Raw genomic sequence first — 72,089 nt, forward strand, 5'->3', positions numbered from 1 at the left:
ACTTATTGCAACAGCATAAAAAGCAATATTAATTATACTGAGCATGGAAAATCCATTCTTACTGGCCTCATGCAAATCTAATCATCATACATTTCAAGCTGTGACTCATGCTGATAAAACATCTATTGGCAAAAATGTAAAAGTATTTTAGAGACAAAAATGCATACTAATGCATTTTTTTTTCTCTTCTCTCTCTGAAATGTTGTTAGAAATCAGTTTAGAAATGGCCAGAATATAGTTTGACAGAGAAAATGATTTCTGCCTGTTATTTAATGGCAAGCAGAGTGATAACCTATGTTCGGTGACATGCATGATTATAGACCGGTTTAAATGGGTAAAGATCTTCTTAAGCCTAATTGATATGATGCTGTCACAGCCTTAAAGTCTAATTATTGTTTAGGGTGAAATCACATAATAGAATATGTACATCATAAAGTGAGATGCATTATAACAGTAAATTGTATGTTAAAGGAGAAGTCCGGTGTTATAAAATCTAGCAGCCGGTAGGGGAAGGGAGGAAAATGATTACAAGTACTAACTTACTTTGAGTAACTAATCACTTCTTGTAATCAATTTCCCCCCTGCCGACTGCTGGATTTTTTAATCTGCCAGACTTCTCTTTTAAGTTTAGATTGCTTGTCAATAGGTGTACACATACATCCATATCTAAAGGGGAACTATCAGCAGCTTAGATGAATCTAGCATGCTGACAGCTCTCTATTGCGCACAGGGTGCCGAGGATGAAGGTATGTCTCTTACCTTCATCCTCTGCGCAGGTCCCATTCAGTGTTAATGTAGTCTTTTGTCCGATAAGGCCATATGAAGCCCTGTCCCACCCCCAGAGCACCAATGGGGCCTGCCCCTGGCTGGCCCGCTACATTTATAATCATTAAATGGGGCAGCTGGTTAAGGGTGGATCAGCACTCTAGGGGCAACAGAGGGCCAGAGAGAGGGCTACACTAAAAGTGCAAGGGAATAGCAAAGAGGATGAATGTAAGAAACATACCTTCATCATCAGCGCCCCATGCAGAATAGGGAGCTATCAGCATGTTAGAGTCATCTAACCAGCTGATAGTTCCCCTTTAAAGCGCATCTGTTTGCATAAGCAGCAGCACTATTCTTGTCATAATATAACTTGTGTCATTTTTCAGCAGATTTCTGCTGTGCAGGTTTCATCTAGTTTGCGTTATCTCTGAGCCAGTAGATGGAGCTTAGCCTTTAAGATTTCTCTAATATTTTGCGCGTGCACACACACAGGCGCACACAAACACACACACACACACGGGAATCCTGGTCTTCTGTGTCTTTATAGCACAGCCTAAGAACCAACAGCAGCATGGAGGACATTATAAAACTGTACTGAGCAGAGTAAGCTGTAAATCCAACCATGGGATGAGATCTATTACTCACTGTAAGCTGTAGTCCTTCTGCAGACTCCTTTTGCTTCTGTCTCTCTGCAGCTACTCCTTCCCTCCTCCCCTTTTTCTATCCCATTTGCCTAATAAATTTCTATGGGCAGCTTAAGTAAAAATAAATAAACTAAACTATTAAAATGGAAAATAATGTGTTTCAGGAGTCAGACTCTCATAATTTCTGAATTGCCACAGACATCGGTCCTGCGAATACCCTGTCTCTTGGATGGTCAGGTTGGCAGTCCTCTTGAGGACTTTTGTTTTCACCCAATCCAGGACGTTCACACATAAAACACAAGGCACTTTAAAGGGGTAGTGAGGCGCTCAGAAATTATTCACAGAATAACACACATTACAAAAGTTATACAACTTTGTAATGTATGTTATGTCTGTGAATTGCCCCGTTCCCCGTGTCCCACCACCCCCACCCGTGTACCCGGAAGTGTGGTGCATTATACATTACCTGATCCGTGTGGAGGGCTATCCGCCATCTTGTGCCAAACGTCATCTTCGGACGGACGGACGAGCCGCTGCCGCCCGTCCCCCCTCTGCCGCGACACAACTGTGCTCAGCCGTGATTGGCTGAGCACAGTTATGCTCAGCCAATCGCGGCTGAGCATCGGATGACGCTGCAGAGGGCGGCCGGCATTCGGGACAGTCGGAGCTGTTCGCCGTCCGCCCGAAGAAGACGTCACTCGCTGAAGATCGGAGACGGGTGTCGGCACGTGACAGGTGAGTATAGCGCACCACACTTCCGGGTACACGGTTGGGGGGGGTTGGACACAGGGAAGGGGGCCATTCACAGACATAACATACATTACAAAGTTGTATAACTTTGTAATGTGTGTTAGTCTGTGAATAATTCTTTACCGCTGCACTACCCCTTTAAGGTGAGAGCTTATCAGGACTTTGCATTATTTCTCTATTTGGGTAATTCACATTTTTGGATCACTTGTTTTTACAACATCTTACAGTGCTTGGGGGAAACTAGCAAACTAAGTATTTGTGGTGATGAGAGTGAAGGAGTGCCGTTATTTCTCCATCTACAGGGGCACTTAAGGGCTTGCTTTTTTTAGGGACAAGTGTAATTTATAATGGTGCCTTTCAATCTACCATAAAATGTATGACAGAACCCCAAAAATATTTATAGTGTGAAGTTAGAAAAAAAAATTGTAATTCTGTAACTTTAGGGTATCTCTTGTGTCTAGGTAATGCACTTTACAGTAAAACTGACATGATACTGTATCTTTGTTATATAGGTCAGCCGCAAAATAACAATATGCATGTAAATGTAGCTTTTCTAATGTTTTATTTTTTTCCAGAAAGCTTTTTTTTATTTTAAATATTTATTAGTAAAATGACCTTATTGTGACTCTTATAACGGTTTTATTTTTTTACCTATGGAGCTGTACAGGATGTAATTTTTGTCATAATGATCTCTAGTTTGTACTAGTACCATTATTATGCAACACTGCCCCCCCCCCCCCCCCCCCCCCCTTTTCATTTACACTGTACAGGGACAAAATTGTTACATTTTAATAAATTAGACAATTATGCATGCTATTATATATAATATGTTTATTTATTTTTTTTACATTTTAATTTGTGTAATGAAAAAGAGGGGGGATTTAACTGTTATTGGGGGAGGGTCATTAGGATATTTTAAAAACATTTTTATATTTTTTACATTCCTGCTACATTATCAGTGAGAGCCGACATGAAGGTACAGAGTGTGCACTGCTATGCCCTTCTGCCCCTTCATCGGGCATCTCAGCACCCAAACCTCCACTGATACAAACTTTTAACATGTGGCTATAACATGTTAAAAAAGAGACCAAACACAGGAAGTGCCAGCCTTTTTTTGTGCTCATGCAGGTTGTATATCAACTGAGGGCAATTAACTTAGGCTGATTATATTATTCATGTTTGCTAATTATTTTATTAACTATACATGCTTACACAGAGACAGTGTTCTTAGTTTAGTCAGTATTATGTCACAGTGTGGTTACAGAACTGCTGACTATGCAATGCAAGCACATGTGCAGTAAGAGAGACACCTAGTGGCCATATGTATAATGTTGATTAAAACTAGAGATGTCCACACCTCTTCCTATACTTTATTAAAGTTTTTCATGTTGTTTCTTTATTAGTCTAAAAATAAAGCAACACACTTTCTACACATTTATGATGTTAATTGATGGTCTTTTGTCATTGGTCTATGTGAGAGTTGCTTTTATAAGCTGAATGTGCTTGTTGAACCATGCCATGAATATGACCTGTGCTACCTGAAATGCATATAAATACATTCAAAAGAGTTTGCTCTTATGCACAGAACAAATGCTTGATTTGTTCTACATTATTTTATTGCAACTGACTAAGGTATTCGTGTCAAAAGTATAATTATGTTATCTGCTTAGCGAACTTTCTCTGAAATATAGTGTTTCCCATTCTTAATGTAATAGATAAGAGATATATAAGGTAAATTAAAAAATTGTGCTGCTAGTTTGCTGTAAAATGAGGCAGTGGGGCTTGAAAACACACACACACACACACACACACACATACACACACACACACACACACACACACACACCAATATATATATATATATATATATATATATACACTGAGGAATTGTGCTCCCTCTAGTGGCAGGCGTATGCCTGTTCACCTGTATTTAAAGGCTCAGCACACAATTTCTAGTAAATTCTAGGCTGATCATCTGAGGTTATTTATACATAACAACGTCTTTCAGCAGCACAAGTATAAAGCAGATTATATGGGTGCACGCCTCACCAAACCGGACCAGGTTGGCATTAGCAAATCCAAAAAAAGGGCAGCAGAGACAGCACTTTCAAAAGTAGTCCTTAGAGTTTATTACACACAAATGCAATGTTTCGGCATGATAGGCTTTTCAAGCAGTGCTTCGCTGCTTGAAAAAAGCTATCATTCTGAAACGTCACACTGGTGTGGTCCCGGGCCATTCGCCACTTTGTTCACTTTCCAACTACATTCTAGTCCTTTGGATCTTTGTTCCCTCTCTGTTTCTCTGCTTAGCTCCGGTCTGGTTGACATAACATTGAATCATTGAAGTTTGAAGAACATCAAGTTCTGGGTTCCAGAACTCCTTTATTCATTGCAGTTGGTGGTCACCAGGGATCTTCTCTGAGGGTAGCTACCTAGGAGTATCTCCCAGCAAAGGCCAAACTGCCTTGTGGCTGGCTCTGGTAAAAAACAGGGGCGCTCTTTAGACTTTGCCTCTTGGAGAAGGTATGTCAGCATTCCTTGGTAATCCAGGAGATCCACCTTCTTATACCTGGTCTGTTACATGCACGTTTTCTGCATCCAAAGAAAGGGTCAGAAAAGATGCAATAATAATATGCTCAAATATTTAGGCTTTGTTCCCACAACTGGATTTTGCCCTATATGGTGATCTAATGATCTTGAACAATATTTGCAAATGTCATTACAGATAGATGGACACCATTTGGTGCTTAAATAATGACCATTGAAAAAAAGACCTTATTATTCCCATGAATGGTATACCCATGGGATGAGCGAACTTTTGAAAAGTTCGGGTCGGTCCGGCGAACTTTCGTGAAGTTCGGATTCGGACGAACCGAAACTAAAACGAACCTTGCTATAACGGCTGCATAATTGCAGCTACAATTGTGGGAGTCTGATAGGGTATAGTTTCATTTAGTTGCAGTTGCTATTACAATGAAAAAAGTGGAAAAAATCAATGTGCAAAAATAGTGAAAAAAAATTAGCCAAGGTGTAAGTGATTACACGGGACATAGGACACAAAGTTCCTTGGACCCAGTAGGGTGGAAAACAGACATTTTACAGTGGAACCAGTATCAATAATAGTACTGTATTGGACCCAGTATGGTTCACAACAGACAACTGACAGAGGAGGAGGAGGCAGCACCACTTGATTGAACCTAGCCCAGTATAGTTGAGAAGAGACTACTGAAGGAGGCGGCACCACTTGATTGCACCCAGCCCAGTATGGTTGAGAACAGACTATTCAAGGTGGAGGAGGAGGCGGCAGTACCTGATTGCACCCAGGCCAGTATGGTTAACCCCTTAGTGACCGCCGATACGGCTTTTTACGGCATTCACTAAGGGTCCTTATTCTGCTGCCATCAGCTTTTTACGGCGATGGCAGAGAATAAGGCTACGGGGCCGGGACGGCCCCCACCCCATCCCCCCGGCTACCGGAGGTAGCTGAGGGATTGGGGCAGTGTGTGGGGTCCGTCCCGCCCCCCCCCCCCCTTACCGACGATCGCCGCTATTAACGTTATAGCGGCGACCGTCGGTAAAGGAGATTACCGGTGCTGCCGCCGCCTTTCATCTCCCCCCGCCGTGAATCTACGGCGGGGGGAGATTAAATAAGTGTCCCCCAGACCTCAGATCAGCCCCCCCTAGTAGGTCGATCACTAACCCCCCTCCCCCGGCGGCCATCATTTCCAAGATGGCTGCCGCCATCGCTGTGAACCGACTAATGTCGGTTCACAGCGATGGAAAAGTTGAAATGAATGAAAGCCCCATGCTCTCCGCCACCGGAGGTAGCGGAGAGCATGGGGCAGTCATCGGGGACCCCCCTGTTGGGTCCCGGTACAAGCGATCAGCGGTATATACTATATACCGCTGATCGCTTGTACCATGTGCATCCAGGCACTTTTTATCCCCTGTCACCATGAATGATTGGTGACAGGGGATAAAAGTGATGTCCCCCCACCCCCCAAGTTGCCCCCCGTCCCCCCTTGTCACCCTTGTCCCCCAGTCACCCCCCCTTCCCCATATACTCACCTGCTCCTGGAGCTCCTTCCTCCTCGACGTCCTGGCTGGTTATGAAGTGCGCATGCGCTTCACAACCAGCCAATTCTGAAAATTTAAAGTGACAGAGACCAATTTGGTCTCTGTCACTGAACTATGATTACTGAGATAGAAAATATCACAGTAATCATAGTAATACAGTGAAAATGAATATGTAAAGTACAAAAAGTGACAAACATACAAAAAAATAAAACACACACTTTTTATTATAGTAATAATTGCAGTTTACTCCCAAATTACCCCTAACCCCTCCCCAGATTACCCGTAACCACCGCACGTTGCCCGTAACCACCGCACGTTGCCCGTAACCACCGCACGTTGGCCGTAACCACCGCACGTTGCCCGTAACCACCACAAATTGCCAGTGACCCCCTCCCGATTGCCCGTAACCACCCCAAATTACATGTACCCACCCCAGATTACCTATAAGCACTTCAGTTTATCAGTAACAATCCCAGATTGTCTGTAACCCTTCCAGGTTGCACATAACCCCCCCAGGTTCCCCGTAATCATGCCAGATTACATGTAACCCCCCCCAGATTGCACGTAACCACCGCGCGTTGCCTCTGACCACACCACGATGCCTCTGACCACGCCACGATGCCTCTGACCACCGCACGTCGCCTCTGACCACCGCACGTCGCCTCTGACCACCGCATGTCGCCTCTGACCACCACACGTCGCCTCTGACCAAGCCACGGCGCCTCTGACCACCCCAAATTGCCAATGACCCCCTCCAGATTGCGGTGCCCATGCCAGATTACAGGTATCCACCCCAGATTGCCTATAAGAACTTCAGTTTATCCGTAACCACCCCACATTGCCCGTAACCACCCCACGTTGCCCGTAACCACCCCAGATTGTCAGTAAGCACTGCAGGTTGCCCGTAACCACCCCACGTTGCCCATAACCACCCCAGATTGTCTGTAAGCACTACAGGTTGCCCGTAACCACCCCACGTTGCCCGTAACCACCCCAGATTGTCTGTAAGCACTGCAGGTTGCCCGTAACCACCCCACATTGCCCGTATCCACCCCGGATTGTCTGTAAGCACTGCAGGTTGCCCGTAACCACCCCACGTTTCCCGTAACCATCCCAGATTGTCTGTAAGCACAGCAGATTGCCCGTAACCCGCCCATGTTGCCTATAACCAGCCCACGTTGCCTGTAACCACCCCACGTTGCCATAACCACAGCAGGTTGCCCGTGACCACCACACGTTGCCCATAACCACCCCTCGTTGCCCTTAACCACCCCACGTTGCCTGTAACCACCCCAGGTTGCCGTAACCACAGCAGGTTGCCCGTGACCACCCCATGTTGTCCGTAACCACCCCAGATTACCTGTAACCACCTCAGGTTGCCCATAACCACCCCTGGTTGCCCGTAACCACCCCACATTACCTGTAATCTCATTTTTTTTATTTTATTTTAGTAACTGCGCTATTCTAATAACCATTACAGTGGTTTATGCCCACATATGGGGTACCGTTGTACTCAGGAGAACCTGCGTTACAGATTTTGGGGTACGTTTTCTCTCTGTTCCTCGTCAAATTGAGAAATTTCAAACTAAACCTACATATTATTGGAAAAATTCGAGTTTTTCATTTTTACTGGCCAATTTTGAATACTTTCCTCTAATACCTGTGGGGTAAAAATGGTCACCACACCCCAAGATGAATTCTTTGAGGGGTGCACTTTCCAAAATGGGGTGACTTTTGGGGGGAATCTATTCTGCTGACACTACAGGGGCTCTGCAAACGCACCTGGCGCTCAGAAACTTCTTCAGAAAAATCTGCACTGAAAATGCTAAAAGCGCTCCTTCCCTTCTGAGCCCGGCTGTGTGCCCATGCAGTGGTTTATGCCCACATATGGGGTACCGTTCTACTCAGGAGAACTTGCTTTACATATATTGGGGTGATATTTCTCTCCTGTTCCTCGAGAAATTGAGAAATTTCAAACTAAAGGAACATATTATTGGAAAAAATCGAGTTTTTCATTTTTACTGTCTACTTTTGAATACTTTCCTTAAATACCTGTGGGGTCAAAATGCTTACCACACCCCAAAATAAATTCTTTGAGGGTTGCACTTTCTAAAATGGGGTGACTTATTGGGAGATTTTACTCTGCGGACACTACAGGGGCTCTGCAAACGCACCTGGCGCTCGGAAACTTCTTCAGCAAAATCTGCATTGAAAAAGCTAATTGGCGCTCCTTTCCTTCTGAGCCCTCCTGTGTGCCCATGCAGTGGTTTATGCCCACATATGAGGTACCTTTTCACTTAGGAGAACCTGCGTTACAAATTTTGGGGTACTTTTTTCCTCTTGTTCCTCGTGAAATTGAGAAATTTCAAACTAAAAGAACATAATATTGGAAAAATTTGAGTTTTTCATTTTTACTGTCTACTTTTGAATACTTTCCTCTAATACCTATGGGGTCAAAATGGTCACCACACACCAAGATGAATACTTTGAGGGGTGCACTTTCCAAAATGGAGTGACTTATGGCGAGATTTTACTCCGCTGGCACTACAGGGGCACTGCAAACGCACCTGGCGCTCGGAAACTTCTGCAGCAAAATCTGCATTGAAAAAGCTAATTGGCGCTCCTTCCCTTCTGAGCCCTCCTGTGTTCCCATGCAGTGGTTTATGCCCACATATGGGGTACCATTGTACTCAAGAGAACCTGTGTTACAAATTTTGGGGTACTTTTTTCCTCTTGTTCCTCGTGAAATTGAGAAATTTCAAACTAAACGAACATATTATTGGAAGAATTCGAGTTTTTCATTTTTACTGTCTTCTTTTGAATACTTTCCTGTAAAACATGTGGGGTCAAAATGGTCACCACACACCAAGATGAATTCTTTGAGGGGTGTACTTTCCAAAATGGGGTGACTTATGGGGGGTTTTCTCTCTGCTGACACTACAGGGGCACTGCAAACGCACCTGGCGCTCAGAAACTTCTTCAGCAAAATTTGCATTGGAAAAGCTAATTGGCGCTCCCTTCCTTCTGAGCCCTGCTGTGTGCCCATACAGTGGTTTACGCCCACATATGGGGTACCGTTGTACTCAAGAGAACCTGCATTACAAATTGTGGGGTGCTTTTTGTCTCATATTACTTTTGAAAATGAGAAACTTTAATCTAAACGTATATATTATTGGAAAATTAAAATTTTCAATTTTTTTACTGCCTAATTGTGAATACTTTCCTCCAGCCCCTGTAGGGTTAAAATGCTCATTATACCCCTAGATTAATTCTTTAAGGTGTGTAGTTTCCAAAATGGGGTCACTTATGGGGGTTTTCAGGATACCAGACTTCTAAATCCATTTAAAAAAACAACTGGTCCCTAAAAAAATCAGTTTCATGAAAATGTGATAATTTGCTGATAAATTTCTAAGCCCCATAACACCCTAAAAAAGTAAAATATGTTTACCAAATTATGGCAGAATAAAGAAGACATATTGGTAATGTGACTTAGTAACTAATTTATGTGCTACGACTTTCTTTTTTTAGAAGCAGAGAATTTCAAAGTTCATAAAATGCAAATTTTTTAAATTTTTCATGATATTTTGATGTTTTTTACAAAAAACACACAAAGTAGTGACCAAATTTTGCCACTAACATAAAGTGCCATATGTCACGAAAAAAACAATCTCAGAATCGCTAGCATACGTTAAAGCATCACTGAGCTATAAGAGCATAAAGTGAGACAGGTCAGATTTTGAAAAATTAGCCTGGTCATTAAGGCCCAAACTAGCTGCAGCACGAAGGGGTTAAGAACAGACAATTGACGGAGAAGGAGGAGGAGGATGTTCTGCCTTGGAGTAGTGGCCTGGGAATCCTCGCTGATGATGTTGTTCACCGCACTTTCAAGAACACGGATGAGTGGGATGATGTCTTTAATCCCATAGTCATGCCTGCTCACAAACAGAGTCACGTCCTCAAAAGGGATCAACAATTGGCAGGACATGTTCGAAGAAACCTGTGCACTATGAGGTTTATCACTTGTGCCATACAAGGTGTTTGACTCAGCCCTCCCTGCTTCACTGCAGAGACAATGTTCCTCCATTTGTGGGGTACAACACTTCCCACCGTCAGTTGACCTGGGGTCAGCCATTCATATATTTCCTTCTCCTCCCTGATGGTCCAGAGGAGCTCCTGCCCACTCTGGGTCCGTTCACCCAGGCTCACAAAATGGAGGACAGCCTGAGAGCGCTGGGCCTGACATCGTTGGTAAGACACAAGGCAGGTTGGACTGGAGTCAAAGCGGTGGAGGATTGCAAGCTGGTGGAGGCAGAACTTTTGCAGAACTGGCCCCCTAAAGCACCGGGGAGGTGACAGTGGCAAGAATGGGCTAACTTTCTGGTGGTCTTCTGGGGGAATGTTGACCCAATGGGCAGTAACAGACATGTACTGCCCTTGCCCATAATTAAAGGAAACAAAACTTCAAAAATAGATTTAGGGTAATAATGCTAAAGGGAAGCTTACATATTTGGTAGAGTATCGAAAAAGATATTGCTGGTAAACAATATAAAACATTATACACTCATCCACTCAGTATACACTCTATTATTAAAACCAGAAAAAATAATAACTTATGTAGCATATTATAGGGAAATTTTTATAGTGGGACCGGTGATGAGAAAATGTTAGAGATCATAGTAAGCAAAGAGTGAAAAATTAGGAGGTTGACATTAGTGGATATGGAGTATGGGAGCCCAATAGTATAAAGCTGGACCATGAGGACCACTGAGAATTTTTGCATAGACTGGAAATAGAAAGCTAACAATTCTTTCTGTAATGTAATTGTGTTGAGGCGTATATGAATCCAAGTGGGAGTTATATAAGCTGTGTAAATTCCAAGGAGAAATATTAGAAATATGAAATGTTCAATATTGTCAAGATATGTCCATGGTGGATAGATTAAGTTTTGATTAGTGATGAGCGACTGAGATGTATCTTTCATGACCAACCGTCATAGTCGGCCCCTCAGTTACCTCCTACGTCTCTTACTTATACCAGCCTGAGGATCATCACTAAGTCATGGCCCATCCACTATCACAGATAAGTTGCCTCTCCTATCTCTATATAGCTAGTAACGTACATGACGTATCTGTTTACATTATGTAGCCTATTTTGGGTACATGGATTCTATATGGGACTACCACTACACATGTATGCCCCTCTAAGTTACCTCTGTGGGGATCCTATGTCTGTTTGACTGTACATCTGGTTCTCTCTGACCAATGCTAGGTGTGGTATATATATATCTATTGGTTGACTATATATCTACTTACCAGTTACCATCTCTTCATTACTATATATTGTGGGTTATGCTTCCACCCTTAAGCACGCGTGCCACATACACCTTGTAGGCTTTATCTTAGCACGATCAAATATATGTTCCCTGATGAACCTGTAAGTATCTCTAAAGGGGAAACGCGTTGGAACTGTCTTATTTTAATATTGCGTAAATATTGGTCTATGGACGCAATACCCTTTTACCTGTTTGTATATATGTATATAGATTGTTCATTTGGAGCACTTATTTGTTTGTTTTTTGTTATTTTTTCCTGGGCATTGTAAATAGAATAGGGACCGACATGTGGTTGGGGCCACCCTATTAAGGAGTTGGGCACCCCAAAAGGCAAGGAAAGTCTATCTACATCTACACAGTGTGTGTTTTTTTCTCTGTACTTTGTTAGTGTTCACAAGTGTGGATCATTTCAGGCGTGTACCTTTTTAATAATTTATTATAATAAAAGTTATGTTTTAGAGTCATTTGACCTACGGTGGTTTCCTTAATACTGTGATAACAATTGTATCAATACCACTGGGTCGCACCCATTCTGGGCTAACGGAACCCTATTTTCTTCCGTCCTTTGTTGGAATTACTATGGGTTACTGAGGAAAGCAGGATTTTGCGGTGGAGAGTTTACACCCTTACAGTTCATGTTTCATTAATTTGAATTCAAAATCATTGACCACTTTTTGATTGCTGATTGCAAAACGAAATTCCTGGAAACTAAGACCATTATATTGGCCACTGTTTAGTAAATAACTATGTAAAATATTGTACTGTATAACAATGCCTCACTGGGTCTTAATTCATTCAGTGTGTTCTTACAAAAGTGTTTCTCTCTCTTCAAAACAAAAGAGATGTTAAAATTCGTTCAGGATAATACAGACATTATTGTGGGTCTATAGGTATAAAACATAATCCTTACTAAAGATTATAATTCTAATTATTCATCCTTTCAAACTTGTAGCATTTTAATGCCTCTAAAGTACTGCTTTGAACACAAAAGGATAATAAAACTATGTATTCAGGAAAGCTTATTGCAGATTAAATAAATCAGAAATGTTGTTCCTAATAACGTTTGCTGAAAAACTGTATTGAATTGAGAAGTGCCAGCGTAAAATATGTTAGCGGATTTGCGAGTAGATTCCTTTCATTTCATGCTTGTTGTGGTTGACTAAACAAGGCTGCATTAAAGTACAATAAGAAAATTAGTTTGGCTTTAATTTTAGTAGTTATGAATGTCCAAATGGTGTGAAAAAATTGGCAGCTACTTAATTATGTAATTGAATTTTAATAGATTTTCAAATATGTTTTGGTAGCCACATCATTTTTGAAATTGATCTTTCGGGATTGATATCAAATTTACTTAATTGGTCATTGTGTAATACCATGTTGTGTCAGCTGGCCAATTTTATGTCTTGGCAGTGTATAGCATTTCTTATGACTAATATTCTGATAAATGATAGATAAATAATTTCTGAATAATATTTTATTCTCTGGGGCAAAAATGTTCCGATTAGACCCCAGCTATTAAGTATTATATACTGTATATAACATCTTATTAACTCCAGAGAAATTTATATTACACCAGAGAAAGATTTTCAAATCAACCAGTGTCAGAAATTTATACAGATTTGTAAATTATTAAAATCTCACAGTACTTATCAGCTGCTATATACCTCACAGGAAGTTGTGTTTTTACCCAGCCTGACATAGTGCTCTCTTTTACCACCTCTGTCTGTGGCAGGAATCATCTAATTCAGGAAAGGTGTTCTATAGGGAGTTGCTACTATTCTGGACAGTTCATATCACAAGCATAGAGGGCAGCAGAGAGCACCATGTCAGATTGGAAAGTGAAGTCCAATTTCTGTATGGCATACAGAAGCTAATAAGTACTGAATACTGGAAGACTGGAAGATTTTGAAATAGACGTAATTCACAAACCTATATAACCCTCTGACACTGCTTATTTAAATACTTTTTTTTCTGTATTACCCCTTTAGTAGAATTTTTTTATTTTTTTTTGGTCATAGATTGTAAGCTCTTGTATCTTGTTGTGTGTGTTGTAGTGTGTTAGTATATAATGTGAGAGTTTGTCTGTAAATATATCCTTGAAGTGTAAACTCTGGAGAGATGTGAAAATGGCTGTCCACCAATGGTCTCTATCCAACCTGACAGAGCGGAACAGTGTCGGAAAATCCCTTAATGCAGATAAGCAAACCTTGTGGCATTATTCCCAAGAAGACCTAAGGCTGTAACCACTGCTAAAGGTGAGAGCTAGCATCTGGCTGCAAGAAAACAGAATGTACAAAAGTAAATGCATTGTATAGTTTTGTGAATAAAATTAAATAGTAAATCGCTAACAAGATGAACAATAGTGTCGGTGGCTGCCAAGAGGCCTACAGCAACATTGAAGGAACTGCAGGATTTTCTGGCAAGTACTGGTTGTGTGCTGCATGTGACAACAATCTCCCATATTCTTTAAAAGTATGTGCATTGTGGTGGGGTAGTAAGATGGGAGCTATTTTTACAGAGAAAAATACTCAAACACTAAACCTACTTTAAGTCTGTCAAAAGCATGAGGGAAAATGTGGTATTTTCTCTCAAGGTTGAACTTTTTGGCCATAATTCCAAAAGCTATGTTTGTCGCAAAGTCAACACTGCCCATCCACAAAACAACACCATATCCACAGTAAAGATTTGGTGGAGGAAGAATTATGCTTTGGGGCTGTTTTCTTGCAGTCTATACTGGGGCTTTATTCAAACTGTTATTAACAGCCCAAAATATAAGTCAACTTTGCCACAAAACCTTAAGGCCTCCACTAACAAATAAAAGATAAAAAAATAATTTTACCTGTCAGCACAATGACAACCCAAGGCATACTAGAAGATCACGATTTTAGAATTGTCCAGCCAGAACCCGGACCTGAATCCAATTGAAAATCTGTGGGTTGACCTGAAGAAGGTGCTGTACACATGAGATGCCCTCAAAAACTGAACTAATAGATTTGGATAACTTTTGCAAGGAAGAGTGGTCAAGTCTAGATGTGCCAAAAATACTTAACTCTGTTATATAGCAAATTCAAAGGATACTTTAACATGATAATAGTTTAAGTTTTGTAAATTTATGCCACCAAGTTAGTTCAAACTTAACTATCACATTTCAGTTTGTTTTTTTAATTGTGTTGTACAGATGATAGGTGATACAGATGTAGCCAGGGTTAACATGATCCCTGACTCAACAATTGTGTCAGGGAGCTACAGTATGTTAAGTCAATTAGAGTGTCGAGTTAAATGCGTCATTGTGATCAAGTTAACCCTGGCTACATCTGTATTAATGTGGGAAAAGTTCTGGAATTTTTCTTTTTGGTCTGATTTTTTACAGGAGACTTAAGACTATTTATCTGCTGTATGTCACAAAAGTACTTTACTTTGTCCAACAACTATTATATTACTATATTACACATTGGAATAAATAGATGAAATATTAGGTTAGTAAATGAGTTTAACTAAAAGAAATGAGTTTTCTAGCCAGGGATGTTGAACAAAACCAGTTCTAGACGGAGAAGACTTGAATAATAGTTCCATCACGTCTAGTTTTATTTTTATACATACATTTCATATTTATTTGGCATTCACATTGGTCTAAAAACCTCCTGCATTTGTTGAATAGTTCTCTAAAATGTGATGTAATGGATCCTTTCACACAATATGTGTTGTTACCTACTGTGTCATTTTGTAAAGTATTTTAAAATCAGACACAGTAGCAATTCATTTAATGGAAGTAAATTCTTTAACTGGATAGCTTAAAGTCATTAAATCTCGACAAGACTGTTCCTTAAAAGTTTCTTTATCAAGTGCAATTTCAAATATGTGTATTTTTTGGAGAAAGCACAATTAGATGAGATCTAAGAATTGAACATCGCGTGTAAATTTCTTTGCACTCACTTAGTGTGTGTTGAAAAAATTATTAAGGTTTCTCTATCACTACTTACATTTATAAACATTCTTAAACTTTGTGGTGTAGAGATTTAGAATAAATAGGTTTAGGTAAATAAGGTTAATTAACCCCTTAAGGATCGGGCCTGAAATGGCCTTAAAGTGACACTGTCACCCCCTTCTGACATCTCTACACAGGTGTAAAGGGTAAATTTAGCAGTTTTCACACCTTATTTTATATCATACGTCATGGTGCTTGTTTAAGTAAAAAGTCATCTTTTATGAACTGCAGATTGTGTTAAGTAGGCGGGGAATTGCAGCATTAGTGCCACTTAGCCCTGCCCACAACGTCACCGTTGGTCCGGCCCCCTTGGCGGCCATTGGTGGGCTGACCTAGAGGGGGTGGGGCCTAGACCTTTAGGCCAGACTGTTCCAATGGCTAGTGAGGGGGCGGGGCCAACGGTGGAATTGTGGGCGTGGGCTAAGTGACGCTAATGCCGCGGGGCCTCGCCCACTTAACATAATCTGCAGTTGATAAAAGATGACTTTTTACTTGAACAAGCACCATGACGTATGATATAAAATAAGGTATAAAAAAAAACGCTAAATTTACCCTTTACACCTGTGTAGAGATGTCAGAATGCATCGGGCCTATTGTCACTTTTGCGTTTTTGTTTCCTCTTTGCCTTCTAAGACCCCTAACTCTTTTATTTTTCCACCTACAGGGCCATATGAGGGCTTGTTTTTTTCAAGAACAGGTGTACTTTGTAATTGTATCTTTCAATCTGCCATAAAATAAAAAACGGAACCCCCAAAATATAATTTAAGGGGTGAATTTAAGTAAAAAAAAATGTGATTCTGCAAATTTTGGGGGGGTTCCAAGTTTACATAATGCACTTTACGGTACATTTTTCCTTTATTCTATAGGTCGGTCTGACATATGCATGATTACTAGGTTTTCTAACATTTTACTATTTTCAATAGCAGTAAAACTTTTTTTTTTGCAAATAGGTATGTTTAAAATGGCCGAATTTTGACTCTTATAGCGCTTTTATTTTTTCACCTACAGGGTCATATGGGGTGTCATTTTGTTGCACCATGAGCTCTAATTTTTATTAGTGACATTTTTTTCCAGATCAAATGTATTGATCACTTTTTGTAAAAAATTTTTTACATAAAATGTAAAAAGCAATCCTTGTGTTTTTTTACGGCTTTTTGTTCACGCGTGCGAGAACAATATTGTTTTATTTTGATAGATCGGACGATTACGCATGCTACGGTATATTATATGTTAATTAACTTTATTATTGTTATGTATTTTATGTATAAAATGGGAAGGGGGGTGATTTTCACTTTTATTGGGGGAGGGGCATTGAGACTTTTATAGATTTTTTTTTACACTTTTTAAATACCCTTAGGGGACATTTACATTACTATATTAGATCAGTAACACTGACCACTGCTATGCCATAGGTAAGGGGTAAGGTAAGGGACCTCCGGCAGTCAGGCCATGTGATTGTAAGTGACCGGAGATGCTCTGGTCATTTACACATAAATGCGGCGCAATAGCAGTGTTTAAGGGGTTAATGGTGGGCGGCTGCGCGATCGTGGCGACCCGCCATTGAGGGTGAGGGCCTGGCTGCAGATAGCAGCGGGTCCTCACATGCTATGAAGCGAGCTCAGCCTGCTCCTTAGCCCGGGACCACGACAGGGCGTACATTTATGCCCTCCTGCTTTAAGGCCCAGGCAGTGGGGACGTAAATGTACGCCCATGTTTGTTAAGGGGTTAATTAGGTCAATTTATTAATAAGGTAAAAATATTTAATTTAAATAACACCGTGTTTTGAAGTTGGACTGACTTCTTTATCAAGTGTTTGATAAAGAAATCAGTTTGACTTTGAAACACGTTGTGTCATTTTAAATTAAAGGAGAAGTCTGGCGAAAATTTTATTATAGTATTGCATTGCCCCCCAAAAGTATTCACTTTTTACGGGAAACACACATAGTGCTTTTTTCCCTGCACTTACTACTGCACCAAGGCTTCACTTCCTGGATAAAATGGTGATGTCACGACCCGACTCCCAGAGCTGTGCGGGCTGTGGCTGCTGGAGAGGATGATGGCAGAGGGATGCTCATTGTCCCTCCAGTACCCGGTGTCCCTCAGTGTCCTTCTGCCATCATCCTCTCCAGCAGCCACAGCCCGCACAGCTCTGGGAGTCGGGTTGTGACATCACCATGTTAAATCCAGGAAGTGAAGCCTTGATGCAGTAGTAAGTGCAGGGAAAGAAGCACTTCATAAGCATTTCCCGTAATAAGTGTATATTGGTGATTTATATAACTTTTGGGTGGCAATACAATACTTTAATAAAAATTTTCACTGGACTTCTCCTTTCATAGTTTTAGCATTTTAATATCTGCCTACTTGCACCTTAGCCCGACATACCCAGTTCTGTTTGGAGTGGAGGTATCTTTGTTGCATGAATCCCGTAGGGGTACCTGGGAGTAGCCGTGATTCTGATACACCTTATTTCTGAGTGTTTGCCTTTGTTTGCATTTGCACAACTATATCAGATTAGAGTCCCCCATTTATTCTTCCTGATATTCTTTTTTCCTGTCAAACATCACCCCATGGAGTGCAGTTCACATTTGAATTTATTAATTAGGTTAATTAGCTTAATAAGTTTGGGCCAATCATGGAAGAAAAAACTGCACCTGAATAGAGTTCTTTCCTGTTAACTGCTTTTCTCACAAAAGCAAAGACCACCTTGCCCACTTTGGGTATGTTCTGAAGGAAGTTATAAGTACCCTACGTCCACTATGTAGGTATGGCTATATATGGTACCAGTTTATTTATTTGGCATAGTTTTTACTAGGGACATTATTATGATAAGAGCATTGCCTTCTTGTTATCATTATGGTTAGGAGGGGTATATGTGGAAGAAATTATTGCAAAAGTCATCTCTGCTATTCTGGGAGGCACTATGTATGTGGCATTATTATGTTTTGGGTCCTATATATCCCAAAAACTGACTCATTAATATCTGCTTAGAACAATTGTTTTGGGGGGAACTCTATGGGCCTAATAACTGTCAGCTCACAATTCTTTTCGGAGGCACTGTATGTGTTACCATTATTTTTAGAGCACTTTCTGTATGACAATTTTATTTTATGCCACCATTGTCACCATCTTGAATTTAGGAGTACTTGACAGGCACAGTTTTACAGGGGCAACAGCAGGGAGGCAATGATGATTTTTTTTTATTGAATAGGGAGGGAGAATACTAGAAAATTCGAAGTTGTTGTGTCATGACTACTGATGAGTGAACATGTTTTTAAAAGTTTGTATGTTTGTACGAACATGGCGCTAATTGTTTGTGTTCGCCGATCACAAACAATTTGTTTGATGATCAGAATGGTTATAACGATCATTTTCAAACATGTGAAAATTTATATCGCGATGTATACAACTGCACAATTTACACTTGGCACCTAATAATCTTTACGCATGTGCGGAACTCTAGACCGAAATGTACGCAACTGCATAATTTACACTTTGTACCTGATAATCTGTACTCATGTGCGTAGACCAAAATGTGAGCTTCCACTTTACTTTATTTGTTGGTTAATGTTCGGCAAATACGAATAGAACATCAGGACGTTTGCTCATCATAAGTTATGACCCTAAGAATAGTTTTTAATTATCTGGGCCAAAACGGAAGATGTTACCTATGAGGCACTCATGTAATTGATGTGTATTTATGTGCCTTATCAGCACTGTATTCTCTTTTATGGTCTGCTATACTGAATTTTTCTCATCTCACTTCTGCTACAAATAGCACATAGATGAGAGTTATGTAAATCAATGCAAGAATCCCAACATTTTATTCTAATTTATCATCATCTTACACATATAACACATGTAACATTACAAAAAGCTAAATAATCAGTTTCCCAACTGTTAACATAGTAAGAAGATGACTGTATGGGTGTTTGTTTTTGTGCCCCTGACTATATAAATGTACAATTATATTAGAAACACCAATTACAGTTTTCACATTCAATATGTTAAATTATGCATGCATACGGAGATATTAATTTTGCAGTCAGCAAGGAGTTAGTCAATATATTGAACTTGAAGGAACAAATCTATAAAAAGTAGATCTCCTGATGCAAATAAAGACACAGGCTGTACTTACATTTCTGCAAGCTAGCTTAGATTTTTATTGTATTTGTAGGATATTTCAAAATAGCGTGAAGGTTGGAGGTTGCATTTTCTTTGACATTTTAAACTTTGTTCTACAATAAAAATTTTAAATATTGACACTTACAAATTGTAGAAGAAGCTCTTATTTAATAGACTAACAATAAAGGTTTCAAAGGTATTAAAGGAACAGCATATCCACCTGAACCACCTGAATGCTATTTAGTCATAAAAATGGAGAATTTAGAATTAGGTAATTAAACTAAAAATATGAAGGTGTGTGTGTGTGTGTGTGTGTGTGTGTGGGGGGGGGGGGGCAAATAAAAACTGGCTTCAGCCGCTGCCCCTCTGTCCATGGCCTGTGCCATAAACTCCATTCTCGGGCATTCGTCTGCCCAAAGAATTGAAATGTCGCAGGAGCGGAGCGTGCGGGGGCAAGCGACGGAATCCGCTGGATGTTCACAATGCGGATTCCGTAGCCTGAACGTGTCCTTACAGATCTGTCAATTAGGTCTGCAATGATACGTAATACGCTGAGGTTTTTTCATTTTTGTAAAAATGAAGTCCATGCTTAGCTGAAATGTGTACTGATGTAATATTGATGAGTTCTGGGCTGTTCTCTACATAATATTAGAGAAAGCGTGAAAACTTTCACTGATGTTTTGTAGGAATGCAGGGATGATGTCACAGGAAGAGGTGACATTGTTGAGATGGTATTGAAGGTCATACCTGCTGATGGTTTGCCTGATGGGGGCTGTATAAAGTGAGAATAGGAGGGGGCCCATGACTGAGCCCTGTGAATTAGGGCAGGAAAGAAAACAAACTTATTCACCACACCTATTCTCACATCTGGGTGTGTGGGAGAGTTGAAGGTCACCACAAGATGGAGCAGCAGGGGAAGCAGCATCAGATTATTGAAGCCAGGTTTTGGTGAGAGCCAAGGTTAAAGGATTTGGTACTAATGATCATGAATCTCCGTGAGTTTGTTACAGGAGAGCACAGGTAAAAGATACTGGAGAGTCAGAAGGAACAGAAGATAGTAGACAACAATTCTCAATTAGGTTAAAAGGAGAAATAAAAGGGAAATGTTTGCAGTAGATGTAGGTGTATCCGGGTTTAGGAAAAAATATCACCAGCAGCAAGAAGCAGAAGGATAGAAGAGACAGCAGGTGGTTAAAGGAGAAGTCAGGTGATATTTTTTATTAAAGTATTGTATTCCCCCCCCCCCCCCCCCCCAAAAAAAAAAAAAAAAGTTATACAAATCACCAATATAGAAGAGAAAGAAAGACGTTGGTCTGCATTGGATTTGTGACATGGATTTTATGTGCATTTCCCATAATAAGTGTATATTGGTCATTTGTATAACTTTTTTTTTTTTTTTTTTTTTTTGTGGGGGGGGAGCCCCCGATGGGCAATACAATACTTCGCCGGACTTCTCATTTAAAAGACTTGTGAGAGCAACTTCTGCACTGTGGAAGGAGTTATTATTGCATGGTGAGTAATAGTGTACAGGGCATGAAAGCAATACATAGGGAAGGATGTGTGGTGATGTGTGGTGACATATACTGTACATGTTTCTTTCAATTCTATGAGGGTATTTTAGTTTTAACACTTTTGGTTTTTAATTCCATATGACACATTTGCATCATGTTTCTTTTACAGATGATTTGTACATATCTCTCCTGCCACGTGACAAATATCAAGTTTGCAACCATAACATTTTAATGCTGAAATCTATGCCAGTTTGAATGCTCTATGTAGATTCTAGAGTATATACAAGCCTATTTTTGTAAGTGAATCTGAAGAGAAAGATATATGCTTCCATTTGTCTTTCATATGGTGCAAGTCTAACAAAAATAAAACTGTCTGAAAAGATGTAGTCTTGAAATAAACCAACATATTATATTGCTGCCAAACCTACAGGGATATCCTTAAAACTTCGCTGTCACAATTGTAAAAATATGGGAAGAGCAAAATTGTCTGTCGTGAAATTTAAAGAAAAATGGATGAAAAGTAACCTGAATTGGAGAAATATTATTATTATTATTATTATTATTATTATTATTATTATTATTATTATTATTCTGTTAATCTTTATGGGGAAAAAATTATGTATAGTACTATAGGGGGAAAAGATAATATAACAAGGTATAATGTAGTTACACATATTTAAATTATAATACAAATTCTGATATGAACATCATGGTGATCTATGTAGATTACATGCATAATGAGTAGTAATAAGCGAATAGTGAGATATTCGATATTCGTACGAATATTTCGCGAATATTCAAATATTCGATCCCATTAAAGTCTATGGGAACAAGTATTGGATTAGTGAAAAACATCTATTTGACCATTTGAAGGGTGAAACCGGAAGCTGGGGGATTTGAACGCTTATCGAATATTTATTGAATATTCGCGGGATATTCGTACGAATATCGAATATTCGAATATCTCACTATTCAATCGAATATCTATTCGATCGAACAGTATTCGCTCATCACTAATAATGAGCAGATTTAACCCCTTAAGGTCAAAGGCAATTTTCGTTTTTGCGCTTTTGCTTTTTCCATTTCATGTTTAAAAGTCCATAGCGTTTGCATTTTTTCACCTAGAGACTTATATGAGCACTTATTTTTTGCGAAACCAATTGTACTTTGTAATGACAGGCATTATTTTTCCATAAAATATGCTGCGAAACCGGAAAAAAATCATTTGCACTGTCAAATTAACTGTTTTGATTTCGGGGAGTTTTGCATTTACGCCATTCGTCCTATGGTAAAACTGACTTGTTATGCATGTTCCTCAAGTTGTTACGATTACAATGATATGTAACATGTATAACTTTTATATTATGTGATGGCCGGTAAAAAAATCAAACCATTGTTAACAAATATATGTTCCTTAAAATCGCTCCATTCCCAGGCTTATAGCGCTTTTCTCCTTTGGTCTATGGGGCTGTGTCAGGTGTAATTTTTTTTGCGCCATGATGTGTTCTTTCTATCAGTACCTTGATTGCGCAAATACGACTTTTTGATCACTTTTTATTAATTTTTTTCTGGATTTGATGCGACCAAAAATGCGCAATTTTGCACTTTGGAATTTTTTTGCGCTGACGCTGTTTACCGTGCGAGATCAGGAATGTGATTAATTAATAGTTCGGGCGATTACGCGCGGCGATACCAAATATGTTTATTTATTTGTTTATTTATTAATTTATATTTATAAAATGGGAAAAGGGGGGTGATTTGGACTTTTACTAGGGGAGGGGATTTTTTATTAATAAAAACACATTTTTACTTTTTTTTTACATAAACTAGAAGCCCCCCTGGGGGACTTGTATATAGACAGCACTGATCTCTCATAGAGATCAATGCTGTGTATATACACAGCAAAGATCATTGTAATCAGTGATAGATTGCTATGGCCTGCTGCAGGCCATAACAATCTATTGCCGAATCGGGATCAGCGTCATTCCGACGCTGAGGCCCGGCACGGGCAGAACGGATCTCCCCCCTGTGATCGCATCACGGGGGGGAGATCCGTCCCACTAGACACCAGGGATGCTGTGTACAAAGCACTTCAATGCAGCTGTCAGGTTTTACAGCTGCATTGAAGTGCTTAATTAGCCGTCACGGCAACGGGACCCATGCCAGCTAATAGAGGCACTGCGCGGCTTCAGATTTCAGCCAGGATCGGTGCGGTTCAGAGCGGGGTCCCACAGGGACCCCGCTCTGAACACCCCCCGCGGCACCATGACGTACCAGGTAGTTCATGGGACGCTAAGGGGTTAATATTAGATTTAAATTTATCACAACGTATAATATTGATTTAGAGCCATGAATAACATATATGAATATATTTTAATTTATTTGTTTTCCCTTCCCCTTAATTTCTCTGGCACACTGCATGCACATAACAGCCATACTGCTTTTAAGGTTTTTTTTTATTATTATTATTTAAGTAAATAATAAGAACAGAAGGCGTTTTTCTTCTGTGACATTGTTCATTCTGTATTTCCATTGGCAGAAAAAACAGACAAGGCTGCACATCCACATGGCTCACACTGCTTTTTAGCACTATTTAATATTACTAAATATTAACTATTTAGTTACAATTTGATCAAAGTGTACAAGCCCACACACCTCTTCAAGGTTCCTGATTTGTATGGGTCCCTAACTTAAAGTGAAAATGGTTCAGTACCAAGAGATGACCACTGGCACGACAACAATGCCAGAGGAGGGAGTTACCCAGTTGCCTAGCAACCCCATAATGTTGCCAGACATAGATTCCCTGAGCTCTGGGCCCCACCGCCTTACAGGCACTGCACTGCCGCCATAATGTCCACAGCAAAGCACCAACAAAAAGGAGAAGCAGATGGGAAAAGCTCACCATGTACTTTCAACCAAAAAAGAGGGAAGCTGTTCTTCATTCTGAATTGCAGTTAGCAACAAAGTGTTAGACAGGACATAGAAATAAAATTGGGTCTATAAAAAGAAGACACATTCAGAGATGGAGAGAGAAACAAGTTAGAAATATGCTAAGAATAGTGTATGATAGGGATAATTATTGATATTCAGAAATAAGAGAGTGCCATGCATACTGGAGTATGCTATATCTTAGCCCCTTTACTATAGTACCCTCCACAAAGCTTTTCTTTTTTTTTCTTATTTACGGTGTGATCACACTTACCGTATCCGCAGCAGATTTCACGCTGCGACTTTGTAGTGAAATCCGCAGCGGATACCTTCCTATTTACTTCAATGAGATGACAAACTTGCAGCGGTCCAATCTTGTGGTCCAATTGGCTTTCTGCTCATTGAGTCTGCCATAAGCAGGCTCAATGAGCAGAACGCCTATAACAATGATCAATGCTATGCCTATGGCATAGTATTGTACAGTGTCTGCAATCTAGGTATTGCAGGTAAAAGTCCCCCAAGGGGACTTAAAATGTGTAGAAAAAAAAGTAAAAATGTTTTTATAAGTACCCCAAAGCCCCTCCACCAATAAAAGTTAAAATCACCCCCCTTTCCAATTATATAAATAAAACATATAAAAATAAAAAAATAAATAAACATATTTTATACCGTAGCATATAAATGAAAAGAGGGAAAAAAGCGTCAGCATTAGCGATTTTTTGTTACATTATACATCAAAAAGTATTAAAAACTGATCAAAACTAGGGATGGTCCGAGCCGAGTTTGGTTTGGGTTCTTACGAACCCGAACCCTTGGCAATGATTCCCACTGTCTGCACGCTCCGGGACCGCCTGGAAAACTGGCATGCAGCCATAGCCATAGGCTGTATCCCAGTTTTCAGGGCGTTACCCCCGCTGGATCCGACCGCTCCATGGAGCGGGCAGACAGCGGGACTCTGCTGCCGAGCGTTCGGGTTCATACAAACCCGAACCTCGTCAGGTTCAGACCATGCCTAATCAAAACGTCTGAGCTACACAAATATGGTATTAATAACCCCTAAAAGTTACCCTATTGCATTCTTTTTTACGATTTCACCAATTTACATCTTCATATATAATAATTTTGGGGTTCCATCAAACATGTTATAGTAGAATGAAAGATGCCATTATAAAGTACAACTATTCCTGTAATAAACAAGCCCTTACATGGCCCTGTAGATAGAAAATTGAAAGTGCAAGAGCTCTTAGAAGGTAAGGAGGGAAAACCGAAAACACAAAAATGAAAATTTGCGCAGTACACTGGGTCATTTTGAGCCTGGTCCTCAAAGGGTTAATGTTCATGACAATTGTTTGCGTACGTTATTTTGCAAACACACATTTTTTTTACCGTCTTTACTACTAAATTCAAAGGACCTTCAAAAAAGGACCACACCCAAATGGGCCTAAGCTTAAATAGTGTACCATCAGCCGTCGTTGTAATGACAAACGCCCAAAACGTGAAATGATCGACATCATTTTGATAAAAGAAAAAATAGATAGAAAAATCTTCATGTGAACAGAGCCTAAACATGTAAAATTAGATTATCTTTGGTAAAATAATCTGCACTCATGTTAACAGCTGTGGCCAACTAAACTAGGACACCAGATTTGTATATGATTTGGGGATTGTGAACACTAGAAAAATTATTGGTCAATCAATTTCAGGAAAGCGTCTACATGGTAAATACTTTATGATAGGCATATACTGTATATCCAACATGTGTGCCACACTGGACAAGTACAAATTCTTACAAGTTCTAAAAGGGATAATAACAGCATAATAGGAATAAATGTACAGTAAATGTCCAATAATGGTGAACGTTACATATATATAGCTAGTGGGCACCATTAATAATCATGGAGTGCTAAACCAATGCATATAAGTAGTACATCCTCTCAAAAGAAAAAAAGCATATGCACAAAAAATGGTAGCACATCACAAAAATCTTTATTATAACACTGACATAGATACAAAAATACCACATAAATATATGAATGTACAGGAGTAGTAAAATGAGGGAGACAACACCCCAAATACTGCTCTACATTAAAAACAGTAAAATGTCACCATAAGTCCTGCTGGTGTTCCAGCCAGGGCTAATCTACCACTCTGACTCTGGACCGTATGTACAATAACAAAAATCCAACATCTTTACCTAGACAGAGACCCAGTAAAACAAAATATAACCACAAATAATGGAGCATAGAAAAAAAAATAAGAAAATTGGAAAAGATCACCATATACAGTCCAACAGAATGAGAAATTTCTTATCCCATCTGAATCTCATTTGACCTATCTTTTTTTAAACGTAATTAACAAAAAATATTTTGTTTTTCAATTGGTTTGTATAAAAAAAAACAACTAAGCATACTAAATAAAAATAAAATAAACAAAGATATTTTATTGTCTGTTCTCCTTCACAGCAAAGAGTCTCTGTCCAACAGCTCTTATATATAGTATAGGTGAACTCAGTTGTACTCCCTTTATTTAATTAGAAGATCTCTCTCACTTTAGACCAGATAATGGAATGTGTAGATAAGGTAATACAAAAACCTATATTAGCAGAAAGAGTTTATATGATATCTTATCATTCTGTTGCCAGCCAGGGTCTTTAATAATCTATGCTCAAGTCTCTATGGTGTTTCTCAGCACCACAACCACCCACTACCTTTTCAGTTTCTTCATTCTTTGTAGTCCAGCAGCCATGCACACTTCAAACTCCCATATCCCCATATCTCAGATGTGGAGGGGAAAAGAAACAGAGCACAAGATGTCTGTGCGGGATTTGTTTAAAGTAACTACCAACATCTTGTGTCATAACATGACAAGTAATTCTTCCTGACTAGTTTCACTAACATGCAGCTTCACCAGGAGGTCCTAGACCATATACAGGCTTTATTGATCTGATGGAAAATTAGAGAGATCTTCTAACTGAGCAAAGGGAGTACAATTGAGGAAGCCCATATGAAATCTGTTGGACAGAGACTCCTCGCTGTGATTTTTTTTGGCTGTAAATGTGAATATTTTTGGACTGTGCCGAAATATTTAAGAGTTTTTCTATCTGGTTTATAAGGTCACACTTATGAGAAAAACTATACATGGACTACAGACCTATAGAAATGTTGTTTAGGCAGTATGCATTTTATACACATTTTACATGAACTTTTTTTTTTTTTTTTTTTGAGCTATGATACCCTTTTTGTATCCTGAAAACTACCCTTGTATATTATAAACCATAAACCAAAGATCAACCAGAACCAAATATGAGGATCAGGATCAGGCTGCTGGAATGATCACTATGGGGGAGATTTATCAAAGGGTGTAAAATCTGGACTGGTGCAAACTGGTCACAGCAACCAATCACAGCTCAGCTTCCAGCTCTGATGAAAGTAAAGAGGAGCTGTGATCGGTTGCTGTGGGCAGTTTGCACCAGTCTAAATTTTACACCCTTTGATAAATCTCCATATATATATATATATATATATATATATATATATATATATATATATATAGTTACACAGCTGGGTTGTGGTAACGGCAACCTATGGGCTGTAACACAGTCCCATTTATCTGTGACAGCATTGCAGCTTGGTGAATTTGGCGCACATAACCAAAAATCACTGTGTACAGTAAAATAAATGAAGAGTATTTTTGCGAGGGTTAGGCAAAAAGGCAAAAAAAATTTTTTTCTTATAGTACATATTTCATATATTACAAAAATTTCTTACATTCATTTGTACCAGTAATTTCATATATTCATTTAATTTATGCAAAGTTTCTTTAAAGGTTAGCGATAATTTAAGGGTTTTAGGAATGTATGTCTTCAAGGCTTACGAATACAGTAATTGTCATTGAGAATAATGTGGCCATGAGTTCATTAACTACAATCTGAACCTGTAATGATTGTACATTTTAGTGCACTCACTGATCAGTAGAAAGCAACTATTATCTAAATGTAAATACACGGCAGATAATCTCATCAATTTTTTATACAGTTAAAAAAGGAATATTTTAATAAAGGTAATAGAAAGCATGAGATACTCTATTCAAATATTGGTGTACAAGAAACTGAAGCAAATCTGCCATGAACATTATTTTCCTTTTCTTTAGAACCTGTAATAGAGATGAGCATAACTGGAGTATGCTCAAATTTGATCGTTCGGTATTTAACCCCTTCAAGACCAAGCCAATTTGCACCTAAAAGACCAGGCTCATTTTTCAAAATCTGACCTGTCTCACTTTATGCGCTTATAGCTCAGTGATGCTTTAACGTATGCTAGCGATTCTGAGATTGTTTTTTCGTCACATATGGCACTTTATATTAGTGGCAAAATTTGGTCACTACTTTGTGTGTTTTTTGTGAAAAACATCAAAATATCATGAAAAATTTAAAAAATTAGCATTTTATGAACTTTGAAATTCTCTGCTTCTAAAAAAAGAAAGTTGTATTACATAAATTAGTTACTAAGTCACATTACCAATATGTCCTCTTTATTCTGGCTTCATTTCATAAACATATTTTACTTTTTTAGGGTGTTACGGGAGTTAGAAATGTATCAGCAAATTACCACATTTTCGTGAAAGTTTCCAAAACTGATTTTTTTAGGGACCAGTTCTTATTTTAAGTTGATTTAGGAGGTTTGTATACTGGAAATCCCCATAAGTGACCCCATTTTGGAAACTAGACACCTTAAAGAATTAATCTAGGGGTATAATGAGCATTTTAACCCTACACGGGCTGGAGGAAAGTATTTACCATTAGGCCGTAAAAAAATGAAAAATTTAAATTTTCCGATAATATATACATTTAGATTAAAGTTTCTCATTTTCAAAAGGAACATGAGAGAAAAAGCACCCCAAAATTTGTAACACATGTTCTCTTGAGTACTACGGTACCCCATATGTGGGCGTAAACCACTGCATGGGCACACAGCGGGGCTCAGAAGGGAAGGAGCGCCAATTAGCTTTTCCATTGCAGATTTTGCTGAAGAAGTTTTCGAGCACCAGGTACATTTGCAGTGCCCCTGTAGTGTCAGCAGAGAGAAAAAAACCCATAAGTCACCCCATTTTGGAAAGTACACCCCTCAAAGAATTCATCTTGGGGTAGGATGAGCAATTTAACCCCACAGGTGTTAGAGGAAAGTATTCAAAATTAGACAGTAAAAATGAAAAACTAAAATTTTTTCCAATAATATGTTCCTTTAGTTTGAAATTTTTCAATTTTACGAGGAACAAGAGAAAAAAAGTACCCCAAAATTTGTAACGCAGGTTCACATGAGTATAACGGTACCTCATATGTGAGTATAAACCACTGCATGGGCACACAGCGAGGCTCAGAAGGGAAGGAGCGCTAATTAGCTTTTTCAATGCAGATTTTGCTGAAGAAGTTTCTGAGCATCAGGTGTGTTTGCAGAGCCCCTGTAGTGCCAGCGGAGTAAAATCTCGCCATAAGTCACCCCATTTTAGAAAGTGCACCCCTCAAAGAATTCATTTTGGGGTGTGGTGAGCATTTTGACCCCACAGGTATTAGAGAAAAGTATTCAAAAGTAGACAGTAAAAATGAAAAACTCGAATTTTTCCAATAATATGTTCGTTTAGTTTGAAATTTCTCAATTTCACGAGGAACAAGAGAAAAAAAGTACCCCAAAATTTTTAACGCAGGTTCTCCTGAGTAAAAAGGTACCTCATATGTCGGTATAAACCACTGTATGGGCACACATCAGGGCTCAGAAGGGAAGGAGCGCCAATTAGCTTTTTCAATGCAGATTTTGCTGAAGAAGTTTCTGAGCGCCAGGTGGGTTTGCAGTGCCCCTGTAGTGCCAGAGGAGAAAAATCTCGCCATAAGTCACCCCATTTTGGAAAGTGCACCCCTCAACGAATTCATTTTGGGGTGTGGTGAGCATTTTGACCCCACAGGTATTAGAGGAAAGTATTCAAAAGTAGACAGTAAAAATGAAAAACTCGAATTTTTCCAATAATATGTTCGTTTAGTTTGAAATTTCTCAATTTCACGAGGAACAAGAGAAAAAAAGTACCCCAAAATTTGTAACGCAGGTTCTCCTGAGTAAAAAGATACCTCATATGTCAGTATAAACCACTGTATGGGCACACATCAGGGCTCAGAATGGAAGGAGCGCCAATTAGCTTTTTCAATGCAGATTTTGCTGAAGAAGTTTCTGAGCGCCAGGTGGGTTTGCAGTGCCCCTGTAGTGCCAGCGGAGTAAAATCTCGCCATAAGTCACCTCATTTTGGAAAGTGCACCCCTCAAAGAATTCATCTTGGTGTGTGGTGAGCATTTTGACCCCACAGGTATTAGAGGAAAGTATTCAAAAGTACACAGTAAAAATGAAAAACTCGAATTTTTCCAATAATATGTTCCTTTAGTTTGAAATTTCTCAATTTCACGAGGAACAGGAGAGAAAATTCACCACAAAATCTGTAATGCAGGGTCTCCTGAGTAGAACGGTACCCCATATGTGGGCATAAACCACTGTATGGGCACACAGCCGGGCTCAGAAGGGAAGGAGTGCCAATTAGCATTTTCTCTGCAGATTTTTCTGAAGAAGTTTCTGAGCACCAGGTGCGTTTGCAGAGCCCCTGTAGTGTCTACAGAATAGAATCCCCCCAAAAGTCACCCCATTTCGGAAAGTACACCCCTCAAAGAATTCATCTTGGGGTAGGATGAGCATTTTGGCCACACAGGTATTAGAGGAAAGTATTCAAAATTGGCCAGTAAAAATGAAAAACTTGAATTTTTCCAATAATATGTTGGTTTAGTTTGAAATTTCTAAATTTCACAAGGAACAGGAGAAAAAATGTACCCCAAAATCTGTAACGCAGGTTCTCCTGAGTACAACGGTACCCCATATGTGGGCATCAACCACTGTATGGGCACACAGCAGGGCTCAGAAGGGAAGGAGCGCCAATTTGCTGGAGCAAAACCACAGCTAGGAACAGTTATTAGAATAGCACAGTTACTAAAATACAATAAAAAAAATTAGATTACAGGTAATGTGGGGTGGTTACGGACAGTCTGGGGTGGTTACGGGTAATCTAGAGGTGGTTACAGGCAGTCTGAGGTGGTTACGGGCAGTCTGGGGTGGTTACGGGCAGTCTGGGGTGGTTACGGACAGTCTGAGGTGGTTACGGGTAATCTGGGGTGGTTACGGATAATCTGGGGTGGATACGGTCAACATGGGGTGGTCACAGGCAACCTGCTGTGGTTACGGCAACCTGGGGTGGTTACAGGAAACCTGGTGTGGTTAGAGGCAACCTGGGGTGGTTAGAGGCAACCTGGGGTGGTTATGGGCAACGTGGGGTGAATACGGACAACCTGCTGTGGTTACAGACAATCTGGTATGGTTACAGGCAACCTGCTGTGGTTACGGACAATCTGGGGTGGTTGCGGACAATCTGGGGTGGTTACAGGCAACCTGCTGTGGTTACGGATAAACTGAAGTGCTAATAGTTAATCTGAGGTGGGTACCTGTAATCTGGCGTGGTTACGGGCAATCTGGAGGGGGTCACTGGCAATTTGGGGTGGTTAGAGGCAAGGTGCAGTGTTCAGAGGCAAGGTTCGGTGGTCAGATGCAAGGTGCGGTGGTCATTGGCGACGTGCGGTGGTCATAGGCGATGTGCGGTGGTCAGAGGCAAGGTGCGGTGGTCAGAGGCGACGTACAGTGGTCATAGGCGACGTGCGGTGGTCATAGGCGACGTGCGGTGGTCAGAGGCGACGTGCGGTGGTCAGAGGCAAGGTGCGGTGGTCAGAGGCAACCTGCATTTTTTTATGGGCGTAAAAAGGACCCGGAGTTCAGGGGATTTATGTAGAGGCGCATTGCCTTTACATAAATCCAAATTTCACTGAGCCTTTCCATGCGAAAATTTTGAAAGCTATGCCAGCTCAGAGCTGGCGTAGGTTTCAGTATAATTTTTCATCGCGAAAAATGGTAACTGCAGCGGACCCAGATTCCGCGCCCCCTGTCCCACCCCCTCCCCACCCCACTGGAGAAGGTGTCGTAAAATGGCAAAATGGCCAGATGCGAATATTTTATCCCTATGTGTATACTCTCCAGTCGGGATCTCATTGACTGCAGTACAACGCAAATTTCCAAATCGGCAACAATGGCCGTGATTTATACAAAACTTACATTGTGTGAACTTAGCCATAGGATGTATTGTTGAGTTGCGCTCATCTCTAACCTAATCATAACTTTTTATTTTTAGTTAATGAAAATGATAAATCCCAAACTAAGTTTTAAATGTCATCTGTTAGCTCTATATCATGCTTACAGCTCAAACGAATGGGTTTGACCATGTAACTCATTCAATGATAGTTACCGATGGGTGTAGTTTGTGTTCCCCCTTGTCTACGGCATCTATGGTTGTCAGAGATGACAATAACTAAACTGAGAGATGGACCAGCTTTTGAGGGGCATAGCAGAAATTTTTTTCTTTTCCTTTTTGTTTTTTTCTGCAAGTAATTGTACTGGAAAGAGTATTTCCTAGCTTTTCCCCCACTTTCAATTGGACTGATGAGAGTGAGAGGGGATGATAAGACTGGATTATGAGAGTGGATGATAAAATTGAGAGGGGATTATGAGTATGAGAGGGGTTGATGAGAGTAGATGATGAGAGTGAGAGTGGATGATGAGAGTGAGAGGGGATGATAAGAGTCAGAGGGGATGATGAGAGTGAGAGTAGATGATGAGAGTGAGAGGGGATGATGAGAATCAGAGGGGATGATGAGAGTGAGAGTAGATGATGAGAGTGAGAGGGGATGATGAGAAGGAGGGGGGAGCCGGGCTCACTGGGGCGCAGTAACAATGGTGGCAGGGCAAAGAGTGAAATTGCTCAGACCCAGTTATATGGCAGCTGATGCCAGAGAGGGTGCCCACAGCCACGCCGGCTCAGGCACACCGCTACCCGGCTGCGGCAGGGATTCAGGAGCCGTCACCGGGCACCAGAGCGGCACTGGGTGTCATGAGGGGGAAGGGGGGAGTGGAAACAATGGCGGCATTGCAGAGGGCCCAGCAACATGGCGGCTAGCGCCACCCCGTCTCGGCTGCGGCAGGGCTCCAGGACCTGCCACAGAGCATGAGAGGGGAGGGGGAAGCCTGGGGAGTGGCAACAACAGCAGCGGGGCGGAGGACAGCATTACTCAGGCACAGGAACATGACGGCCGGTGCCGGGCACCAGTCATCATAAATGAAAGCAGTGATGAGACTGAAGGGAGGAGCGGCCACACCGGCGGGGCAGCCATAAGGACAGCAGCCACAGTGCCAAGGCTGCGGGGGAGGCATGTAGGGAGGGGGGGCGGTACTGGGACCTATTTGAGAATCCATACAAAGCTGCTGCTTAGGCAGAGTACGGATTTTCAAGAGTGCTGGACACAATTGAACAAGTAAGTTAGAGCCAAGCACAGCTCAGAGGGGACATTCATCTGCATGTATTTCAAAAATGGTTCACTTTTGGTTATTACTATAAATTGCAAAAATTATTAACATGACCTAGGCTAACTAAAAATATATATATTTATTTTTACCTCACCAGATTTTTTTCTACATAAAGATGGCATAGGCTAGAAGAAGATTGCCAGCACCCTGAGTCATAAACCAAAAAAACTAAAGAATGCAAGACCAAAATATATAAATGTTAATTTTTATTGATATATCATAGAAATTAGATTAAAAAATTTTTTTTATACATCAAAGGAGCTGGAGCTATACAAATCCCCAACAAGACGGTGGATATCGGGTTCCATCATATATGGAGTTACACATAATATCACATAATAAATAACAATAAATAGGAACCTATATATTATATACACATATACTGGGTACTGGGTAAATATTGCACATAATAGATAAATCTCAAAGTGAGTATACAAACAGAAACACCATCAAATAGAAAAATAGATGTTACCCATACATGTCCTTAGTATAGGAGTCCACCACACCATTCACCCGACGCACGTTTCCCGTGTTGCTTTATCAAGGGTGATTTCACTAAATCAGTTGCCATAAATTAAGTAGGTTTCCTAAAAGGTTTCCCATTTATCGATATTTAGCTGTCTAATGTGTTGACCTGGATATTGTATTTGATGATAAGGGTAATAACTTTGTGATGGGAGCTAGGACATTGACTGTAACGTAGCAAAAGACAAAACCTGCAAAGCCCTGTAATCTACTATGTCTGTAAACCTAGGCAAAGCTTTAGAAAACGAATGTTTTGACATGTTACTAGACAAACTAATATATTCTGGAGTGAAGGATTGAACAGAAAGAATGTCATGGGGGACCATGTAGAAGTCATTAATGTTTCAAGCAAGTCGAACTGATAGGTCAAGAAGTCAGCCTGGTGCTTGGCATCTTTTTTAAGTTTTGACCCAAGGACTATACAGTGACCTTTGAAGACAACCCTGTAGACCTCGCAGAGGAGTTCAAGTGAAAAAAACTGTTCTCATATGTGTCTTGAAGTAAAGTATAATATGTTGATTAAATGTTTCTCTGTGAACATTTTCTCAAGTAGATTATCATTGGGCCTCTAGTGACATACATGTGTAGGTGTGTGAATTAATGTGAATTTTCTGGGGGAAAAAAAGAAAAGAAAAGAGAGTAGTAGTCTGTGCATGTGGGCTAATTGTGTGTGTGTGTTGTTTTTTTAAAGCGCTATTACAAAAAGTGATTATCAACCGCAAAGGACAGAAATTGTCCAAGTCCAGCCAATAATCATTTGGTGTAATAGGGCCCTTTGCTAATGCTCTAATCTCTGCACTATAGAGCCTTATGCTTGAAGACTATATGATGTACTACAATTATAAGAACTGGCAAAATGGGGATTTAAATCCATGAACACACACACACACAGACACACACATAAAACTAGTCTACAAAAAAAATAGACTAATAGCTTCCGGCCAAAAGCTATGTTCCCACTACGTTTTTTTTAAGAAAAGAACGGATGCGGATAGCATCTGTTCTTTTCTGCAGCAGTGGCATTGCATTGAATTCAATGCAATGCTGTCCGCTCTGTTCCCACTCTGTTATTTTAATGTCTGTTCTTTAGAACGAACGTTAAAATTATGAACATGCCGATGGCATGTTGTTTACATTGTGGTCAATGGTAATTGAATTGCGGGCATACCCAACAGTGCCCGTAATTCAATTGTAAAAAGATAATGTTCCTGCAGCCGAAACAGCGGTATCAACTTCAGGAATGTGTAGAACGCTGCCCAGACGGTGTTATACGGACGGTGTTATATGTAGTGGGAACATAGCCTTAGTCTGAAATCCAGGAATGAATGGACAGCTATATAATGTAAAATTCAACAGAGAGAGAAATTTTACTTCATTTTACTTTGCCATGCTTGTAGAAGGTGTCCCTGTACAGGTATATGTAAGGTAAATTAAAATCAATTAAATTGTGTGACCAAACAGGGTCATGGAACGGCCGGTGTCAGAAAAGATAATCCCGGTGGGTAATGCAGTACCGGCTGGGTGATTTTTTCGTCCATTGAATTCGGATGCAGGCTCATCCGTGCGCACCCACATTCCAATTTCTCCACTGCACACAATGTAGCGTCCATTCCGTGACAGGATTTTCTGCGGCCGATATTCAGTGAATAGCGGCCATAGAAAAGTGACATGTCAGTTTCTTGTGGCCCCGCTAGGGATCCCGGCCGGAGTGTATACCATGGGGGACATTTATTAAGTCCAGCGTTTTTTTACGCCGGACTTATAAATGTCCCTGCATCTCCGGCGCTACGGAGATTTATGTAGAGGCGGACTGCCTCTACATAAATCCCGTGCGCGTCGGTGCGCACAGCCGAAAACCTACGCCACCTTAAAGGTGGAGTAGGTTTTCGGCGTATCTTTGAGTAGAAAAAATGATAAATCGCGCAGACTCTGAGTCCGCGCCCCTATTCCGCCCCCTCCACACACCCCCGACGTACTCGGCGTGAAGTGCCGATATGCGAATATTTTATTCGCAAATTGTCCATTTGCGAATAAAATCATTCGCATATCGGCACTTTAGACCGAAAATCATCAGTACGCCGGATGATGCATGTCCCCCTATGTGTATACACTCCGGCCAGGATTCTACGCTTTCACATAGCTAGATCCAGCATTTTTGCCTTTAGTCTGTATTCCTGGTTTTCCTGATCCCTTTGCTTGTTTCTTGCCATTCTTTGTCATTTGGTTCCGTGTCTTGCTTTGTCCTCAGTGTATCATGCTTACGCAAAATACACTGAGGACAAAGCAAGACACAGAACCAAATGACAAAGAATGGCAAGAAACAAGCAAAGGGATCAGGAAAACCAGGAATACAGACTAAAGGCAAAAATGCTGGATCTAGCTGAACAGACAAGCTAGACAAAGTTATCAAGAGCCCAGAGTGAAGGGAGAGACCAAGCTATAAGGGAACAGAAGTCCTGCACTCCAAGCTGATAGGTAGAGCAGGAGAAACACACAAGAGAATCACAGAAAGCCAGAGGTGAGGAGACCTGTCAATCACAACACAGCAGAGACAATTAGTGAATAGACCACAGCAAGGAAAGTTCAGGGAGAACTAAGAAAACAAGGACCGGATTACAGAAGATATAAGCAAAGAACATATTAAAACCAGGAACGGACTTAAGGCCAAAGCGCAGAGGGTGGCACTGATGCCTTTTCAGGCACAATCATGACACTAACTGGGAGGGATAAGTCATGTTAGCCCCGCCAAATATCTCAACTGCAGAAAAATAAAGCTATTGGCCCAGATTTAGCCACCTTTCCAAAATCTTAACTGTGTGGTTTTGTCCATAGCCACCAATGACAGCTCAGCTTTTATTTTACCACAGCTTGTAACAACATGAAAACTCAGCTGCTGCTAATTGGTTGCTATAGGTAAAACCAAACAGTCTTGATTTTGAGCAGATTGATAAATGTGGGCTACAATGCATTCCTATTGCACAACTACTGATATAGGAATGACACAGTAAAAAAACATAAAATCCCTGGAAGCCCACTAATGGGTGCATTTCTTGAATACATACCATGTCATTCTTAAGGAAGCAAAGTCTAGTCAAGGCCAGTCATCATTATGAATCAGACTTAAATCTGGCGCTAGCACATTTTTTACCTTTTGAAGCCAAATAAGAAAACATAAACATTATGGGAGAATCCATTATAAACATTATGGGAGACATTTATGAAAGGTCCACCCAAGGCGTACGCCAGGGAGAAGGTGCAGATTCGCCCCTTCTCCCTGGCATACGCCTGCTGGAAGCAGGTGTAGATTTAGTATGCCGGGCGCAGGTTTGGGCGCTCAGCTGACTGGATTCACTAAGAGGCGTGCACCTCTCTAACAGGCATGCACCATTACTTCCAATACGAGCTTGTCTCTGGAATGACATACTGATCAGCCAATCACTGGCCCCGTCTCAATCAGTAATTGGCTGATATTGAAAGTAATGGTGGCCATAAACATTGGGGGGCACCAGAGATACCGCTTTGGGACATTAGGGGAGCGCGGAGAGGTAAGGATACAATGTTTGCTATGTTTACTTATATGGCAGCAAGATGTAAAAAATTTGATAGTGCCAGATAATTTCTTTAAGATCCCCTAACGCTGTAGCTGAGATTGAAGAGCACACCAGAGCTCACTTGGGACACACAACTATGGCGTTGGTGGAGTTGTTACTTTGGTTTAGTAAGGAAGGCATCAAGTGCCTTGAGGAGTTTTGCAATGTGTCTGGTCTCCTGGGGTGCTACCCCCTAATAATACTCTTTTAGTGTCCAGCGCTGTTTGTTACAAATTACACCATATATTGTTGATGGTGAAGAACTTTAAAGTGGTTATCAAGCAAAAATCGTTTTCTTTCAAATCAACTGGTTTCAAAAAGTTATATAGATTTCATTTAAAAATCTCCAGTCTTCCAGTTATTATTAGCTACTGTATGTTACGCAGGAAATGTTGTTTTCTTTTATGTCTGACACAGTGCTCTATGCAGGAGAGGTTTTCTATGGGGATTTGCTGCTGCTCTGGACAGTTCCTGTCTCGGACAGAGATGGCAGCAGAGAGCACTGTGTCAGACTAAAAAGAAAACAACATTTTATGCAGGACATACAGCAGCTGATAAGTATGGAAAGACTTGAGATTTTTAAATAGAAGTAAGTTATAAATCTATATAACTTGATTTTGAAAAAAAAAAAAAAAAGATTTTTTGCTTGAAAAACCCTTTAAAGCGACTCTGTACCCCCCCCCCCTCCCCTAAACCGCTTGTACCTTCGGATAGCTGCTTTTAAAGGAGTTATCCAGTGCTGCAAAAACATGGCAACTTTCTTCCAGAGACAGCCCCCCTATTGTCTCCAGCTTGGGCGGTGTTTTGCTGAAGAGAAAGGAGCTTAATTGCAAACCACACCTGAACTGGAGACAAGAGTCGTGTTGTCTCTGAAAGAAAGTGGCCGTGTTTTTGTAGCACTGGATAACCCCTTTAATCCAAGATCTGTCCTGGGGTCTGTTCGGCAGGTGATGCAGTTATTGTCCAAAAAAATTAAAAAATTTAACTTGCAGCCCTCTGTCAAACTGGCATGGCCTAGAGTGTCTGTCAATTAGCCTTGAACCACCGTCCTAGTTGTTTTTAGGACATCACCTGCCGAACGGACCCATGGACAGATCTTGGATTAAAAGCAGCTAGCTGGAGGTACAAGCTGTTTGGGGGGGGGGCATATTGTGGGTACAGAGTCACTTTAACTTTAGTTTGCCAACTCACCAAGGTTCTGGACTCTCCCCTATGTAAAGTTTCTTGTAAGCTATATCTACCAAAATGCATATGTCCAGGAACTAAAGACACAAATAGAATCTATTGGCACAATTTAGTATAGATGCATTCAAACAAATAAACAAATAATGATGCCAAGGCGGACACGTTGGTCCATTCTAACTGAAATAAGACAACTATATATATTCTTAGCTTAACACTTGTTTAACAACAAAACATATATCAGCTTCCCTTAAAGATAATAAAGCTTGTACATTCACCATGTACAGTTATAGTTAAAATGTATTCTTCCAGTAAAAAATACATATTAAAATAAGCCACAAAAGCAGAGAATTTTTTTTTTCATCACATGAATCAGAGCAGCCATTTTTTCCACCCTGTCTCTGTAATTTTCGGCCTGTCATTATCGCTGGTGATTATGGGAATTTCTAAATAATTCTGAGTATAATAAATGAGGTTAGGATGATATTCATTAACATAACCTCCTGTGACTTTCCCATCCTATGAGCATTAATCAACTAACTAGGTAATGAAATTAGCTATTTTACTATGTAGTCTTAGCTAAAAGGTGTCATTGTGCCTCCCTTTAATTACATGTCTAATGATAAACATTGTGGGCATTCTCCCAGCCGAATGTCTGCACATACTAATGTCTTCTCTTTATCTCTTAAAGTTATAAAATAAAGTTGCAAAAATATTTCTAAAATATTTAAAATATCTAGGATTTAAATTCAATTGAAAGTAACTTCTGCATTAAGGTTGTATGTTATTTTAGTACTTTAAAGCGACTCTATACTAGCGTTGAGCGAACATGTTCCTAAATGTTCATATGCCCGTACGAACATGCCGCTAATTGTTCGTGTTCGCCGATCACAAACAATTTGTTTGATGATCAAAATGGTTATAATAATCATTTGTGAATATATTCGAACATGCAAATGTTTATCTCATGATGTATGTAACTGCGCAATTCATGCATTACACCTGATAATGTGCACACATGTGTGTAACTGTAGACTGAAACGTAGGCAACGACGTAATTCACGCTTTGCACCTCATAATCTGTATGCATGTGCATGGACCAAAACATTGGCAAGGGCATAAGTTATGCTTTGCACCTGATAATCTGTACGCATGTACGTAGACCGCATGTTCATTTATCACTATTCTGTACCATCAATCTGCCCCCCAAAACCACTTGCACCATCAAATAGCGGCTTTTAATCAAAGATCTGTCCTAAGGTCCGTTCAGCAGGTGATGCAGTTATTGTCCTGAAAAACAACTTTTAAATTGGTAGAGCTGTGTCAATTTGGCGTGGCCTAGCGTGTCTGTGCCCTAGGCTTTGCACCACCTCTCCATCCCTCCTGCCCACCCTCTTCATCATTAGAAATACGCCTGAGTAGGATTTTTGCTGATCATCACTTGTCTGAACGCTGCACATGTGCTGACTCGTTAAGGTACCTGTGCAGTGTTCAGACAAGTGATGAATAGGAGAAATCCTACCCAGGGGCATTCCTAATGATGAAGAGGGTGGGGAGGAGGGATGGAGAGGTGGTGTAATCCTAGACACTTTAGGCCACACCAATTTTACACAGAGCTGCAAGTTTAAAAGTTGTTTTTGAGAACAATAACTGCATCACCTGCCAAACGTACCCCACGGCAGATCCTGGATTAGGATGCAGTAAGATGTGGTTGTGAATATCTATTCTTGTTATAGTAAATGGACTGATTAACCCATTAAGGACAGTGGACATAACTGCACATCCATGCGGTGCATTCCTACTCATGGACGTACAGTTACTTCTTATTATGTACTTACAGTAATGAGCGCTCAAGCATTTTAGTGCTCCCTCGTTCAACATTAGTATTCACTGCTTTTGTACGCTGAAGATCTGACTCACATGAACATGTTAGCTAATGCCTGCCGTTCATGATGAGCATACTTTTCACTGGACACTGAACAGTTAAATTATTATTTCCTTTTTCAGATGTTGTTTGTACCAGTGGGCTATAAGAAGCTGATTTAGCAATGCAGTCTCTTCACAGATTTTCTTTGTTCAGCAGTGATCCTGGCCCCCTGTTGTGCAAGGAAATGAAAACTGCAAACCTTTTAAAAGAAATTAAGAAAAAAATATATAGATATATAATAAAAGGTTCATGGCATTGCTTCAGTGAGCAAAAGTACAAAATATTCATTTAATATGATTCTTTATAAAATTTCTTGAGTTAATAAATTATATGGATCAAACTAATAACATTTGTAAGATTATTTTATTTTATATGGGGCGTACAAGAAGAATTAACCCCTTAATGACTGCGTCAAGGTTCATTTTTCTTCCTCATGTTTAAAATCCCTTAGCGCTTTCATTTTTTGCATCTACAGACTCGTAAGAGAACTTTTTGTTGCAAAATCAATTGGTCTTTGTAATGACACTCTTTAATTTGCCATAAACCGCACCACAAATTATTTGTAAGATGAAATGAAAAAAAAAAAATCTAATTTCAGGTGAATTTCGTGTTTACTGTGTGGTAAAGCTGATATGTTATCATTATTTTTCAATGAGAACAGAAAGTCCGTAGCACGCTCGTTAATGCAAAGTGAGTTTATTTTCAGCGAGAAAAGGGGCAAAAACAGGTAAATATTAATTAGCATCTTACAATAGCATCTATCTGGTGCTGTCAGGGGCTGGCCGGTGCACTCTGCTCCCTGCACAGCAGGAGCACACGGCTAGCCTCCGGGGCTCGCCGGCAGCATCCATATTGTTTTCTCGCAGTGGCCTTGGCCCCACAGCATCCCCGGCCATATTGCACAGGTGATTCATTTTATTAGCAGGCTGACTGGTGGATGGCACCGCCAGTCAGCTCCCTGGTGTGGCTGGGGGCTGAAGTCTCTGCCCCAATCATGCCTGGGAGCTAGGACTCCAGCCTCCATAAAACAACTGCCCCCATCATGCCTCCTTGCATCCTGTAGAGCCTCATTCGTGTCTGCCTAGGCTAGCTATCCTGATTCTGGTTTGATTTCACTGGTTTATTGATTCTTGCCTTGACTTCCTGACTTTCCCCTTGATTCTGACTCTGTACTACTGAACCAGCTTGTAGAATCTGTATTATTGTGCTTCTATTATCTTGCCCCTGTCTTTTGTGTTACACTATTTCCAGTGTGGGAGTCAGTCTTCAGGTTGGGGCCAGCCTGTTAAGGAACTCATAACTCCAAAAGGCTTGGTACTACTGAACCAGCTTGTGGACTCTGCTTTATTGTGTTTCTATTATCTTGTCCCTGTCTTTAGTGTTACACTATTTCCAGTGTGGGAGTCAGTCTTCAGGTTGGGGCCAGCCTGTTAAGGAACTCATAACTCCAAAAGGCAGGGACAGTTGTTTCCTGTCATATCAAGTGCGTAATTTCTGGCAATTTTTGTGAATATTGATTAGTAAGCCCCTGTAAGAATGTGTCTTCACACGTGTAACACTATGGGGGAGATTAATCAAAGGGTGTAAAATTTAGACTGTTGCAAACTGCCCACAGCAACCAATCACAGCTCCTCTTTCCTTTCAGCACTGCCTAAAGCTGAGCTGTGATTGGTTGCTGTGGGTAGTTTGCACCAGTCTAAATTTTACACCCTTTGATAAATTTCCCCCTATATGTTGTATTTGTGGTGCAAAGTATTATGAGGTTTATTTTTAAACTTGCTGTATAAATCAGTAAGGAAAAGACTGTCTGTAGGAAAATGGAGGTATAGAATGGACCCATACATTGGTTGCCATGGTACATCTCTAGTGACAAACTACATGGGGACATAATATATGGTCACGTGCTTTACAAGATGATTAATTTCAATTAAACATTAATTCTGTAGGTCATAGTACACAGTCCTGCTACTAAATGTGTTAGCATCAGATTATGATATGATGAAATTATATTGTCCAAAACATGACATTACGGTGCCATCTTTATACATGCTAATTATATTTTTGCATACGATTATCTCAGTGGTAGGTCTCTGTGGCATGTAAAGGGATGATCTTACTGACTCGACTGTGCTTTAATTTATTACATGCTACATCCTCATGCACTTCTGCTCATAATGTTCAATTTACCAGAAACCTAGGATTTATCATCTATCCCGTTTGCTGATCATGCTCACTCATGGTGTATCCTGTCACAGAGTCAAGATGTATAATGAAAACTAGATGCCTACTGTTTGATGCATTGTTTCATTTATCAAGTCATGCTTGTCAATGGACTTTATGTATTCACAAGTAATTATGAAAAAAATTAAATCTTACTCAGCACATACGTCAATATTAAACTCAGCAGGCCGGGGCATTATTAACTGTCAAAAGATTTATTCACATTTTATGGGAAACATGAGAAGACCAAATAAACCAAATAATACATCAATTTTCATAAGAAATCCAAGCCAGTAGAGAAATGAAAGTAATAGTATAGCACACCTCATACAAGTACTTGTATATGATGGGCAGATTAGTTAGTTTTACTGAAATGTATTTAAAATTTGCAAATACCAATGTCAAGAAGGTAATTTTATGTTGCTCAGTTAAATAAAAGTTGAGAAGACTGGGGCAAACTGGCCTCAGCAACCAATCACAGCTCAGCTTCCAGCTTTGGTGAAAGGAAAGAGAGCTGTAATTGGTTATTGTGAGCAGTTTGAACCAGTCTAAATTTTACACCCTTTGATAAATCTCCCCCTAAATGTTTAGTTTTCAGACTCAGTTCAGGCTGAAAGTGGATTTCGTATGCCTTATGTGACTTAAACTAAGGCCTGGGCATCCAACAGCTGTGATCCTATCTATCCCAAAAACTAGAGTGTTAGGCTGCATTTACACGTTGTGGACATGTCACAGGAAAAGTGCTCGAGGGGAGGTACATCTCACCCAGACTACTGCTTATGGGGAGATGGTAAATCTGGAAGAGACCTGTCACTCAGCAGTGATATGCTGCTGAGTTGTTCTTTAAATTTTCCGGGCCGGATTTACTGGAATGGTGGGTAGGTTGGTAGTGGGACCTGCCATTCCCTCCCCCTCGATCCAGTGTGGGTTTTGGGATCAGGTGAGCTCTGATCCCAATCAGCCTGAGAAGGCAAAAGCTCTGGTCAGTCTGAAAGGGATTGCTCTCAGCCAGGGGTGAACAGCTTGCATGCTGTATCTCCTGGGAGCAACGAATACTGCCGCCGCTGGGGCCTATTCATATCCTGTGATACTGCCTACTGAAGAGTCAGATAGGAGACCTGTGTTAGTAAGTGCCCAGACGGGCAAGGACCTTTTTGTTTTGTTTTGTTCTGAAAAGCATGGTATTGCTACATTTCTGTTGAGGACTGTTTATGCAGCTAATAAACACCCAGCTGTTTTTATAAGTCCAAGTTTGCTGTCTGAACTGTGTCCAAACACACCATCCCCCGGGAAGATCCCTACAATTGGTGCTGCGGAGCGGGCAAAACGGTTGCTAGGGGCAACGGTGTGCATCAACTTGGCTACAGCTGCGTATGTCCTGGGTGAAGGCTGCTGCTTCACTCCAAAAGCAGACAAGCAACATGGAGGAGATGATGAAGCAGTTAATGCAAGTGAGTTTGCAGCAACAACAGGCTCTGACAGACGCTAACCTGCGCCATGAACAGACAATGGCTGCACATCAGCAAGCGATGGCTCAACAACAGAAACTTATTAAGCACCTAATCGCAAAGCAGGAGGCGTCTGCAGGTGCTAATCCCCAGCTGGTGGCCGCAGCCGCGCCAGAGACCTTGTCTGTGAAAAGAGCCGTGGGCAGAAGTGATTGCGCCCTATTTAACAGGCGAACCTCAAAAGGCCTATTATGACCTCAGTGAGCAAGAGGTCAAAGACTATCCTCGGCTAAGAGCGGAGATACTTGCCCGACTAGGAGTTACTGCTGCTGTCCGTGCCCGGAGGGTCCGCGACTGGAGCTACAGTCTGGACAAATCAGCGAGGTCCCAGATATACGACCTGATCCATTTGGCAAGAAAGTGGTTGGAGCCAGACACCTCTACTCCTGCCCAGATCCTAGAGAGGGTCGTGATGGATCGCTACCTCCGTGCCCTTCCTGCTGATCTACAACGCTGGGTAGGACAAGGTGACCCTAGGAGTGCCGACGAACTCGTCAGCCTTGTGGAGAGGTTCCAGGCGACCGAGGACTACCTCCGTGATGTTCCTGCAGCACCGTCACCTCCCCGGAGTGCCAGATCTGTGCCATCATCTGGTAAGAGACTTCCATCTATTGGGGGAGTGTGGAGGGGTGCTGATAGAGGGAAGAGCGCTCAGGAGGTGTCTCAGGGGCAAAAGACTGGTGATGGTCCCCGGTGGCTAAGTGGCCCTAAAAAGGACTCCCTGCCAAGGAGACCAGGCCCTATCCAGTGCTGGAGATGCCATGAGACGGGACATGTGTCTGCCCATTGCCCTCTTACCACTGAGCCCATGGAGTGTGACGCTAGCCGGCGTCAGTCGCTATTTGCGGAGCCGTCATGTGTTGCAGTTCCTGGACTAGAGACTGAACCACAAGTCTGCAACATTACTGTCAATGACTTCCCTGTTAAGGCGTTGCTGGACTCAGGAAGCCTTGTCACCTTGGTGCATGCCAGCCTGGTGGCTGGGGACTTTGTGCCAAAAAGACATATGAGCGTGGTGTGCATACATGGTGATACAAAGGTTTACCCTATAGTACTGGCTAATGTCGGGACTGAACTAGGCACTGTACAATATGAAGTGGGTGTGGTTAAAAACCTTATGCATAATGTGATATTGGGGCGTGATTTTCCATTGTTCTGGGCTCTATGGGGAAAACAACAATCCCCTGAAAGGAGTGAGGAGACCCCTAAGTCTATTGCATTACCCACGGTAAATGATAAAAATGTACAGGAGGAATATGATGCTTTTCCTTTGCAGGTCCTGGCTGGTGAGGAAGAGGCTCCTCCCACTGAGCAGAATGTTCCAGACTTAGAGGTGTCTAGGGATAATTTTGGTACTGCACAATTACAGGACCCCACTCTCAAAAATGCGAGAGAGCAGGTCACTGTTATGAATGGGGTACCTCAGGAACCAGAAGCTGAGAAAAAATTTCCACATTTTTCTGTGACTAATGATCTCTTCTATAGAGTCACTAAGATTAATGATGAGGTTGTGGAACAGCTTCTGGTGCCTAAGTCGTACCGGCGTCAGGTACTCGACATGGCCCATAATCATGTCCTTGGGGGCCACTTGGGGACAGATAAAACACAGGAGAGAGTCCTCCAGAGGTTTTTTTGGCCTGCGATTTATGCTGACATAAAAAATTACTGCGAGTCGTGCCCCACATGTCAGCTTAGCGCCCCAGTGTCGCATTTCCGCAGTCCTTTGGTTTCGCTCCCCATCATAGAGGTACCTTTTGACCGCATTGCAATGGACTTGGTGGGTCCCATTGTAAAGTCGGCAAGGGGACACCAGTACATTTTGGTGGTCTTAGACTACGCAACCCGCTATCCTGAGGCTGTACCCCTAAGAAACACTGCATCTAAAACAGTTGCCCGTGAGTTGTTTTATATGTTTTCCAGGGTGGGGATCCCCAAAGAAATCTTGACCGACCAAGGTACTCCGTTTATGTCAAAGGTGATGCAGGATGTATGCAAACTGTTTAAAATCTCACACCTTCGTACCTCTGTATATCATCCCCAGACAGATGGATTAGTGGAGAGGTTTAATAAAACCCTAAAACATATGTTAAAGAAAGTAGTGGAAAAAGATGGTCGGGATTGGGATCACTTACTACCTTACCTGATGTTTGCTATTAGGGAAGTGCCCCAAGCATCCACAGGGTTCTCTCCCTTCGAGTTGGTCTATGGTCGTCACCCTAGGGGTTTGTTGGATATAGCGAAAGAGACATGGGAAAGTGAGTCCACCCCATACAAGAGTGTTATAGAGCATGTAGCACAAATGCAGGACCGTATAGCCACTGTAATGCCCCTAGTAAGGGAACACCTCCAGAAGGCGCAAGAGAGCCAAAGCAGAATTTACAATCGTTCTGCCAGAATCAGGACATTTAGCCCAGGTGACCGGGTACTCATTCTTGTTCCCACTGTAGAAAGTAAATTCTTAGCAAAGTGGCAGGGTCCCTATGAAATTGTAGAGAAGGTCAGTGAGGTAAACTACAAGGTACACCAACCAGGTAGAAGGAAGCCTTTCCAAGTTTATCACATAAACTTGATCAAACCCTGGAAAGACAGGGAATCCTTGGTGGCGACAAACTTTGTTAATCATTTGTCACAACCAATCCCTCCGGTCAAGATTGGTGATACTCTATCAGTGTCACAGAAGCAGGAGACTAAAGAGTTTTTGCAGAAAAATAAAGACAAGTTTTCTGACCTCCCAGGGCGTACGCATCTCATTCACCATCACATTGAAACTGAGCATAGAAGCAATGTAAACCATAAGCCCTATAGGATACCAGAAGCACGGAGGGAGGCGGTGTCAGCCGAGGTAAAATGTATGCTTGACCTAGGAGTCATTGAGGTGTCCCAGAGCGAGTGGTCCAGCCCGATTGTGTTAATCCCAAAGCCCAATGGAACTTGGAGGTTCTGTAATGACTTTAGAAAGTTAAATGAGATCTCCAAGTTCGATGCGTACCCCATGCCCAGGGTGGATGAGTTGATTGAGAGAATGGGTAGTGCCAGGTACATAACCACCCTCGATCTCACAAAGGGCTACTGGCAGATCCCCCTCACTCCTGAGGCTAGAGAGAAGACTGCATTCTCCACCCCTGATGGGCTCTTCCAATACGTAGTGATGCCATTCAGGTTACATGGAGCCCCTGCCACTTTTCAGAGGTTGATGGACTTGATCCTGCGACCACATCGGGATTACTCTGCTGCCTACCTCGATGATGTGGTCATTTTTAGCCCTGATTGGGAAAGTCACCTCTGTAAGGTCCAGGCGGTGTTAGAGGCCATAAGTGGTGCGGGGTTAACCATCAATGCAGAGAAGTGTGCACTAGCCTTAGAGGAGGCCAAATACCTGGGATACATTATTGGGAGGGGGTTAGTGAAACCACAACTAAATAAAATTGAGGCAATACAGAATTGGCCCAAACCCCTCACAAAGAAACAGGTCAGAGCTTTCCTGGGTATTACGGGCTATTACCGTAGGTTTGTGTCAAACTTTGCCACAGTTGCAGCCCCGCTAACTGACCTGACAAAGGGTGCGAAGTCCGCAATGGTGACATGGACTCCAGAGGCCGAGAAGGCTTTTCAAAGCCTTAAATCTGCCTTGTGTCAACAACCTGTGCTAGTTACCCCTGACTTTAGGCAAGAATTTCTGGTCCAGACAGACGCCTCTAATACAGGGTTAGGTGCCGTCCTCTCACAGGTCGTGAATGGCGAGGAACACCCGGTGATGTACTTAAGCAGGAAGCTATCCCCGTCCGAAAAAAACTACGCCATTGTTGAGCGAGAATGTCTGGCAGTGAAATGGGCCCTAGAGTCCCTAAGGTACTACTTGCTGGGTAGAAAATTCAAGTTAGTTACAGACCATGCCCCCCTAACATGGATGAAGCTGAACAAGGAGAAAAATGCGAGGGTGACTAGATGGTTTCTATCCCTCCAAAACTTTAATTTTACAGTGGAACACAGGCCAGGAAAGTTACAGGCAAATGCTGACGCCCTATCAAGGGTACACTGTCTGTGGGGACAGAATGCTCAGCCCTCCGGTCTGAAAAAGAGGGGGGGGATATGTGGACATGTCACAGGAAAAGTGCTCGAGGGGAGGTACATCTCACCCAGACTACTGCTTATGGGGAGATGGTAAATCTGGAAGAGACCTGTCACTCAGCAGTGATATGCTGCTGAGTTGTTCTTTAAATTTTCCGGGCCGGATTTACTGGAATGGTGGGTAGGTTGGTAGTGGGACCTGCCATTCCCTCCCCCTCGATCCAGTGTGGGTTTTGGGATCAGGTGAGCTCTGATCCCAATCAGCCTGAGAAGGCAAAAGCTCTGGTCAGTCTGAAAGGGATTGCTCTCAGCCAGGGGTGAACAGCTTGCATGCTGTATCTCCTGGGAGCAACGAATACTGCCGCCGCTGGGGCCTATTCATACCCTGTGATACTGCCTACTGAAGAGTCAGATAGGAGACCTGTGTTAGTAAGTGCCCAGACGGGCAAGGACCTTTTTGTTTTGTTTTGTTCTGAAAAGCATGGTATTGCTACATTTCTGTTGAGGACTGTTTATGCAGCTAATAAACACCCAGCTGTTTTTATAAGTCCAAGTTTGCTGTCTGAACTGTGTCCAAACACACCATCCCCCGGGAAGATCCCTACAACGTCCATAGATTTTGCGGACCTACGGACAGTGAATGCATGAAATGGAATGTGTTCCCTGCCCGGCATGATGTAGCAATTTCATGCCGGCAGCAGGGAAACTCTTTGAAGAACTGCAGCACTGTAGTGACAGAGATGCAGGGCTCTGCCACTACAGCGCTTCAAAGAGTTTGCTTGCTGCCGGCATGATATTGATACTGATTCATTCTGGAAGCGGGGAAACAATGCATTTCTGGCATTCACCATCCGAAGGTCTGCAAAATCTATGGACTTGTGAATGCTGCCTTAGGTAGACAAAAAGTCACGTCAACATCAGATCCCCTTAAAATAATAATAATAATAATAATAATAATATTGAAATCTAAAGCTGAATTCTAAGTGCACATGTTGAATTTTTGAGTAGTGCTGCCACAGACTTCCATTGTAAGGCCCCCTTCACACGTCCGTGTCAGTTTTTACTGTCAGGAAATCCTTATCAGGAGACCTTAAATGTCATCAGGAAAGTATCAGGATTTCCTGACAGTAATCCGTTTTTACCTTCAGGAAACCATCAGGAAACCATCAGGAAAAACCTTCAGGATTTCCTGATGGAAGAAGTAAAAATAGGACATGATGGGAGATGTAGTTCTGCAAACTGGATGGCCACAGCTTGCGGAAGTACAACTCCTATCATGCCCGTCTGACAGGTCATGATGGGAATTGTACTTTTGCAGCCTGTGGCCATCCAGGTTGCAGAAGTACAACTCCCATCATGACCTGTCAGCAGGGCATGATGGGGGTTATACTTCTGCAAGCTGTGACCATCCAGTTAGCAGAACTACATCTCCCATCATGACCTGTCAGATGGGCATGATGGGAGTTGTACTTCTGCAGCCTGTGGCCATCTAGGTTGCAGAAGTATAACCCCCAACATGCCCTGCTGACAGGACATGGTGGGAGTTTTACGTCTTTAGAGGGGGGGAGGAGGAGAGCGAGAGCAGTGATCTCACCTGTCCTGGTCTTCTGCTGGGCTGCTGGGTGAGCGATCGGGCGAGCGAGCAGGTGGGCGGCCGAGATTCGGGTGCCGCCAGTGTTGGTGGTTGGGGGCGGTCCGGAGGGGGTCGTCAACCTGAAGTCCGGGGGGGGGGTGTCCGTCAGTTGCCGCCAAGCGAGGGGGCCGGGCAGGGGCCGCCAACCTAAGGGCAGGTGCGGCGGCAGCAGCAGGACCCTCTGCACACCAGGACGCGCGGCACCAGGGAGCAGGAGGACGGAAGAGTCGGGTGCAGGGTGAGTTGTGGGGGAGAGGGGTATAGGCGGTGGGGGGTGAGAAGGCAGTCCGGAATCCCGGCCACTTTCCTGATGTACATCAGGAAAGTGCCCGTGATTCCAGCGCTCCCATAGACTTCTATGGGGGCGTCCGGGCCGGAATTCCGGACAAAAAAAGGACATGTCCTATTTTTTCCGGATCATTTTTCCGGAACGGACACCCTTCCGGAGAAATCCGGAAGGGTGTCCGTGCCTAATTAAAGTGTATGGGTCCGGAAAACCGTCCGGATTTCCTGATAGGATATCCGGGTGGTTTTTCCGGACGTGTGAAGGGGGCCTAAAAGAAAAATGTACCACACACAGAATCACTTGACACTGCTCCCCAAATCTTCTCTCAAGTAGTCTATCGTGCATGCAGACAATAGGGTACCTGTCCCTTTAAGCATTCAGTGGTGCGCAACATTCATGGAAGACAACCAGACTTCACTGCCACGATACGGACCACACAGAGAAAATAGAGAACGTGGCACTCACCATTATGCTGGAACTGCTTAAACTTTATTCAATAATCCAGGGGTACAGGATACAGGTGAGGGAGTACAAGTGCAGTTTGTGCATCAGCAACAGCCGTTTTGTGCGCTAGCACACAAAACGGCCGTCACTGACGCGCAAACTGCACTTGTCCTCCCTAACCTGCATCCTGTATCCCTGGATTATTGAATTAAGTTCCAAGAAGTTTTGACATTATGGTGAGTGCCACATTCTTTCTTTTCTCTGTGTAAAAATAATGTATCTTGCCCATTATAATTTTTGCTTAGTGCAGTCAACTAATGTGATTAAAAAAGGTAAAGCAACATATAACCAAATGTATGCTGGGACAATTATGGACAATAAAACTCAATGGGAATGTTAGAAATACATGTTGGTAGCATTATCCAATAGATATTCTAAACTACAGACTCTGCTTGCTATACTAAATCTAAATACCCTTGCTAAATTAGAGTAGCTTGTGGGCTTCCTTGCAGGAACTCAGAACACATGCCCCACCAATTCTTTACACCTTCTGTACACCTGAATAGTAGACATATGACATCTAAACCTGAGAGGTAGATTTGAGTCTCATCAACATAAAAGTGGTACTTGAAGCCATGGGATTTTATGATGTGTCCCAGGCCAAAAGTATAGTTGGAGAAGAGAAGAGGCCCATGGACAGAGCCTAGGGAAACATCAACAGTTAGGGGTTGAGGAGAGGAGGAGGTGTGGGAGACACTAAAAGTGTGATTGATATGGTAAGAGGAGATTCAGGGCCAAGTTGGTGGCACCCAGGGATGAAATAGTTTGTAAAAGGAGGAAATGGTCATTTGTGACAAAAGCAGAAGATAGGTCAAGGAGAAAGAGCACTTAGTATTGGTGTGAGGCTTTTGCAGTTAGCAGGTCATTGGCCACTTTGGTATAGGCAGTTTATGTGGAGTGGCGGGGACGGAAACCAAGTTGCAGGTGAGTTGGATGAGAAATCGATGGACAGTTCAGGGCACACATGTTGTTTAAAGAGTTTTGAGGCAAAGGGGAGAAGTGAAGTGGTGTGTTAGCTGGACAAGGAGGCAAGGGTAAAGGAATGGCTTTTTAAGGATGGATGTGGTGGTTGCATGTTCCAATGGAGAGGGAAAGATGCCAGTAGTAAGCGATATATTGAAGAGATGAGTTCTGGGACAAGTGCTGAGGCAAGTTTTGGGATAAGGTGGGATGGGATTGGATCAAGTGTGCAGGTGGTGAGGTGTGATGTGGAGAATAGTTTGGAGAGGCGTTCGTCATAGTGAAGAGGGGAAGAACACTGAATGGTATGGGTGGGGGACTGTAAAGTGAAATGTTCTCTGATGTTATCAATTTTCTGTTTGAAGAATGTGGCAAAAATCCTCCGCAGAGATAGAAGATGTGGGAGTGGCAAATCTATTGCCTTATAGATATGCTATCTCCAAAAATAAAATAAAATAAAAAATATAAATCTTTACTTCTTGGGGTGATAAGCTGGTACACCAAAGGTGTCTATCAGTGGTCCCCTTCCCCTCCCTTTCCAAACAAAAAAATGTTGGTTCAGGCCCTTCTTAGCTTCCAACTCCAGCTGGTTCAAGCTCATGCAGAAATAGGTGCCGACCCCTGCAGTCTTATATTCCTGTGCAGGCCTCTGCAGCAGCCATCTTTTTTCTATGTTAAAATGCTAACTCCATTATACCCTAAGGGTATGTTCCCAGTATGGAATATGCATGAAAAATTTCAAGCTAAAGCTGTGTGGCGGACTCTGCTTAAAGTTCTGCCTGTCCCATGGACTCAATTATTTTCTTCAGCTCAATCCACCAACCGCCCAAAGAATTGGCATTTCAATACTTTTGACAGAGAGTGGATTTCACGTGAGAATATCATTGAGTCTATGGGACAAGCGGAACTTCACTTCGGAACTTTGGAACTTGTGTAATGACACAGCTAAGTGGCCCCTAAGCATCCAGAGTTTTGACTATATAGCACATGCATTGTGGTATAGCCCCTTGATTATAGTAACTAGAAAGAATCACAATATTCAGAATCACACAAATCACAACATCTGGCACGTATCTATGACATCAGTTTTTTTTTTTTTTTTTTCATGGAAAAGACCTTTAATAGTAGGTCAATAAAGATTGGTTAAAGAGATGCAATCCCTTCAACTATTCATTTTCTTTGCAGTACATAGGAGTTCTGTTGATTATGCCTCTAATGCTATTTCTGGGGCATACAACAGGAAATTTAAACTGATTGCAGCTGCTCAGCTTTCCAGAGTCTTTTATTCATTCACATCATTTCATTCAACGGAGGCCTGTTTATGTATAGAATCTTTTATTATGTGGTTGCTAATAAAGAGACTGGCCACTTAATATTCTCTGGTTGTTTCAGTATCACTGGTGTGACCCAAATTCACATATTGCAATTTCCATGCTATGGATGACTTGCATTTATCATTGCCTGCACTCTAAATTTAGCTTTTTTATATGAGTATAAATCACCGCTGGTTGATAATAAAATGAAATCACGTTTATATTTATTAAGTCCTGTTTTATTTCAAAATATATGATATTTGATGCCCATAGTGCTAATAATTACTACTATATACTACTATATAGTCATTTTTAGCAGTTTCCAATATTTACCACTTACTCACTCAAACTGTAATATTTATAGTTCATTGCCTAGGGTTAGGTCCCTTAGTTAAACTTCAGCTTGCAGGTTGAGCACGGCCACATCCAGCACTAGAATGTATAGGATGATAAACTATTTGTTTGAAACAAACAACTGGGAACTAATGTGAAGGGCTCAACAGTAAGGGCCCTATTACACCGTGCAGGTTGATTTTCCAGAATAAAGACAACGATCAGCCGAGTTGATCACCAGCTGGTCATTGTGTCATTAAGTTAAAAAATCATTGTCCGCCAACCGCGCATTGCTCCATTTAATTGTGATGCTGATGAAAGTGTAAACGCCCATTTTTTTATGATGTCACTTCCTTTACCTTTAAAAACTATCAAAAACTATCAATAGTTTCTTGTATTGTGCTATCCTAATTAAGATTCCATCCACAAGGGCAGCAATGATCGTTGTCCTCCTTTTTCTTCATATGTCAAATTTATTCTGAACTAGAGGGATTCCCCAAGCCAGATTGTGGCCTTGGCTGCAGCTCCTTGTAACCCCATTTCTGTCTGAGTTTCTACACTCAATACTTCTATTGGTGTTGTGTCCTATGCACAACCCAACCAGTTTGTATCCCTGTCTCCTGTGTGGCTTTATCCTGTCTTTCTGCACATTGCAGTTATACTTACCTCTCCAGGCTCCCCAAGTGTTCTCCTGGCTTTTTTCAGTGATTTCCACTTATTGTAACCACCACTGACACTGTCAAAGTCACTTCTACTGTGACAGGCTGCTCAGCCAATCACTGGCTAAGCAGGGACAGTCCTTGGCCAGTGATTGGCTGCAGAGACTAGTGCAGTGGTGGTCAGTGATAGTATAGGTATTATTATTTTCTATATATGCCTGAATACCAATAAGGGCTAACAGATCAGCAATGCATGATGCAATCTACACAAACTGATGTCAAGACCACTCTTGCTGCACTGAGAACACATATATAGACATTTATAATGTGACAAAAAGACAAATATCCGTGATTTGGTCGGTTTCACATTAGCATTAACATCTTTTATCTCTATTACAGCTACAAGTCCAGGCCTGATTGAGAGTCTAATGACCCAAACTAACAGCGTCATAGTGACCTATGATACTGTCACCTATGATACTGTCATTACAATTGAAGTTAGGCTGGGAATTGTGTTCTTAATGTGCAAAACAAATGTGATCATCATGCTAGTGTGAACCTGGCCCTAGCATGTAAGATGAGTGTTGTACGTGTTCTCTGCATGTATAGATCCTACTGCATGTAATGACCAGCCCCAACTGCCGGACCCAGGCCGAGTTGGATCGTGAAAGTTAACCCTATAGATGCTGCAATTTTCCATCTGTTCACCATCAAAGCTGAGCGGACCGATCACACAGCCCCTATGGTTGCTATAACAACCAGAGGCCTCCTGAGGCCTCAAGTGTCATAGCTATGGTGGCCCTAAGACTGAGTCTTATCAGCTTTGCCTATGATAGGCACACTACATTGCAATGCAGATTAGCATTTCCATGTAATGTGCCTGTCATCAGGCAATCAGTAAAGTTCCCATGGTGGGACAGTAAAATAAAGTAAAAGTATGAAAAAAAATACATAAAAATATAAATAAAGTACAAAACACGCATAATCCCCCATAGCCCCAATGCAATATTAACCCCTAGACGACCTAGGACGTACCGGTACGTCCTGGAAGTCTGTGCCCAGACGACCCTGGACCGCTACGTCCTGAGCTATGATATAGCAGGTGGGGGCCGGCTGCAATCAGCAGCCGCCACCTCACCGTTAATGACACGCTGCAGAGATCGTGCTGCAGCGTGCCATTAACTCCTTAAACGCCCAAAATTTACCACTATACAATATGTCATGAAAAAATAATCTTAGAATTGCATGGATAAGTTATAGCATCACAGAGCTATAACAGCATAGTGAGACAGGTCAGATTTTTTTTTAAAAAACGGGCTAGTCCTTAAGGCTAAAATCAGCCCAGTCCTGAAGGACTGAAGGATACATATTTACTAATCCCCCATGTGCTTGACTTATTTGATAATCTATAGCCCTTGATTATGACCCACCTTTGGGCATCCATTAAGTTGGTTCACTTATCCTTAGTTGCAGTCTCCTGATGTGTCCCATTAGTACTGGCATTTGGTTTTCACTTCACATGCAAGCAAGGGGGATTGTAGTAAAGTGTCTGCACTGTTGCATGGCAACAACAGGGTCACAGTTTAGAGAGGAAACCAGGAAGTAATCAGATCCATAGGGGAGAGATAAACTTCTGATTTTACCTCCTTCCCTTCACTTTAATCCCTTTAACATAGACCAAGAGTCAATAAAAAGACATAAGAAGTGTTAGCACTGGATGCTGGCAAGGGCAGTAAAACACATAAACACACAGTGAGCCCTGGCTGTTCCTGCACCCTGCCCCTGCCTACTTGCCACAGTAAGCCCTAGGCGGCTGTGGACAACCACAATGGTGGTCCCTGCTCTGTAACAAGTAAAAACACAAAACAAAGACAGACAAACAAACAGAATAATTCAGGGTCAACAGTCCATTTCGGGAATGGCGGGCAGCAAAGGTACAAAATTGTCAGGCAAAGGAAGGGTCAAAAGTCAAGGAGAAAAGTCAAGGCAGGTGGCAGATAGAGAAGTCAAAGAACAAGCAAAAAGGTCAGGAGAACTACAAGTCACATCAAGAATTAACTTAGCCTAGCAGGAACACTAATAGGCAGCATTCTCTGCTGGGCTTACACACTATTTATGGAGGTTCAGGAACTCAGTCCAGCAGCTCATTGGACGGCCCCTGATCCTCCACACAGTTCACCTGCACAGCAGCAGGTTAACCCTCAAGCTGCCAAGGCATAACAAGCAAGACGGGTGAGGCTAAACAAACCTAAAGTGACAGGGTTAGACAGGGTTTTGGAAGTGCACCAACTCAGCGCCTTCTCGGCCGCAAAGCCCGAACTGAGGAGCACCAGCGCATAGTCCTGACAAGAAGTTGGTTCGATATTAATAAGCCAAATTGGCTTTGCCTCTCCTCATCTTGCTATAGCAAATGCAAACAACAACAATAAAACAAATAAAAAAAATTTTTCTCTTTTATCTGACAGTAACCATCTATATAGCTGCATTCATAGACTGGAAGTATAAAAATAAATAAATATTGAAAAGGTGCTTGAACTCACACAAATGGACTTCTAGGCAATTGAAGAGTAAACAAAATCTGCATGAGCAAAACAAATTAGTTTCTTTAATGCTTTTATTTATAATGCATTTTTTAAAATCTTTTTATTTTAGGTAGGAGTACTTATGTTTGGCAACACTTACAAGCCTAGCTAACACCATCAACAATTGACTGACATTGTAAAATACTTTTTCACTTGTATAACAACACTAAACTGATACTGTTTCTCAATATTTTATTTTGTATTATTAACGGGATACTGGCTTTGAAGCAGTTTTATATCACATTATAGCAATGTGTTTCTTTTCATACCAAATATGGCTATGTTCACACAACGTTTTTTCATCTCCGTTTAGAATGAGTCCGTCATTTTGAGTCTAAAATAACGGACGTTATTTAGCTGCCTGACCTCCCCTTAGTGCACTGATGGGTGTTTGCACATTATTATAGTCGGCCGCTGGATGGGGCTTAATTGAAAAGTCCATTGAATTTAATAGCAAAAACGGATACAGAACAGTGACAAAAGGAAAACTGTATGTAAACTACAAATAAAAAACGTCCGCTGTTTGCAAAAGATGTCCGAAAATAATGTTCATGTTCATTATTTTGACGTCCGCGGCAAAAACTTCCGTTTTTCAATGCATTGTGTGCATTGGACTTCTGTCTTCCCATTGACTCCAATGCAATGGCATTGCAGTCAGTTAAATCTCGGCAAAAACGGACGTTATTTTAAATATGAAAATCGGCCGCCTTTTTAATATTTTGGACTTTGTGTGAACATAGCCTATAGGAAATGTTCACTTTCAAGTAATCTGCATACAATTGCTTAACTTGGGATAAACAAAGTTAATAATACTCCTACTATCTATAAAACTCTGTTTAGGGTTATTTGAATCAAATACAAAGTTATATCTTCTCTTAGGCTATGTTCCCATTAAGATACAATACATCTACAATTCAGGAGAACCCCAGATTAAATTTATCCCACATGGAGGGCAACAAATACAGAAAAACACCTACAAGCTGACCCCAAAAATAAAAACAAATGAAACTATGAAAGGCAAATAGAATAACTTTATTGTACACTACCTTGAAACGTAATTAAAAACAACCCATAAAAACAATTATGGGGTCCCGTCCATTTCCGCATATTAGTCACAGTTACATTACAGCAGCAGCAGCAAATTCATGTAAATAAAGAGCAAAAGTAAGGTTCAGTATGTAGCTAGCATCTAATTCACAATGAATATATAAATTGCATAGCAGCCATTATAATAAAGTGCAATAAAACAGATACATGACGACAGCACACATATTACATATAATCGATTGTTATAATAATATATTGTTAAGAGATATATATATTATTGCAGCCAAATACCTGCATAAGAGTACTAAAAGAAATACTTACCCACCAATAAAAATAATAATAGCAGAAGATTGTTGGCCCCTGTTCAATGAAGGGGTACTTAAAGGGGTACTCCAGCTAAAAGCTTTTTCCTGCCCCTCTTCCCTATCTTTTTCCCCTCAATCCTCCATCAGGAAGTGAAGTTAACTCATTCTTACCTTATGACTGTTGACCCCAAGCCCTGTTAAGCCAGCCCCTCTTTGTGAGATACAGTAACTCAAGTTGCTCAGCTCTGATTGGCTGAAAAAGCTGTAAGCCATCTAACAGTTTTACAGAGTCAGTTAGACATCACAGGAGACAAAGTGCACCATAGGAAAGCCCAAACCAGGAAGGAAAGACAAAATGAAGCTACCGACTGGAGTGTCAAGGACCTGCAAACAGCGGGAATTTCAAACGGACACAGACTTAGGAGGGATCGTAAGTGTATAAACTATGTTTGCTATTAATTGTGTTTTTGTTTTTTATTTTATCAGTGCCAGAGTACCCCTTTAAGGTATACAGCGGAACAGAGGGTACCCAACCTCAGACCCCGACACACGTTTCGCCTCACCGGCTTCCTCAGGAGGTTCCCATGGTGTACTGAAGATCGCAATCATTATCAATTTCAGACGTTTTACAACAACGGCCGTTGTTTGTGATCTTTAGTATGTTGTGAGAACATAACCTAAATGTTAGTTTTTTGCCACAGCAGATTTACAAAAGTTACCAAGCATTCAGAAATTGTCATTAAAATTAAGGACAGCCTGTGCGATTTTGGGGTAGTTATGATTGACAATTGACCATCAACAATTGACAGATTGCTTAGTATATGTCCACTCTCTTTTAAAGGGAATGTGTCGCAAATTAAAAAATTTTTTTGAAAGTCTTAAAACTGAATTTGTTGATTTTTTTGTTAATTTATGTGTTTTTCATTTTTTTTTTACATGTAAGGAAATATGAAAAATTAACGATCTAATTTTTCATATTTCCCAGTGATGGCCACCAGGGGGAGCTCCACCAGTACACTGCTGGTAAAAGCAGCCTGAAAGCCGAATGCTGAAAAAAAGAGGCTGTCCCTGCTCAACTGCTCTGACATCATCACCTCCCTCCTCTTTTCACAGGAGAACAAAGAGGGGAAAGGTGATACTATTCCCATTTTGTTGTTGTCTGCACAGCAGTGCAGATAGAAGGAGCATGCCCCTAGCCTTTCATAATGCACCTCAGCTGCTGCAGAACCGTATACAGCTCGCCCACACTCACCTCCCTCACTTCTCACTGCCCATCCCCCGCATGCACATAGGTAGAGGAGGTGTGTGTGCGTATATGTGTGTGTATATATATATATATATATATATATATATATATATATATATATATATAAATAATATGTATGTACAGGCTAATGCTCTGGTGTCAGTAGTGTCATACATTACACACGTAGAGAGAGAGTGTGTGTGTGTGTGTGTGTGTGTGTGTGTGTGTATATACACACACACAGTGGTGCCTTGGATTACGAGCATAATTTGTTCCGGGACCGTGCTTGTAATCCAAATCCACTCTTAAACCAAAGCAAATTTTCCCATAAAAAAATCATAGATATGCAGACAATTGGTTCCACACCCCAAATATAATGATTTATTATTCTGAATAACGTGTAAGACTAATGAAACAAACATTCAGAAACAGCAGAATCTGTGATATTGTAAGTTACTGTACAGTAATGGAGAGGATGGGAAACACAAGGGCGGACAGAGACTGCAGGGAGCATGAAGGAATGAGCAGGGCAGATGTGGGCACATACATGCAGCACTCTCTGTCCGGTGAGAGAGGGGTTACAGCTATGGAGAGATTACCTCCACAGTCCTGTCCCCTGATGTAAGCCCCAGCCTGAAGAGGATCTGTTATGATTTGGAAGGTGAGGGAGACTCTCTGGGTCAGAGTACAGGGCTGTAGACCCCGCTATGCAGACCATGCCCCTCCCCCTCCCACCCAGTACAGGGAGCTCTTACACCAAAGCAATGCTCTTACACCAAGTCACAATTTTGAAAAACTGAGCTCTTAAACCAAAACGCTCTTAATCCAAGGTATCACACACACATACATACTGGAGAGTACAGGCTATTGTTCTCTGGTATCAGCAGTGCCACACATTACACAGGTAGAGGAGGTATATATAGATACAGAAGAGAACAGGCTATTGTTCTCTGGTGTCCGCAGTGTCACACATTACAAAGGTAGAGGTGGTAAATATATATACACATACACCTCCTCTACCTGTGTGATGTGTGACACTGCAGACACCAGTGATACGAGCGAGCAATATCCTGTACTAATATATATATATATATATATATATATATATATATATATATATAGACAAACACACACTTACGTACAGGCTATTGCTCTCTGATGTCCGCAGTGTCAGACATTACACAGGTAGGGCTGCGGGAGAAGCCGGGGGTAGGAGGAGCCGCTGGGGTGACAGGGGGGAGAGAGAGGCTGGGGTGACGGGGAGAAGCTGATGTGGCAGGGGGGAGAGAGGCGCTGGAGTGACAGGGGCGGAGAGGCGCTGGATTGACAGGGGCGTAGAGGCGCTGGGGTGACAGGGGCAAAGAGGCGCTGGGGTGACAGGGGCGGAGAGGCGCTGGGGTGACGGGGGGCGGAGAGGCGCTGGCGTGACGGGGGGGGAGAGGCGCTGGGGTGACGGGGGGGAGAGGCGCTGGGGTGACGGGGGGGCGGAGAGGCGCTGGGGTGACGGGGAGGAGAGATGCGCTGGGGTGACGGGGGGGAGAGATGCGCTGGGGTGATGGAGAGGGGAGAGAGGCGCTGGGGTGACAGGGGCGGAGAGGCGCTGGGGTGACGGGGGGGCGGAGAGGCGCTGGGGTGACGGGGGGGCGGAGAGGCGCTGGGGTAATGGGGGGGGGGGAGAGTCGCTGGGGTGATGGGGGGAGAGAGGCGCTGGGGTGATGGGGGGGAGAGAGGCGCTGGGGTGATGGGGGGGAGAGAGGCGCTGGGGTGATGGGGGGGAGAGAGTCGCTGGGGTGATGGGGGGGAGAGAGGCGCTGGGGTAATGGGGGGGGGGGAGAGTCGCTGGGGTGATGGGGAGGAGAGAGGCGCTGGGGTGATGGGGGGGAGAGAGGCGCTGGGGTAATGGGGGGGGGAGAGGCGCTGGGGTGATGGGGGGGAGAGAGGCGCTGGGGTGATGGGGGGGAGAGAGGCGCTGGGGTGATGGGGGGGAGAGAGGCGCTGGGGTGATGGGGGGGGAGAGAGGCGCTGGGGTGATGGGGGGGGGAGAGAGGCGCTGGGGTGATGGGGGGGAGAGAGGCGCTGGGGTGATGGGGGGGAGAGAGGCGCTGGGGTGATGGGGGGGGAGAGAGGCGCTGGGGTGAGGGGGGGGGAGAGAGGCGCTGGGGTGATGGCGGGCACGGGGAGAAGACGCGGTAAGGGCAGGCTGGTCCCCCGCAGTACAGTTACGGGGTCGGAATGAGCTTCAGGCACGGACAGGCTGTAATACACCGTCCCGGAAGCTCACAGCTGCAGCCTCTCGGTTACCGGACTTCTCTCCTGCTCTGCAGCGCCGCAATGTCACATGGCCGCCGAGCAGGAGAGAAGTCCGGGCACAGAGAGGCTGCAGCTGTGAGCTTCCGGGACGGTGTATTACAGCCTGTCCGTGCCCGAAGCTCATTCCGGCCCCGTAACTGTACTGGGGGGACCGTACTGGCTGGCTGCTGGCAAGTTCAGGGCGGGCGGGCGGGCGGACGGATGCGGGGGGGCGGGGGGAGAGAGCTGCACAGAGTTCTCCTGCCCACTCACTGTGCGGTCTCTCTCCCCCCGTTCTAGTTCCTCTCCTGGACGTCAAAAAAATGGCCACCCCGCCCCAGGTAAGCTGTGTACTGCGCATGTCTATGCACATGCGCAGTACACAGTGACGGAGCCTCCAGTTTGAGTGAACCAGACGGACTCCGTCGGTTCACTCCAATGTTATGGAGGTGCCGTATAGTGTCTGTGTGTGTGTCGTGAAATGACGTCACACACAGACACTATTAAAATGGCAGCCCCCTGTGCATACATTAGTTTAAATAAAAGACACTCAAGCCCAATGTAAAAAAAAAAAAAAAAAATACAACACATCTATTTTTTCTTATTACTTTTCATTAAAAATTTTTCAAAAATGTGACACTGTCCCTTTAACAGTAAACTGATATATTTTGTAATATTACTAGTGATGAATACAAAAATACTCTGCACTGCACAAACACACACAAATATATATGATAATAAATATGTGATATATGTGATTAATAAGTTGTGGCTGCCCGCTGTGACCCACAAACTTGCTTTTTAATTTTATTTTCTTAATAACTGTATGGAAATTCTAGAGGCCTACCTAGTAATGGTCCTGGGGCTGTCCAGTGCTGTGATCAAGCCTCTCTGTCAATCTGCCAATCTGCCAATCTGACTCCCCCCCCTCCAAACTGCTTGTACCTTTTGGATACCTTTTGAAAAAACAACTTTTAAACTTGCAGCCCTGTGTCAAATTGGTGTGGCCTAGAGTGTGTGAGCCCAAGCCTTAAACCGCCTCTCTGTCCCTCCCCCACACCTTCCTGTTTATTTGGAATGCCCTGGGCAGGATTTTTCCTATTCATCACCTGTGTGAACATTGCACATGTGCTGGATCGTTAAGGCCCATGTGCATTGTTCACATAAATGATGAATAGGAAAACAAATGCCCAGGGCATTTCTAATTATGAGAAGGGCGTGGATGAGGGAAGGAGAGGCAGTGCAAGGCTTGGGCATACACACACTAGTCCACGCCAATTCGACACAGGGCTGCAAGTTTAAAAGTTGTTTTTTAAGACAATAGCTGCATCACTTGCCGAATGCACCCCGGGATAGATCTTGGATTAAAAGCAGCTATCTGACGGTACAAGCGGTTTGGGGGACTCAGATTGTGGGTACAGAGTCACTTTAAGTTTACATTATTCTACTTATTCAAACACAATTGTGTTCAGAAATCCATGACAAATTTGTTCCAAATTTTGCCAAGGCCATACATAAAATAATAATGTATCGTATCACAACTCAGAATAAGTGCACAATATTTAATTAGTATAGTATTGAATTTAAATTGTGGTATTATATGGTTTGGAGCTGTGTTTTTCACAGATTTCCCAAATCCCCCGCTTCTCATCATAAAATCAAATAGTAAAAGCCATTTCGGCCTGTATTTATTCTAAATAATGGAGAAATGAATGGGATTTTGCCCAAAGACAACACAAAATGGAAATCTAGGCCAATTGAATGATATTCATTTACAAAATCCTTCCATAAGGCTACTGTATAAAGCAGTCTTTTTTAGTAACATGTATGCCAATACCATCTGCATGCATAGTACTTATAACCTCTTTCCATTATCCATACACCCTGCTCCATCTGTGCTCCTTTCTTTTTTTTTTTTTTTTTTTAGATATTTTCCCCCCAAATTACCAAATGTTCTAAGTCAAGCATTTATTTAGCATGGGATTTTCCACCAACATTTTTCTTAATTAACCTGAACTTAATTAATTAACTTATGTCAGCAGCTTGTATTACACCAAGACATAGAGTCCAGGTAAAAATTTACATTTGAAATGAACAATTACTAAGCAACCATAGCGTGTTTGTTTTTATTTTGTGAGTGTATCAAATGTTAATCTGGCAAACCTACTTTCGACCAGCAGGAAGGGGCCATGTGTCACAGACTTCCTTGTACACACATTTCCCAGCTGAGAGAACTTATTGCTAGCAATGTCTGCCAAATACCTTCTCCAAATCATTCACTGACTTGCATAATCTTTTTGAATAGTCACTCTGCAAATGCAGTAGTAGTTTCCAAAATTAACAATTGAAAGCATTTGAATAGCAAAAAACGGTGAAAAGCAAGGTCTAAATGAGTTTACTGAAAAATAAATAGCCACATGCTCAAATATTACCTCAACTCAGCAATTAGCCGATGAAAAGCAAAGCACCTCTTTATGTCACATCCTGATTTTTTGTTTGTTGTTTATCTATCTCTCTTTTATTTTTTACACTCAAAAAAATCTATATTTTGGGGTTTCAAATTCTCTCTCATATGGGAGGTCCTTGGAACAATTTCCAGATTATAGATATAAGGAAAGGGACAATTTCCAATGGGGCCATTATCACTAAGCTCCCCGAAGTCTTTCCCAGGAGCTTCCAGCGTTATGATATGGGAGTTTGAAAACATACAGTAAGTAGAAGAATTGAATATTTTTTGCTAATATTTACATACTTCTATTATGTGAACTAAATAATGTACTAATGTGTACTAATAGTTTAGATTGTTTCTGTCCATTATTGTGATTTTCTTAACAATCGGACCATTGTTTATTATTAATCACTGCACACATTTAAAGGGGAACTCCAATAAATCCATAAAAAAAAATTAATTATACACTACCGTTTAAAAGTTTGGGTTCACCCAAACAATTTTGTGTTTTCCATGAAAAGTCACACTTATTCACTACCATACATTGTGAAATGAATAGAAAATAGAGTCAAGACATTGACAAGGTTAGAAATAATGATTTGTATTTGAAATAACATTGTTTTTACATCAAACTTTGCTTTTGTCAAAGAATCCTCCAGCAATTACAGCATTGCACACCTTTGACATTCTAGCTATTAATCTGTTGAGGTAAGCTGGAGAAATTGCACCCCACGCTTCTAAAAGCAGCTCCCACAAGTTGTATTGGTTGGATGGGCACTTCTGGCGTACCATACGGTCAAGCTGCTCCCACAACAGCTCAATGGGGTTCAGATCTGGTGATTGCGCTTTCCACTCCATTACCGATAGAATACCAGCTGCGTGCTTCTGCTGTAAATAGTTCTTGCACAATTTGGTGGTGTGTTTAAGGTCATTGTCCTGTTGTAGGATGAAATTGGCTCCAATCAAGCGCTGTCCACTGGGTATGGCATGGCGTTGCAAAATTGAGTGATAACCTTCCTTATTCAGAATCCCTTTTACCCTGTACAAATCTCCCACCTTACCAGCACCAAAGCAACCCCAGACCATCACATTACCTCCACCATGCTTAACAGATGGCGTCAGGCATTCTTCCAGCATCTTTTCATTTGTTCTGTGTCTCACAAACGTTCTTCTTTGTGATCCAAACACCTCAAACTTGGATTCATCCGTCCACAACACTTTTTTCCAGTCTTCCTCTTTCCAATGTCTGTGTTCTTTTGCCCATCTTAACCTTTTTCTTTTATTGGCCAGTCTCAGATATGGCTTTTTCTTTGCCACTCTGCCCTAAAGCCCAAAATCCCGCAGCCGCCTCTTCACTGTAGATGTTGACACTGGTGTTTTGCGGGTACTATTTAATAAAGATGCCAGTTGGGGACCTGTGAGGCATCTGTTTTTCAAACTAGAGACTTTAATGTGCTTATCTTCTTGCTTAGTTGTGCAACGCGGCCTCCCACTTCTTTTTCTACTCTGGTTAGAGCCTGTTTGTGCTGTCCTCTGAAGGGAGTAGTACACACTGTTGTAGGAAATCTTCAATTTCTTAGCAATTTCTCGCATGGAATAGCCCTCATTTCTAAGAACAAGAATAGACTGTCGAGTTTCAGATGAAAGTTCTCTTTTTCTGGCCATTTTGAGCCTTTAATTGACCCCACAAATGTGATGCTCCAGAAACACAATCTGCTCAAAGGAAGGTCAGTTTTGTATCTTCTGTAACGAGCTAGACTGTTTTCAGATGTAAGAAAATGATTGCACAAGGGTTTTCTAATCATCAATTAGCCTTCTGAGCCAATGAGCAAACACATTGTACCATTAGAACACTGGAGTGATAGTTTCTGGAAATGGGCCTCTATACACCTATGTAGATATTGCACCAAAAACCAAACATTTGCAGCTAGAATAGTCATTTACCACATTAGCAATGTATAGAGTGTATTTGTTTTAAGTTAGGACTAGTTTAAAGTTATGTTCATTGAAAAGTACAGTGCTTTTCCTTCAAAAATAAGGACATTTCAATGTGACCCCAAACCTTTGAATGGTAGTTTATAAAAAGCCTAAAGGTTCATTCACCATCCCCCACCAATTGTTTAAAACGTTTCCGACTTGCCTATGCTTAACCCCAGATTCAAACTTTTATAAATAATCCTTGTTTTACATCAGAGAGATAGTGAGAGAGAGAGAGAGAGAGAGAGAGAGAGAGAGAGAGAGAGATGAAACAATGATATCATGATGTTTCTTGTCTAGTACCATCTTGGATATAGACTTGCTTTTAGAAAAATTTGTAACTTAGGAATGGTGGCAGCTCGAAAGATGAGAGACAACTTCAAAATACTCAGGAGGACTTGGTGAGTAAGACCAGCTAGGTTTGGGAGTATATAAATGTTTGGGTGAAATACCCCTCCAACAGCAGAAAAGAGACCAAATGCAGTAAGTGATGTAAATTGTCCCTCTCTGAAGACTGGCTCAGCAGCTATGAACACACCTGTACTTACCCTTGTGCACTGCTGCAGCTGAGAAAACTAACTGATCTTCTGACCCAAGGCAAATATAATTTATAAAAATAATTAATCATTTTCTGGGGGATTTTTTTTTTTTTATATATATCATAACAGGTACATTTTAAGAAAGAGAAGGTAAAAGTGTATTTGTGTGTGTGTGTGTGTGTGTGTGTGTTTTGTTTAACCTTTTTTCCACCAGGATTGGATTTTTTTTTTCCTTACTCCACAATGTTTTGTTCCTGTTCAACGAGACTTATGGGCCTATATGCCCCAATGTGATGCAGGGCATTTGCATTCAGGAACACAAATCTTAATATCTTAGCACTGTGTTTAGGCTTTTTAGATGTTTATTGGCAACAACATATTTGGAGTGATCTCTTCTTCAGGTAAGTGCATTTTTTGTCACATGGAAGTAATTATTTAACTTTCCTGTAGCAATACAGTATTAGGCTGGGTTCACACTATGTATATTTGAGGCTGTATTTGGTCCTCATGTCAGGTCCTCATATTGCAACCAAAACCAGGAGTGGATTGAAAACACAGAAAGGATCTGTTCACACAATGTTGAAATTGAGTGGATGGCCGCCATATAACAGTAAATAACGGCCATTATTTCAATACCACAGCCGTTGTTTTAAAATAACAGCAAATATTTGCCATTAAATGATGGCCATCCACTCAATTACAACATTATGTGAACAGAGCCTTTCTGTGTTTTCAATCCACTCCTGGTTTTGGTTGCTATACAGCCTCACAAATACAGCCTCAAATATACATAGTGTGAACCCAGCCTTAAACAGTCATAAAAACTGCTGGGACCTACCATTGAGTGCCATCAAACTCAACATGTATTTAAGGGGTAGCATGAACAAGGACTAGTTAGCCTGTTCATTTAGATGGTGGTTGTTGAGGGATTCCCTCTACCCATACCTCTGATGTCAGAAAAAATAAAAATGTGCATAAAGCATTCTAATTTTGGAAAGTTAACTAGACTGTAATTATTTTCCCAAATGATTTATTTGACCACACTAAATAAATACTTAGAAATTAGTTATGGTAGAAGTGTCAATGTTTAAGACAAATTAGCTGTAAATTAAAAAATATGTACCCTATGTACAAAGTTAATTGAATCCACTGGAACCAAACACAATTAAGAGTTTAAATATCAAGTTATGGCTCATTACTGGTACTCTGTAATTTGAGGGAATCACTAGACTATAGTAAATGAGGCACCAACACTTAATGTAATTATAGTTGAGTTTAAGTGCAAGTTTCTCATACTGTACCGTCTGTATAAAAGATCATATAGAACAAAAATATGTAAATATAAAATAATTCTAAGTTACTACTTCTTGGTTCGACCTGAGTACCCCTTCCCCCACGATGTCCGCATCGGAGTCAAGCTTATTTCTTAGGAATAGAGCCACCGATACGGCACGTGACCTGACCCTCTATTCAATTCTATGGAGCCACCAGAGAAAGCCAAGTAAGCTGGAAAAGCTGCTTACTCTGTGCTTTCCGGCAGCTCCGTAGGAATCAATATAGCCGTGGGTCACGTGCTGCACACGTGGCTTTATTCATAACAAAGAAACCGTGGACACAATACAGAGATCCCTCACTTTCCCCTATTCTGTACATAGGGGAAAAGTACATTTTTCCCAGACAATATCTTTAAATCATTGTGTCTCCCTTTCTTCTTTGATAAACAAGGTCAGTGTTCTTCTTAGTTAAATTCAGTAGTGATTAATGCAGTAGAACATTTTTGTCATCATGGACATATATAGCTGGCTTTGGCTTTACATGGAGTGCTCTCAGCTCCTAAGCCTGTTCAAGCTCCCTGAATGCTTTTTGCAATACACTAATGGCAGATAATGACAAGACAATACCATACCTGGTAGTGCTGTTGTAGTCATATTAGCATTTTAGTCATTTTTTGCGTCGTGTTTTTAGAGGGAAATGTTTTACTCCTTTTTATACCCCACAGATACCACAAGTTTTCTGGTACCTATTAGAAAGCTATGAAGCTCTCTCTACAGTGACACTTATTTATGTATTTTATTTCTTTTTCTTCATTTTCTTTTAATGTAGCAGTTGTTTGGCTTAAATGGGTCTGCAATCAATATGTAAAAATCAATAGATTTAAAATATAAATTTACGCAGGTAGCCAAATTGCATAGATCAACTTCAATTACTCCCCCCCAATACCCCCAGAATGTGATAGTTTGTACTTGTTTCTACTCACATCATATTACATGCACTGAGATCAGCTATCTTACCATAACACTTATGCAGTTTTTCTAGTCTCATCCCATAGTCTTTGCTTTGTAAACTGTACAATGCACTTGTCCTAGCCATTGAGATCTTCTGATTTACGTTTCCATCTGAAAAATTTAGTTTAGGCGATCATGTTGTCTAAAGTCAAACATCCCGTCATTGTTTATTTACAAATATCACAGAGTCAGATATGGGAAGAAAAACCACATATGATGCTAGTTAACCCCTAGACGACCCTGGACGTACATGTACGTCATGGATGTCTGTTACCAGACGACCCTGGGTGTACATGTCCTTCATGGATGTCTGTTACAAGACGACCCCGGATGTAAATGTACGTCATGGATGCATGTCACCACACAACCCTGGGTGTACATGTATGTCATGGATGTCTGTTACCAGATGACCCTGGGTGTACAGTACATGTGAGTCATGAATGTCTGTTACCAGACAACCCTGGGTGTACATGTACGTCATGGGTGTCTAAGGTGCTATGAAGCACGCTCTGGAGCGTGCTTCATAGCAGGTGAGGGGCAGCTGCAATCAGCAACCGGGCCCTCACCATTAATGACAGGCTGCACCGATAACGCTGCAGGCTTTCATTAACCCCTTAAACACTGCGCTGCAGCCTGTCATTAACTCTTTAACCTTGATCGTGGAGTTTAAGTGTAAGTGACAGGAGCAGTGTGACTGTGGGGGTCCCGATCGCTGTCGGACCGCAGGAGGTCTCTCACCCTCCTCTGTGCCGTCCAATCGGCGCTCCCCTCTGCTCATTGAGTCTGCCACAGGCAGGCTCCATGAGCAGAGCGCCTATTACACTGATCAATGCTATGCCTATGGTATAGGAATGATCAGTGTATGCAATTTAATGATTACATGTCAAAGTCCCCTAGGGGGACTTAAAATGTGTAAAAAAAAATGTTTTTAAAGATACCCAAAATCCTCTCCCCAAAAAAGATTAAAATCACCCCCCTATCCCATATTATAAAAAAAACATATAAAAATAAACTAAAAATAAAATAAAATAAATAAACATATTATGTACCATAGCGTGCATAGCTAATTTTCGTTTTTTTTTTTGTGTTTTCGTTTTTTCCTCCTTGTGCTTAAAAGGCCATAGCGTTTGCATTTTTACACCTACAGACCCACATGAGCCCTTATTTTTTGCAAAACTAATTGTACTTTGCAATGACAGGCTGAATTTTTGCATAAAATATGCTGCAAAATTAGAAAAAAATTATATGCGCAGTGAAATTGAAAAAAAAAACGCAATTCTTTTTCTTTGGGGGGGATTCTTTTTTACGCTGTGTCCTATGGAAAAACTGACATGTTATATATGTTCCTCAAGTCGGTACGATTAAAACAATATTTGACATGTATAACTTTTCTTTTATGTGATGGCTTGTAAAAAAATTCAAACCATTTTTAACAAATTTATGATATCAAAGGAATAAAAGTAATGCGGCACACGTCCAATCTTGCTAGTGATGATTTATTGTTCACATGCTCGTGGATACAAACAAGAACATAGGCTACGATCGCTCGCGCTCTCACCGCGCTTCCTCCTGGCCCATCATGGGCCAGGAGGAAGCGCGGTGAGAGCGCGAGCGATCGTAGCCTATGTTCTTGTTTGTATCCACGAGCATGTGAACAATAAATCATCACTAGCAAGATTGGACGTGTGCCGCATTACTTTTATTCCTTTGTTATCATATTCAGAGACTTTTTGCAAGCTTGCTGAGCACCGTCCCAGTGTGCCCAGGTGATTGGACCTAACCAACCAACCAACCCCTAGTTGATTGAGCCGAGTTCGGGCAGGTGCGGAGGTACGTCTCATTTGAATTAATTTTAACAAATTTATGTTGCTTAAAATTGCTCCATTCCCAGGCTTATAGCGCTTTTATCCTTTGGTCTATGGGGCTGTGTGAAGTGTCATTTTTTGCGCCATGATGTGTTCTTTCTATCAATACCTTGATTGCACATATGTGACTTTTTGATCGCTTTTTATTACAACTTTTCTGGATTTGATGCGACCAAAAATGCACAATTTTGCACTTTGGGATTTTTTTGCGCTTACGCCGTTTAACGTGCGAGATCAGCAATGTGATAAATTAATATTTCGGGCGATTACGCATGTGGCGATACCAAACGTGTTTATTTTTTTTTATTTATAACATGGGAAAAGGGGGGTGATTCTCACTTTTTTTAAGGGAGGGGGCTTTTTACTAATAACAACACTTTTTATTTTTTTTATACATATACTGTACTAGAAGCCCCCCTGGGGGACTTTTAGTATATGCACACTGATATCTCATAGAGATCTATGCTGTATAGGATATCAGTGTTTCATTGCTTTTGGCTGCTGCAGGAATAGAATGCCGAGCCAGATCAGCGCAGACCCCGGCCGGCACCAGACGCGGAGATCGCTCCTCTGTGACGTCACGGGGGGGGGGGGGGGGGGTTATGGGGAGAGGGCTTGCTGTTTCTTGTCTCTGCTACCAGACATACTGTAGAATTGTTGTTCTCATGCCATTGCTACTAGCTATTGTTTTGCTTTTTTTTTTGCTATCTATGCTACCAGTCATAGAATTTCTGCTCTCACATGTAGGCGAAAGATACTTAGATAAAGTATATATATATTGGCTTGTATATATATCATAGTCTATAGTCTGGCTCCTATAGAGAATGAATGAGGCTCCTATAGAGAATAAATGAGGCATTGATGATAAATGTGTACCACTTACCCATTCATCCCTGAGAGCAGTGTTACTGTTCTAAAGATCTCAGGGCCACCCAAAATCAGTTAGTTATCCCCTATTCAGGGGATTGATTTTGTAGATAACCCCTTTAAAGGGGAACTATCAGCAGGTTAGATTTGTTTCCTTTTTGCGCACAGGGCGCAGAGGATAAAGGTATGTCTCTTAATTTCCTCCACTGTGCCATTCCCGTGCTGTTAGCAGTGTAATCCTTGATCCGGAGCACCATTAGGAGCACTGCCCTGCCCCCATAGTGCCCATCCAGCCTGCCCACTCCATTGACTATCATTAGAAGGA

Source organism: Dendropsophus ebraccatus, chromosome 11, assembly GCF_027789765.1.
Source record: "Dendropsophus ebraccatus isolate aDenEbr1 chromosome 11, aDenEbr1.pat, whole genome shotgun sequence".
Classification (NCBI taxonomy): domain Eukaryota; kingdom Metazoa; phylum Chordata; class Amphibia; order Anura; family Hylidae; genus Dendropsophus; species Dendropsophus ebraccatus.